Source organism: Rutidosis leptorrhynchoides, chromosome 8 (genome assembly GCF_046630445.1).
Source record: "Rutidosis leptorrhynchoides isolate AG116_Rl617_1_P2 chromosome 8, CSIRO_AGI_Rlap_v1, whole genome shotgun sequence".
Taxonomy (NCBI): Eukaryota; Viridiplantae; Streptophyta; class Magnoliopsida; order Asterales; family Asteraceae; genus Rutidosis; species Rutidosis leptorrhynchoides.
In genome coordinates, this window is record NC_092340.1 from 114,313,813 (window position 1) to 114,385,901 (window position 72,089).

The following is a 72,089-nucleotide window of genomic DNA, read 5'->3' on the forward strand; positions in this document are numbered from 1 at the left end:
CGCTGCCTCATGTTTAGTTGTTTCTGATTAAATATGTGTTGGAGACTTTTGTGATCGGTATATATAATACTTTTGACCCCATGTAAGTAGTGCCTCCAAGTCTTTAATGCAAAAACAACCGCGCCTAATTCCAAATCATACGTCGTATAATTCTGCTCGTGAATCTTCAATTGTCTAGACGCATAAGCAATTACCTTCGTTCATTACATTAATACACAACCGAGACCTTGCTTTAATGCGTCACAATATATCACATAATCATCATTCCCTTCAGGCAATGACAATATAGGTGTTGTAGTTAACTTTTTCTTCAACAATTGAAACGCTTTTTCTTGTTCATCCTTCCATTCAAATTTCTTCCCTTTATGCGTTAATGCAGTCAAGGGTTTTGCTATTTTGGAAAAATCTTGGATGAATCTTCTGTAGTAACCAGCTAATCCAAAAAATTGGCGTATGTGTTTCGGAGTTTTCGAGGTTTCCCATTTTTCAACGGTTTCAATCTTTGTCGGATCCACCTGAATACCTTCTTTGTTCACTATGTGACCGAGGAATTGAACTTCTTCCAACCAAAATGCACACTTTGAAAACTTAGCGTACAGTTTTTCTTTCCTCAACAACTCTAGCACTTTTCTCAAATGTTCTTCGTGATCTTGATCATTCTTTGAGTAGATAAGTATGTCATTGATGAAAACAATGACAAACTTGTCAAGATATGGTCCATACACTCGGTTCATAAGGTCCATGAACACAGCTGGTGCGTTAGTCAAACCAAATGGCATAACCATAAACTCATAATGACCGTAACGCGTCCTAAAAGCTATTTTCGGAATATCATCCTCCTTCACCCGCATTTGATGATATCCGGAATGTAAATCAATCTTTGAATAAACTGACAAATCTTGTAGTTGATCAAATAAGTTGTCAATTCTCGGTAGTGTATAACGGTTCTTGATGGTAAGTTTGTTCAACTCTCGGTAGTCGATACACAACCTGAATGTACCATCTTTCTTCTTGACAAACAAAACAGGAGCTCCCCATAGTGATGTGCTTGGTCGAATGAAACCATGCTCTAAGAGTTCTTATAATTGGCTTTGGAGTTCCTTCATTTCGCTGGGTGCGAGTCTGTATGGAGCACGAGCTATTGGTGCAGCTCCTGGTATGATATCTATTTGAAATTCAACAGATCGGTGTGGAGGTAGTCCCGGTTATTCTTTCGGAAATACATCGAGAAATTCTTTTGCGACGGGAACATCATTGATGTTCTTTTCTTTGGGTTTGACTTCTTTGATGTGTGCTAGAATGGTATAGCAACCTTTTCTTATTAGTTTTTGCGCCTTCAAATTACTAATAAGATTTAGCTTCGCGTTTCTCTTTCCTCCGTACACCATTAAGGGTTTTCCTTTTTCTCTTACAATGCGAATCGCATTTTTGTAACATACAATTTCTGCTCTCTCTCCTTTTTCAAACAGTCCATGCCGATTATCACATCAAAACTCCCTAACTCTACTGGTATCAAATCAATCTTAAACGTTTCGCTAACCAGTTTAATTTCTCGATTCTGACATATCTTATCTGCTGTAATTAATTTACCGTTTGCTAATTCGAGTAAAAATTTATTATCCAAAGGCATCAATGGACAACTTATTTTAGCACAGAAATCCTTACTCATATAGCTTCTATCCGCACCCGAATCAAATAAAACATAAGCAAATGTATTGTCAATAAAAAATGTACCCGTAACAAGTTCTGGGTCTTCCTGCGCTTCAACCGCATTAATGTTGAAGACTCTTCCTCGGCCTTGCCCATTATTATCCCCCTGATTTGGACACGCATTTTTGTAATGGCCCTTCTTCCCGCATCCGAAACAGGAAATGTCGGCATAACTTGTTCCGGCATTATTTGTTTTCTTAGCCATTGATCCGTAGATTTCGCACTTTGTCGCACCATGGCCCTTTCTTTTACACTTAGTACACACTGTTGTACAGAGCCCAGTCAGATGGTATCCTTCACACCTCTGACATGGTTTCTGCCTCTTGTTGTTATTGTTGGGATTGTTGTTTTTGCGGTTGTTATTGTTGTTGAAACGGTTGTTGTAGTTGTTGCTGGGGTGGTTGTTGTTGTTGCGTTTGTTGTTGCGAAAATTGGTGCGATTGTAGTTGTGATTGTTGTGTTGATTGTTAAAATTGTGACCCTTGTCACTGGTTTCTTCCCACTTGACTCGCCTTTTGTATGGAGGCGGGCTCGTGTGAACTTATATCTTCTTGGATCCTTTCTGGTAACCCTTTTACAAATGTGCCGATTTTCTCCTCTTCATCTTCGAACGCTCTTGGGCACAATAAACACAACTCCGTGAATCGTCATTTGTATGTGGTAATGTCGAAACCTTGTGTTCGTAATCCTTTAAGCTCTACTTTGAGCTTATTGACCTCGTTTCTGGGACGATACTGCTCAGTCATCAGATGTTTGAATGCTGACCACGGTAGTGCATACGCAGCATCTTGTCCCACTTGCTCTAGGTAGGTATTCCACCATGTTAACGCAGTACTTGTGAAGGTATGCGTAGCGTACTTTACTTTGTCTTCTTTAGTACACTTACTTATGGCAAACACCGATTCAACTTTTTCGGTCCACCGTTTCAATCCGATTGGACCCTCGGTTCCATCGAATTCTAAATGTTTACAGGCAATGAATTCTTTGTAGGAGCATCCTACACGATTTCTTGTGGCGTTATTTGTATTGCTAGATTCAGAGTTATTTTTGTTGTTTTGCATTGCAGCCTGTACCGCGGCTATGTTTGCTGTAAGGAAAACACAGAAGTCTTCCTCGCTCATGTTCAAATTCTGACGAGTCGTCGGTGCCATTTCCTTCAAAAATAGCTCAAAAGAATAAAATTAATCATATAGAATATTAAGAGTAGTCAATAGTATTTCGTAGCATAATATGAACTCATTTATAAAAGGTTTTTCTTCATATTAGCGTTTTATATTTTAATTCGGGTAGTATCTACCCGTAAAGTTCATACTTAGTAGCTAATATACAATTCAACTACTACAATTCTATATGAAAAACTGATTATAATAATATTTCGCGTTCAAACTTTTATACAATATTTTACAAACTTACAATACCGCTATTATACATATAGTATGAAATATAGCACACAATAACTTTGATACAAAACAGTTGTGACAACAATCCTAGTTAATACGCAAGTCATTCAGCAAAGGCAATAAAAACACGTAATTCATAAGTCCAGAAACAAGTCTTGCATTCTGGTTTTACTAAGACTACTTCCCATCCTTGGTCTTGTGGAACATAACCGTTGTGGCCGTTGACAAGACAGCATGTTGTAACGTCGTCAAAGGGACGAGGGTTTCGTAATTTCCAACAGCACCGTAATAATCTAAAAACCTTGTTTCTCACCCCAACTACTGAATCCGTCACTTGTGGGAAGGTTTTATATAAAAGTTGTAATCCGATGTACTTTTTCTCACTTTGGTGAGAAGCGAACATCACTAACTCGTAAGCATAACATGCTTCTTTATGTTGCATGTTAGAAGCTCTTTCTAACTCACGAAGTCCTATGTTGGGATATGTTGAGTCAAAATAGGTTCTTAACTCGTAGCGTAAAATTGCATTTGGGTTCCCCGCATTTAACGCTTTAAAGAAAACACGGCGTAACTTACGGTGTCCCCAATGTGATATACCCCATCTTTCAAATGAAAACCTTTTATAAACTAAGGCATGCCTGGAACGTTCATCAAATGTTCTACACACTAATTTCAATAATTGTGCCGATGAATTCTGACCGACTTTAGACAAGATTTCATCAAATGTCCCCAGGTAGGTCTTCTAAAATTTTTGGTTGTCTATCCTTAACATCCATTTTTGTTTTAATACTGTAAAAATAGATGAGGGTTAGATTCGTAAAAGATAATTATCAAATAATACAAGCAATTTTCACATACAACAAGAAAAGTACAAGCACACTTATTTTACATATTTTACACCTCATGATTACAACTCTTTATTCCGACTCACTAGTTTCTTCCTCTTCGGACCTGTTTCGTTTTGCTAATTTTCTAGGGATATATGATGTTCCTCTAATACGAGCCGTTGTTTTTACAAATGGTTTAGAAAAACCTGGTGGCTTAGAGGTTCCCGGGTTATTGTTACAACTTAAGAAATACAGGTGTTGACGATACATATAAAGTTCATCGGGGTTGGAATCAGGTTTCTCTATTTTGATGCCCTTTCCCTTATTATTTTCTTTTGCCTTTTCATATTGGGTCGAGGTAATTTCTATAACATCATCGAAATCCTCATCGGGATCCGATTCATCGGAAAATTGGTAATCTTCCCAATATTTTTCTTCCTCGACGGAAACACCATTGACCATTTTTAACTTTGGTCCATTGTTTGAGGATTTTCTTTTATTTATCTGTGTTTCTATGGTTCCTAATATTTCCTCCTCCGGAACCTCTTCTTCCGGTTCCTCCTCTTCCGGTTCCTCTTCGGGAATTTGTGAATCTTCCCAAACTATATTCGACTCTTCATTATTATTAGGTGAGTCGATGTGATTTGTACTAGAGGTAGAAAACTAACACATAATATCAAACACGTTAAGAGATTAATATATCACATAAAATTTACATGTTAACAATATATAGTTTCCAACAAAAATGTTAAGCAATCATTTTCTTCAAGTAAACACGGTTGAAGTCCAGATTCACTAATGCATCCTAACGAATTCGATAAGACACACTAATGCAAATTTCTAGTTCTCTAAGACCAATGCTCGGATACCAACTGAAATGTCCCGTTCATATTGATTATAAACGTTCCATATTAATTGATTTCGTCGCAAGGTTTTGACCTCTATATGAGACGTTTTTCAAAGACTGCATTCATTTTTAAAACAACCATAACCTTTATTTTATCGATAAAGGTTTAAAAAGCATTACGTATATTATCAAATAATGATAATCTAAAATATACCGTTTACACACGACCATTACATAATGGTTTACAATAAGAATATATTACATCAAAAATAAGTTTCTTGAATGCAGTTTTTACACAATATCATACAAGTATGGACTCCAAATCTTGTCCTTATTTTAGTATGCAACAGCGGAAGCTCTTAATAATCACCTGAGAATAAACATGCTTAAAACGTGAACAAAAATATTGGTGAGTTATAGGTTTAACCTATATATTATCAAATCATAATAATAGACCACAAGATTTTATTTTTATAACACATCTCATATCAGGCATTTCACAAACTGTATAGAGATCAAAATCATTCATATGTTGAACACCTGGTAACCGACGTTAACTTAATGCATAGAATATCCCCAAAACAGAACCTCTCGTCTGTATAATAATCTCGAAGTACTAAATCATCCATAACCTGAATGGGGGTTGTTAAGCTCAATAGATCTATCTTTAGGATTCGCGTCAATTAGGGGCCATTTCCCTAATTCTTAGGTTACCAGACTTGAAGGGCGATATTCGGTTTAATAATCCAACCATAGAATGTAGTTTTGCGTACTTGTGTCTATTTTTGCAAAACATTTATAAAACTGCATGTATTCTCATCCAAAAAAAAATATTAGATTGTAAAAGTGGGACTATAACTCACTTTCACAGATTTTTACTTTGCCGGAAGTAAGACTTGGCCACTGGTTGATTCACAAACCTATAACAAATGTGTACATATATATCAAAGTATGATCGAAATATATTCACAACATTTTTTATTACGTTTTTATGATTTAAGTTTGTTAAGTTAGCAGTCCTCGTTAGTAACCTACAACTAGTTGTCCACAGTTAGATGTACAGAAATAAATCAATATATATATATATATATATATATATATATATATATATATATATATATATATTATTTTAAATCAATCTACGACCCAGTGTATACACGTCTTAGGCTAGATCACAACTCAAAGTATATATATTTTTTGAATCAACCTCAACCCTGTATGTTAACTCAAACATTACTGCATATAGAGTGTCTATGGTTGTTCCAAATAATATATATAGATGGGTCGATATGATATGTCAAAACATTGTATACGTGTCTATGGTATCCCAGGATTACATAATATGTATAATACAATATAAATTAGTTAGGATATGTTTAGTCTAGATTTTTTATAAAATTTTCGTAGCTAAAACTAGCAAGTTTATCCAATTTTGTTTTACCCGTCATTTCTTCGTTTCAAATCCGTTTTGAGTGATTCAAGTTGCTATGGCTTCATAATGAACTAAAATTTATGAAACAAAACAGAAAAAGTATAAGTTTATAGTCGGAAATACAGGTTACAAGTCATTTTTTAAAGAGGTAGTCATTTCCGTCGAAAAAACGACATTTTGATGACCAATTTGAAAAACATACTTCCACTTTGTGTTTAACCATGATTTTTGGATATAGTATCATGTTCATATGTAATATCATTTTTCCAGAAAACAAACTTCCAATTCAAAGATTAAGATACTTTTTTTTTGTAGCGACCCGACAAAATCGTCATTGACGGCGCCGATAACTTAGGTCCCGTTGTGTGGTCATAGTCCCTATATGAGACGCGTTTGACCAAAATTATGTCGCATTCATTTGAAACGTACAAGACTTGCAAAGTTTAGTTTACCAAACGGTTTGAAAACTAGTTTAAGTTTACAAAAGTTGTAAAGTATAAATGAAATAACTTGCGACATAATTAGTTTAAAATCACGGTTGCTATAAATAGCGTAAGTATGTAAACATTTGTTTGAATCCAAAGGTGCTATCACTAGCGTAAGCATGTATGCTTGACTCCAAGCAAGTAATCAAAGTGTATGCATGTATGTTTGACCCCAAGCAAGTATGAGTGTACGCGGAAGCATGTATCAAATAGCCATTCATGAATCTGAGAAACATATAGAAAACTGTCAACGAAAAACGTTGGTGAAATCATAGGTGTTTGTAAACGTTGTTTTTGAACCACAAGATTTTGTATCAAATCGTTTGCATTCCAAAAGTTGTTGTTTGTATTGCGAGCACCCAATTATCAAGACTTAACTGTTTTGTACCCTGTTACGTAGTGTTAGAACATACACTATACTCGAAAATATATTTCATCCGCTAATGGTAGCGAACCGTCCGAATGAGGCTCGTCAAGCCCATGTGATCACATAATATAAGTTCACATTTACACCCTGCAAGTGTAACTAATGATAATTGAATTAAGGCTTTTTGTTCTAACTCGCACGTAGAATGTTTGTTTTCGTACTTGTGTTCAAAGCATAAAAGTATGATACGTATATGTTTCTCATCCCATGATTTAAAAGTATAAAAGTTGTTGATCTCACCTCGAGTGCACGAGTATAAATGTACTTCACAAAGTAAACGTGTGCAAAGAACAATGCTAGTCTTGACCTAAACAAATAGGTTGTATCAATAACGGTAAACACGATTGGTCAAAGATGTTCAATTAGTTCTATGGCTCATTACGACTCGATTATATAGCATGTAAATCAAATTGGCAAGTTCCATGCAAGAATCAAGTATACAAGAAGATTAGAACGGTTTAAACAAGTATTTGGTTAAGTTTGAATAAAAGTCAAACTTGGTCAAAGTCAAAGTCAAAGTCAAAGTCAAAGTCAACGTCGACGGGGTCGGGTCGGGTATCCGACAATTTTTATTCAATTAGTAATCATATATAAACATGTTGGCCAAGTTTCATATTAATCGTAGTTGCGAGTAAGCGGGAATGAATTTGTGAAAACACAAAATAAGTTGGTCTACGTTTTCAGCACAGGAGCAGCGCACCAAAACCAGGAGCGGCGCGCTTGAGGACCAGAAGCGGCGCTCTTGTTTTTAGGAGCGGCGCTCCTGATGTCTGATGAGAAACTCCACAAAAAGGCCTACCAGGAGCGGCGCTCTTAGTTCAGGAGCGTCGCTCCTGTACCTGGGAAATGCTGTTTCTGAGTTTTATCAAGTGCACGAACCAAACTTCAAACAAGCATAACACATGAACCGTAAACATTCAAAACAAGTATCTTATATCGTTGGAAAGGTATTTCGACAAGGAACACAACTAAACACATTTAATCAAACAAGTTCATCATTTACCATAACAAAAACCTCATTGAATGATCGTTAAATGTTCATAATCAAAGTTTCAAGTTCTAAAAATGCATTTCGTGATTCGGGCAACCAATTTACATGTATGATATGCCGTTTCGAAGGTAATTAAACATACAATACAACTTAAACACTTACTAACAATATCTCATGTCATTCAAGGCATCAAAAGTTCATTTTAAAGTTCATCAAACCCTAACCCAAAATCACAAAATCAATAATCATGTTTATGAAGTTTTCTCAATCAACCTACACATCAAATTGAAGCTAATGATGCTAGTAATACATTTAATACATGAACTTTTAACATCTAACAACATTTAATCATCCAAAATCCAAGATTAAACACACCCATTTAATAAGTTCATGCTAGTTACTCAAAATAACGAAATCGAACATACAAATCATATATTCATGTTAGACTTGAGCCATAGACACTAATTAACACTTTTATAAGTCAAAAACATCAAGAACAAGAAATCTAGTGATTTTAGAAAGTTATCTAAACTTTATGAAATTGGTACCAAAATGTAGAGGATGAAGAGAGGATCACAAAAATGTAATTTGTTTTGATGTTTGCTTCTTGATTCGGATTTGGATGATGATTGATTGAATTGGGTGTTTGTGTGTGTTCTTGAGATGGAGAGAAAAAGAGAAGTAAGAAAAGAAAGAGGAGGTTGAATGTGTGGTGGTGGTGAAGTGGTTGACTAGTTGACCTAGTCACCACTTTGCCCACTTGGCAACTTCGGTCCCTCAAGTTTCAAAGCGGGTGCGTGAATTAACCGAACGAATATTTTAAAAATGCTAGAGTAAACGAGTGACGTTATAATCCAATAACAGGAAATATCAAGAACATTAGTTAACGAAAGGCACGAATTTAGATAACAAAAGATATTATCTAAAAAAAAGACGACGTTAAAAATAAATTTAACGGAAAAACGCGGGATGTTACATTTTTTAACCCAAAACAGCCCCCGATTTCATTACGACGCGTATGTCCGGTTTTACGGTGTTCTTCATGTTTCCAGGTTTTAAATCATTAAGTTAGCATATCATATAGATATAGAACATGTGTTTATTTGATTTTTAAAGTCAAGTTAGAAGGATTAACTTTATTTGCGAACAAGTTTAGAATTAACTAAACTATGTTCTAGTGATTACAAGTTTAAATCTTCGAATAAGATAGCTTTATATGTATGAATCGAATGATGTTATGAACATCATTACTACCTTAAGTTTAGTAGGTAAACCTACTGGAAGTGACAAGAAATGATCTAGCTTCAAAAGATTCTTGGATGGCTTGAAAGTTCTTGAAGTAGAATCATGACACGAAAACAAGTTCAAGTAAGATTTCTGCTCGAATTAAGATTGTTATAGTTATAGAAATTGAATCAAAGTTTGAATATGAGAATTACCTTAAATTAGAGAGATAAACTACTATAAGTAACAAAGGTTTCTTGATCTTGGATGATTACTTGGAATGGATTAGAAAGCTTGGAAGTAATCTTGCAAACTTGAAAGTGTTCTTGGTTTTATGAAACTAGAACTTATAGAATATATGAAGAACACTTAGAACTTGAAGATAGAACTTGAGAGAGATCAATTAGATGAAGAAAATTGAAGAATGAAAGTGTTTGTAGGTGTTTTTGGTCGTTGGTATATGGATTAGATATAAAGGATGTGTAAGTTTGTTTTCATGTAAATAATTCATGAATGATTTATAATATTTTTTGTAATTTTGTGAGATATTTCATGCTAGTTGCCAAATGATAGTTCCCACATGTTTAATGACTCACATGGACTGCTAAGGAGCTGATCATTGAAGTATATATACCAATATTATATACATCTAGAAGCTGTGTATTGTACGAGTACGACTATGGGTGCATACGAGTAGAATTGTTGATGAAAATGAATGAGGATGTAATTGTAAGCATTTTTGTTAAGTAGAAGTACTTTGATATGTGTCTTGAAGTCTTTCAAAAGTGTACTAATACATCTAAATACACTACATGTATATACATTTTAACTGAGTCGTTAAGTCATCGTTGGTCGTTACATGTAAGTGTTGTTTTGAAACCTTTAAGTTAACGATCTTGTTAAATGTAATTAATTCATTGTTATTATACTTAAATGAGATGTTAAATTGTTATGTTAACATGATAACATGGTGTATGAATATATCTTAACATCATATATATATATATGTTAAAATACTATTACAACGATAATCGTTACGTATATATATTGTTTCGAAATTCTTAAGTTAGTAGTCTTGTTTTACATATGTAGTTCATTGTTAATATACTTAATGATATATATAATTATCATTTTATCATGTTAAATATAGTGTAACAATATCTTAATATGATACATATGTATTTAGTAAGACATTGTTATAACGATAATCGTTATATATATCGTTTCGAGTTTCTTAACTTAGTAGTCTCATTTTTATGTATATAACTCATTGTTAATATACCTAGTGATATACTTACTTATCATAATATCATGTTAACTATATATATATATATATATATATATATATATATATATATATATATATATATATATATATATATATATATATATATATATATATCATCATATAGTTTTTACAAGTTTTAACGTTCGTGAATCGCCGGTCAACTTGGGTGGTCAATTGTCTACATGACACTTATTTCAAATAATCAAGTCTTAACAAGTTTGATTGCTTAACATGTTGGAAACATTTAATCATGTAAATATCAATTTCATTTAATATATATATAAACATGAAAAAGTTCGGGTCACTACACTTTTGACACAAGTTTATACATCTTCATCATATGAGATGATGAAGACTTGATTTTTATCACCATAAAAATCATAAAAGGTTCCAAGTAAGTGAGATCTACAATAATAACTTAGATCTCAAGTATTAAGAAACCCTAAGCTAGAAAGCTTGGATTTTTACAAGATTAATGAGACCATAAGCTTAGAAAGCTAAGATCTAATGAAAGTAATGAGACCATAAGCTAAAAAGCTAAGATCTAAACAAAATAATGAAACCCTAAGCTAGAAAGCTTGGATCTTTAATGTTCTTGAAGATCCTTAAAGCAAAAAAGCGAGATCTACAAGTTACATGAAGATCATAAACACAAGTTTTGATTTTTTAACAAAAATAGAGTGATCTTAAGCTATAAAGCTTAGATCCATCAAAATAATGAAGATTCAAAGCTAGAAAGCTTGAATCTTTTATGTTCTTGAAGGATTCAAATCAAAGTTTGAATCTTCAAGATATAACAAGATCAAGAAGCTAAAAAGCTTGATCTTATGAAGATGATGATGATGTCGTGTATAAGAAGAAAAGAAGAAGAAGAAGAATTTAAAACTTACAATTTTTAGTGTGAGAAAGACTAGAGAGAGAATTAGAGAGCAAGTGTGTACAGGGTACATAGCTCGTTCTAAACGTCCAGTGACACTAACGATCATAAAAGCATTCAAGGATCAAGTTAAGTAACTACGTACTTAATAACACGTTTTTTAAAATATAAACGAAAGTAATCAACATGAATAATGATTCCAGAATATAATATAGCTCAGTACGCACAAATACAAAGTTTCGTGAAAGTATAGAGCACAAAAATATAAGTCGAAAAAGTCGGGTCGTTACATTACCCACCTGTTAAAGAAAATTTCGTCCTGAAATTTTGAGGAGTGACCTACAACGGTACCGAATTTGAAGAAGAAGGAACGTATCAAAGTTCCGAGAGACTCGTGGGCTTAGAAGTGAGCGATTTACCTTGAAAGGTACTCGGGCGTATAAAAGTAAGAATAGGTATATGCCATTAATTAAGTCTCTTGACCTTAGAGATCAACAAATTGATTTCGTTTCTTGTTAACATGAATATGTCATCTGAATATATATCCACAAAAGGAAAGATGATGTTTTTAGCCTTACAGGCATCTTCAGTAAGCTGGATGCATGAAATGCATCATGAATGTTACCAAACTCATCTAAAACATTGAGCGCTTATGTCGCAATATAAAGCTGACAGGTAGAATGGAAAACATGGTGATCACTGTAGTGACCCGGAAAATTTCGACTAATTTTGAACCAAACTCTTGATATGATTTAATATTTTTGACACGATAAGCAAAGTCTGTAATATTGGAATCTAAAACTTTGAACTGTGTTCATATATTTATTTAACCCTCGACCATTTACGACGATTCACGAACAACTGTTTGTAAATAAATATGTATATAAATATATATATGTATATAATAACTTGTAACGTATTAATATATAATATATACATATACTTATGTGTAAATGATGTAATATATTATATATCTACTTATCTTACGTGGTATTTAACTATGTAATAAATAATGTTTTAATATACTAATTATGTAACCCATGCTTGATATATTATTATCATTACTATTATTCAATCTATATGATGTAAATATGTAAATTATAACATAATAATATATTCAGGAGATTAAAATGTTATGTGTCTTACTGTTGTATTATATATATATATATATATATATATATATATATATATATATATATATATATATATATATATATATATATATATATATATATATATATATATATATATATATATATATATATATATTAACATATCATATATATTATAACTTGTCATCCTACGAAATATTACGATGTTTATTTATCTATAGGTGATTGATAATTGAGGTAGGGTAAAGGAATATGATAATTAATTAAAGTATCGGTCTCTATCTCATTTTCTTCCATGTGAGTCTTAAAGTCATAAACATATACTCTACATACATTACATTCATGCATGTACAACCATCACATTTTTTTTCTTTTCTTTTCTACTAACATTGTCGACTTCCACAAACATTAACATTTAGTTAACTATTCAAGCCAATTAGGAATCCACTTGCTATTACTCCCATTTATTATTATTTCTTTTGTCGATTGAAAACATATCTTTGTTTCTCTTCCTTGTTTTCGTTTACTATCCTAAGAACCGAAATGCATGAGGTGCATGCTAGCTTTTGGCCTCAAGATCACATCACAATCCAAAATATTTTCATGTCTCTATTTTTAATTGAAATCAACTTTACTAATACAAACGAATTCAGTTTAGGGTCTTTATCAACTTTATATTTTAATTTGTTTCTTCTGCTCTGATTGATAACTCTGTCGGCCACCATACACTACAAAACGACCTTGATTAAATTTTAAATGCTACCTAATCAATTAACTACGTTGCACCTTTTATCTTATTCTAAAAATCAAATCATCAATCTTTACTTACATGCAAGACACTCTCTCTTACGTATATCAACTCTTGAAAACCCTTATTTTGGAGATCATGCATACCCACAAACCAAAACCATCATTCTATCTCTTCTCTTTTTTTGTTTTCCATCCAACAAAGGAACACCCACCATCACTACCTTATACTTTTGATTCGGTTCCAAACTCCAAATTCGCCACGACCTTTAATCACCTTCAACCTTCAATCACCACCTTAAACCGCTTCCACCATCATCGATTGTCACCACCAAACTGCATCGTTATTTATGTTGTTGCAGCCACAAGCTACCCAACTTTTATAATTTAACACGCGAATAATAAAGATAAAGATGATGGAAGTTATGAGGTCCTGCTGCAGCTTCAACCCACCATTGTGCCACCATTTCGAAACCCATACAACCATCATCATCATCGCGGTATTTACTACTGTTGTTACCACGTTTCCTCTTCCATCTTACTTATATATTTTTCGACAGAAAATCTGATTTTAAACCTGCTACGTAGCATATTTCCTAGTTCTGCAAAAGGAGAGGTATTAGAAAAATGGGTTGAGCATAGTTTAACTTGACGAAAACGGATAGTGTATATATATACAGTTTAAGTTATAAAGCAAATATATTAAAGCATCTTTTAATCTTATTGCCGACACTTGATAAAGCCAACAACTCCACACAAACCACTTGTAATTGATATTATTATTCTTTGGTGTTGTGCCACTCCTTTGCTAATATTTCTGTCGAGCAAATAAAGGAAAAAGTGAATCCCCTCTGTAATACAATATAGATATTTGGTAATTTGTTTTGGAAGGTAATGATTAATAAATCAATGATAGTGGATGTTACAAATTCTAGCGGCCGTAATATTTTTTTTTTTTATCATTCTGGTTGAAATTCAGCAAATCCCTTAGGAGATTATGAGTTGCAAATTAAAGGGTAATTGATGTTATTAGCTGGGACCTGGGAGTTAGGACAAACAATAAAGTATTCGTGTAAGTTGTGTAGGTGGGCTGAAGTAACCACCCCACTCAGGTTTGTTCTAAAATCATAAGGCTACTACTATGTTTAATTAGTATTATGGGGTACCGAATTGGTTAAAGATTATGGAAAGTAACGGGATTAATGGAAGTAATGATAAGGATATTAAACAATGAAGTATCATGGTGATTTTATGTAAGAACACGATAGTTGTGTTATGGATTAAAAATTTTGTTAACGATAATGTTTACAGTAACCATGAATGAGCACGATAATGGTGAAGCAGTGAAGTTAGAATGTTGATAATTTATGTCATTTAAAGATCGCGATGTTTATGATTAGATGGTATGTATGTTGATTAAGATAGACGATGTAGGATGATTAAGATTAGTGATTAGGATTAAAATATGATTAAGATTTGATAATGATACATAAGATGGTGATATCACGATGATGTTATGATTGTGATTATGATAACGATGGTAATCATATCATGTATGGCGATAATTGATAAAATGATAGAGATGATACATGAACGATGATTTTATGATAATCATCATATGGCGAAAATGATGATGATAGAAATATGGTCAAGATGATAACCGTTTCGTACGGGTTTAATAACTGAAAACGCGAGATAGTACACTAATGTAACTGACGGATCAAAGAGTTAAGGCTGTTATCGGGTTAGCGGGACGTCGCGGGTTCAAACCCGGACTTGGGCATCATTTTTAAGGATTGCTCCTTTGAGGTAGTTATTACTAATGCTCTTATTATTATTATTATTATTATTATTATTATTATTATTTCATTATTATTATTATTATTATTATTATTATCATTATTCACAAAATTATATCATAAAATATTAGTATTATCATTAAACGTTATTAGTATTATCATTACAAACAATTTTTATTATTAGTACTATCTTTATCATTAATATTAAAATTATCATTATTATTATTATTATTATTTTTATTAGAATTATCATAATTTTTATCATAATTAGTATTATTTTTGTCATTACTATTATTAGTACTATGAATATATCAAATGAAGATTTTCTATATAAAAATATATTTATGACATAAAACCTAACCATATTATTACTTTTGTAATAAATGTTAATTATCTATATAAAGATAAATATATCTAATTAAGTTATTAATAAAGCACATGATATGAAATAACAAATAAAATCACTAATAATATATATATTTGTTAGATTACCATTACATGTATTAATATACATGATTGAATAATAGGTTCGTGAATCCGAGGCCAACCCTACACTTGTTCATTGTCGTCATATGTATTTTTACTACAAAATACAATAGGTGAGTTCATTTGATTCCTTTTTACTCTTTACATTTTTGGGACTGAGAATACATGCGCTGTTTTTACAACTACTTTATTAAATGCTTTTGAATATATTTTGAACTGCGAATATATGAAATGCTTTTATAAATGTTTGACGAGATAGACACAAGAAAAACATTCCTCGAATGAATTATTATGCAGACAGAAGTTCTGCGGATTATTATTGAATTATGTGGACATGATAATTGCCACCATTGAATTATGTGGACATGATAATTACCACCATTGAATTATGTGGACATGATAATTGCCACCAATTGATATGAATGTTATGTATCGAGAGAATGATTTTATACACAGGTTATGTGTATGTTATTTTTGTGCACGAGATATGCGTACGGTTACTAAGATTTATGAAAGATGATTTCGTACACGAGAAAGGTGTACTGTGTTTAAAAGATATCGCATGTACATTACAGGTGGGTATAGGATTCGGGCCCATTTGTACCATGCAGGATTTAAATCTTGTGGTCTATCAAAAGTACTGAATTTTATTATTTACGATAAACCTATGAACTCACCAACCTTTTGGTTGACACTTTTCAAACATGTTTATTCTCAGGTCTGAAAGAAATCTTCCACTGTGCATTTGCTCATTTTAAAGATATTACATGGAGTCGTTCATGGCATATAGATGTCAGTTCATCGTGATGATACCAGTTGTTGAAGACTTCATCCAGATGGATTTGGACGGGGCACTACAGGTGGTATCAGAGCGGTGGTCTTAGCGAACCAGGTCTGCATTAGTGTGTCTAACTAGGAGTTGTTAGGATGCATTAATGAGTCTGGACTTCGACCTAGTAGTTGTTAGATTATATTAATGAGTCTGGACTTGAACCTGGTCTGCATATCAAAAGTGTTGCTTATCATTTCTTGTCGAAAATTACCTGCTTATCATTCTTAGTCTAGACACATCTTACTGCATTGACTGCATGAATAGTGTATAGACAAAAATTAATATCTTAGCGTATCTGCTAATCCATATCTTAGCGTATCTGTTACCATAAACTTTGCCTGATATATTTCGTAAATTCCTCCGTAATCTACGAAATCTTTTGTTCTATATATATAGATATTCTATATAATTAGATTATCATCCGATATCCGAAAATCATTTCATATCGGAAAAAAAAAAAATCATTTATTCAATCGTACGCAATGGAACTCACAACTAGTTCAAGTCCCTCGGATTCCGATATGGAGTCCCACTCCAGCTCCGAAAGTAGCGTCACCAGAATGAATCAATAAATCATCCATCCCCAATTCATCTGATGAGTTCGTAGCCTCCTCAATCATTGGAGACAAGAAGAAAGTGATCCTTCCCATCCACCACATTCCCCTCTTGACGAAGAACCCGAAGCACGTACCGGCGAATCTGTTCGTAATACTATTTTCTCTCTCCTTTCCAGAGTATCTCGTCACGAATATATACTACCTCGAATTCTAGATCTTATTCATCCGCTCCTTCCGACCGACAATCATCTCGGAATAATAGAAGAAATCAACGAGTTTCGCACCCGAGTTGTAGCCGTGAAAAGTATGGTGCAAAATGTACCAGCTTCAGCAACATTACCGGCACCAACAGTACCACCAACAATAACATCTGCATCCCAAGCCTAAATTTCACAATTCGTCCCACGAATATCAATATCATACATACCATAGATACCAAGGAGTACCAACAGCAATTAACAATGAAGTATTGAACCATAACTTCATTAATATTCTGCGAAGAATATGTGGATCCTAATAGTTTTAGAGATTACTTATTTTAACTCAAACCGAAAATCAAATGAGTCTAATATTATATTGACTCATTAAATTCATGATTACATCTGAAGAAAATATATATGTATATATATTTTCATAAAGATTGTGATTAAAAATTCTTTCGTATAAACTGATAATGATGAAAATATTTTAACGGGTAGGTAATACCCGAGGAATATTTAAGAATTCACATTAATAATTTACATTGTACATTCTTCAACTCTGATTCAACAGTCATTTCCTATCCTACTTACATCTACGAATATATGAATCCGTTCACCACAGAATAACCATTTCCATTCAAATTTCATATTTAGATTTTGACCTATCAGAATCCAACAAGTGACATAATGAAGAAAATATTTGACGGAATAAAATTTGTTAGAAATAAACAAATTAACTATGAGAAATTTTGTTAAGAATCCACGCTAACAAAATCCTAGCTAACTGTTCCTAGCTAACTGTGGACTAATCAACTGAGGACTACCAACAGTGGATAATTAAAATGAATTAAAATATTGATTATAACATATGAAACTAAACAATTCTTCAAGTTTGCCACTTGATTTCATCTTAAACCTCATTTGTATCTTGACGATTACAATCTGCGTTCAAACCTTTCATGATTCTTGAAAATACCTCAATCGAGAAGATGAACCAACCGCACTTCATCTACGGAAGAAAAGATTTATGCATATAGTTATGCACCTGAAAACACTCGAAACTTGAGTAAATGTTTAACACGTATCTATGCTAGCTCCTTTGACATTGCTATTACCGAAAATAACAATACAATTCCTTTTCAAATTAGCCAATTTTGTCACAGCTCCAGCAAATCATCTTCAATGGTTCATTCGAATATGCCTTATTATAACGATTACCCCTTCATCATTGTTACCGGGAAACATTTCACATCTCGCCACAATAGCAGTAAACTTACTAGCAACTTCATTACTCATTGGCTTAAGTCTCTCCGAAGAACCATTATAGTTGTTCGTTAAAACCTATTCATATACTCATTCACATCTTATAACGAGAATTGTCATACCAATTACCAAGAATCCGTAATCAGTATTTCAAATCTCGCAACGTTTCTACATCAACAGTTATATGTATACATATAACCTTTAGAATTATGATCTTCCATTCTGAAATTCTGAAAAGCACTCTAGCCTACGAATCAGATCTCTGAGTTCTGAAAAATGAATCGAGCAAACATGAAGGAGACCAAGGACAAATACAAGGACCAAACTATGTATTTAAAGAATCCTGATGATTCTATTTCTGATGAAATCTTTAGCGAATACCTTACTCCTTCACCGCTCTAAATCATCGTGAATGAATTTCTTCATTTCAATTTGGTTCTAACATTCCAAGATATTATCGTATCTATCTTTATTAATATCCTCAATATTTCTGAAGATATCTTCATAAATATTCTCGTCCGATATTAATTATCTCTCCGCGCTATCTGTATTATATCATAAAAGGAAACTGTTTTAGTTTCTGTATTCTGTGAACCTTCGAATTTAAAATATGAATGTTTTTGAAGTAGTGTTGGGAACTGATGCATGAGTTAGTATAATATAATGACACTTGATCAACGTGATTATATTACAGTAAGTCATGCTGAGTTTCTAATGAAACGTAATGATTCTCAGTACCATCATCATGTGACATGTTACACGACTCTTGCATTCTACTCAATCTCTAAACATAGTATGAACATATCATCTTGATAGTTCTATCTTTCCGGATATTCTGGTAATTTACCAAATCAAGATCGTGCCATTACGATTTCCTTCTTAGAACATTAACTATGTTCATTTCAAAATCCATACCTACGAATTCCGAACCATTATTCGTTTGACTTGTAGTCGAGAAGAGGAGACAAAAGTATGGAACCCTTGAATATAAAAGAAAATATAAAGCTCGACAACAACACATAAATTACAAACCGTGCATATCAATGCGTATTGCCACGAAAAGGCACGAGAAAATTAATAACACTATAATCCCAAGATAATAGTAGAAGTAAATAAAATCCTCCGGTGGTAGATGAAAGAGAAGAATGACAGATATAAATGTTAGAAGTATATCAAGGATCAAAACGGGATGGAGCATATTTACAAATGATTCAAAGTACGAATTAAAGGAGAAAGAATAGAAGGTGTGAGTTGTAAGGAAACGAAGGGGGTGGATTTATAGTAAAATATCCGACAGAACAGATGATCGCATTTAAAGCGGATCCTAATTTCTTTGATTTCTGAAGAATCAAATCTTATTACGAAGATTTTCTCCAACTTGGAAATCAATCCTATCTACGTCAAAAGATATGACGAATCTATACCTACTCATTTCACCCTTTGGTGATAGTTTCACTCATGCTCTTCACAAAATCAAATTGTTTTACCCTTATTACTAAATGGTGATAAAACTCTAATTATCAACTCATATTCGTCATGAAAACATTTTTATTGTTAGCCATGACAACCTCACTCAAATTTCGGGACGAAATTTCTTTAACGGGTAGGTACTGTAGTGACCCGGAAAATTTCGACTAATTTTGAACCAAACTCTTGATATGATTTAATATTTTTGACACGATAAGCAAAGTCTGTAATATTGGAATCTAAAACTTTGAACTGTGTTCATATATTTATTTAACCCTCGACCATTTACGACGATTCACGAACAACTGTTTGTAAATAAATATGTATATAAATATATATATGTATATAATAACTTGTAACGTATTAATATATAATATATACATATACTTATGTGTAAATGATGTAATATATTATATATCTACTTATCTTACGTGGTATTTAACTATGTAATAAATAATGTTGTAATATACTAATTATGTAACCCATGCTTGATATATTATTATCATTACTATTATTCAATCTATATGATGTAAATATGTAAATTATAACATAATAATATATTCAGGAGATTAAAATGTTATGTGTCTTACTGTTGTATTATATATATATATATATATATATATATATATATATATATATATATATATATATATGTATATATATATATATATATATATATATATATATATATATATATATATATATATATATATTAACATATCATATATATTATAACTTGTCATCCTACGAAATATTACGATGTTTATTTATCTATAGGTGATTGATAATTGAGGTAGGGTAAAGGAATATGATAATTAATTAAAGTATCGGTCTCTATCTCATTTTCTTCCATGTGAGTCTTAAAGTCATAAACATATACTCTACATACATTACATTCATGCATGTACAACCATCACATTTTTTTTCTTTTCTTTTCTACTAACATTGTCGACTTCCACAAACATTAACATTTAGTTAACTATTCAAGCCAATTAGGAATCCACTTGCTATTACTCCCATTTATTATTATTTCTTTTGTCGATTGAAAACATATCTTTGTTTCTCTTCCTTGTTTTCGTTTACTATCCTAAGAACCGAAATGCATGAGGTGCATGCTAGCTTTTGGCCTCAAGATCACATCACAATCCAAAATATTTTCATGTCTCTATTTTTAATTGAAATCAACTTTACTAATACAAACGAATTCAGTTTAGGGTCTTTATCAACTTTATATTTTAATTTGTTTCTTCTGCTCTGATTGATAACTCTGTCGGCCACCATACACTACAAAACGACCTTGATTAAATTTTAAATGCTACCTAATCAATTAACTACGTTGCACCTTTTATCTTATTCTAAAAATCAAATCATCAATCTTTACTTACATGCAAGACACTCTCTCTTACGTATATCAACTCTTGAAAACCCTTATTTTGGAGATCATGCATACCCACAAACCAGAACCATCATTCTATCTCTTCTCTTTTTTTGTTTTCCATCCAACAAAGGAACACCCACCATCACTACCTTATACTTTTGATTCGGTTCCAAACTCCAAATTCGCCACGACCTTTAATCACCTTCAACCTTCAATCACCACCTTAAACCGCTTCCACCATCATCGATTGTCACCACCAAACTGCATCGTTATTTATGTTGTTGCAGCCACAAGCTACCCAACTTTTATAATTTAACACGCGAATAATAAAGATAAAGATGATGGAAGTTATGAGGTCCTGCTGCAGCTTCAACCCACCATTGTGCCACCATTTCGAAACCCATACAACCATCATCATCATCGCGGTATTTACTACTGTTGTTACCACGTTTCCTCTTCCATCTTACTTATATATTTTTCGACATAAAATCTGATTTTAAACCTGCTACGTAGCATATTTCCTAGTTCTGCAAAAGGAGAGGTATTAGAAAAATGGGTTGAGCATAGTTTAACTTGACGAAAACGGATAGTGTATATATATACAGTTTAAGTTATAAAGCAAATATATTAAAGCATCTTTTAATCTTGTTGCCGACACTTGATAAAGCCAACAACTCCACACAAACCACTTGTAATTGATATTATTATTCTTTGGTGTTGTGCCACTCCTTTGCTAATATTTCTGTCGAGCAAATAAAGGAAAAAGGGAATCCCCTCTGTAATACAATATAGATATTTGGTAATTTGTTTTGGAAGGTAATGATTAATAAACCAATGATAGTGGATGTTACAAATTCTAGCGGCCGTAATATTTTTTTTTTTTATCATTCTGGTTGAAATTCAGCAAATCCCTTAGGAGATTATGAGTTGCAAATTAAAGGGTAATTGATGTTATTAGCTGGGACCTGGGAGTTAGGACAAACAATAAAGTATTCGTGTAAGTTGCGTAGGTGGGCTGAAGTAACCACCCCACTCAGGTTTGTTCTAAAATCATAAGGCTACTACTATGTTTAATTAGTATTATGGGGTACCGAATTGGTTAAAGATTATGGAAAGTAACGGGATTAATGGAAGTAATGATAAGGATATTAAACAATGAAGTATCATGGTGATTTTATGTAAGAACACGATAGTTGTGTTATGGATTAAAAATTTTGTTAACGATAATGTTTACAGTAACCATGAATGAGCACGATAATGGTGAAGCAGTGAAGTTAGAATGTTGATAATTTATGTCATTTAAAGATCGAGATGTTTATGATTAGATGGTATGTATGTTGATTAAGATAGACGATGTAGGATGATTAAGATTAGTGATTAGGATTAAAATATGATTAATATTTGATAATGATACATAAGATGGTGATATCACGATGATGTTATGATTGTGATTATGATAACGATGGTAATCATATCATGTATGGCGATAATTGATAAAATGATAGAGATGATACATGAACGATGATTTTATGATAATCATCATATGGCGAAAATGATGATGATAGAAATATGGTCAAGATGATAACCGTTTCGTACGGGTTAAATAACTGAAAACGCGAGATAGTACACTAATGTAACTGACGGATCAAAGAGTTAAGGCTGTTATCGGGTTAGCGGGACGTCGCGGGTTCAAACCCGGACTTGGGCATCATTTTTAAGGATTGCTCCTTTGAGGTAGTTATTACTAATGCTCTTATTATTATTATTATTATTATTATTATTATTATTATTATTATTATTATTATTATTATTTCATTATTATTATTATTATTATTATTATTATCATTATTCACAAAATTATATCATAAAATATTAGTATTATCATTAAACGTTATTAGTATTATCATTACAAACAATTTTTATTATTAGTACTATCTTTATCATTAATATTAAAATTATCATTATTATTATTATTATTATTTTTATTAGAATTATCATAATTTTTATCATAATTAGTATTATTTTTGTCATTACTATTATTAGTACTATGAATATATCAAATGAAGATTTTCTATATAAAAATATATTTATGACATAAAACCTAACCATATTATTACTTTTGTAATAAATGTTAATTATCTATATAAAGATAAATATATCTAATTAAGTTATTAATAAAGCACATGATATGAAATAACAAATAAAATCACTAATAATATATATATTTGTTAGATTACCATTACATGTATTAATATACATGATTGAATAATAGGTTCGTGAATCCGAGGCCAACCCTACACTTGTTCATTGTCGTCATATGTATTTTTACTACAAAATACAATAGGTGAGTTCATTTGATTCCTTTTTACTCTTTACATTTTTGGAACTGAGAATACATGCGCTGTTTTTACAACTACTTTATTAAATGCTTTTGAATATATTTTGAACTGCGAATATATGAAATGCTTTTATAAATGTTTGACGAGATAGACACAAGCAAAACATTCCTCGAATGAATTATTATGCAGACAGAAGTTCTGCGGATTATTATTGAATTATGTGGACATGATAATTGCCACCATTGAATTATGTGGACATGATAATTACCACCATTGAATTATGTGGACATGATAATTGCCACCAATTGATATGAATGTTATGTATCGAGAGAATGATTTTATACACAGGTTATGTGTATGTTATTTTTGTGCACGAGATATGCGTACGGTTACTAAGATTTATGAAAGATGATTTCGTACACGAGAAAGGTGTACTGTGTTTAAAAGATATCGCATGTACATTACAGGTGGGTATAGGATTCGGGCCCATTTGTACCATGCAGGATTTAAATCTTGTGGTCTATCAAAAGTACTGAATTTTATTATTTACGATAAACCTATGAACTCACCAACCTTTTGGTTGACACTTTTCAAACATGTTTATTCTCAGGTCTGAAAGAAATCTTCCGCTGTGCATTTGCTCATTTTAAAGATATTACATGGAGTCGTTCATGGCATATAGATGTCAGTTCATCGTGATGATACCAGTTGTTGAAGACTTCGTCCAGATGGATTTGGACGGGGCACTACAATCACAACCATGCGATTTGATGTCTGGACAGTGTTAGCCACGGATTTTACTAACCCCTTAATTTCGGAAGGAGACCATAGGCATAAAGAACCCGATATTTAAGAAATGTTTCATTTGAATAAATGAATTGAAATTTTAGCTGGAAGTGACTAATCAGACTTACATGCAATGCAAGTCATAATTATTTATAGTGTCTTCAGGACGGTCTGAATGAACAATGAAAGATATCACTCAGTTTAACATACTGCATGTGAACTTATCCTGGGATGGAATGAAAGCACAGTTCCATAATGTAACTATATGCTTTCAGTTACATGCTAAAGTTAGGGTTAATATCGACTAGAACAACATATAGTTGCAAGCAATGAAGGAAGAAATATATAGAGTAACCACATCAGTGTTATAGATGTTTTAAGCAGTCCCTTCCAAGAGGATAACAAGATTCATAGATTTTTAAAGTATTTTACATTACATTTCTGAAAGAAAATCGCATGAAAGGTGTGATCTTTGAACAAGAGTGAACTCGTCGTACAACGAGCGAGTTGATCTAAATTTATCCTTATACTTAAGGGGATTCGCGGATGAGAAGATACGTGAACCCTTAGTCATAAAGAATGGTTTACTCTAAGTGAAAAGAATCTCAAAAATGATTCCTTGTACCTCAACATACTGGATCATACTGGATAATTAGCCGTGAAATATTGAGAGTAGAAACCCACCTAGTGCCTTTCCTACAATGGGGTGACCACTGAGTGTACCTCAGAAAACTGATTTATCGGCCCGCGTTTTTGCCATGTCTAACCTTAAAAGGAACATTTTATGAGTGCAAAGACTTCCTAACAAATTTTATAAAACTGCCATTCAAATTGGCTCAAGAGTTTTTAACAAAGATCTTAATGGTAAACTTCATCCCTAAATGGGGGACGAGAAGAAGTGTGATCCATACATGGTGTAGACTAATACGAAAACCTTTAATAAAATCAACCAAGAAAGTTTTGAAAACCCTTTAAACGTTTGATGTGACAACATAAATGGAATGAAGTTCTTAGTAAATTTAGAAGTATGTACACGTGTACCATTTTGCACAAAACTATTCGACTTAAGTTAAACAACTCAATAAAGGAGCGATTTTTAAATAATTTGAAGGTATAACTTAGTATGTACTATCCAAAATAAGTAAAGGTAAATTTATTAACTCAATTATATACATAAATATATGATTTTATAAGTCGCATAAGTGACAAAAAATTTTTATTACTTTCATTTGTCCATAAATCTCGTGAGGACTGCACAAATAAACAACGTGTAAAAATTTTGATAGACATAGTTTTTCGTATTTCAGAGGCTACGAGTTGAAAAAGATCGAGTGAAAAATCTTTGAATCATCAGGTGACATGTTACTAGGTAATGAAAACTAATGAATTAAATGTAGTTTTGATAATTATCAGGACATAAGTCTTTGGGCAAAAAATGTTCACGTGCGAAGCCGTTGCTAAAAAGTGAGGTATGAAGGATAGAGCATGAGGACGAGAAGTTAATCGCTTCTTGACTTTGCAAAATGCCAAACAGGTTATGGCTAATATTAAAGTCGGAATACTGATGGTGTTAATATCACTAAATGAAAATCTCTTGGAATAAGTCAGGATTAGAGTTATGTAAGAAAGTGCATCGTTCCAACAGGTGTGGCAAATAAGATCTCTGGAGTAACGCAATAATTTTGAATGGTTTAAGTGTTAGTGGATGCCCAAAGGCTCTGCATGACATGGTAGTAAGTGCCTTTATCACACACACATGAATCTCTCGATTTCGACGGTTGTAAAGTCTTCATGATGACTTGGATACGAATAACACGAAAAATTTTATATAACAAGCAACGAAAATTTTATAGAAATCGCTTAAGGTGACAATGTGTAACGACCCGAATTTTTACGCTAATATATATAAGATTAATATTTACATAATTAAATGTTTCCAACATGTTAAGCAATCTAACTTGTTAAGACTTGTCAATTTGAAATGAATTTCATACAAACGTTTGGCCACCCAGTTTGTCTGACGATTCACGAACGTCATAACGTGTAATAATTATTTAATGGAATATATATATGGATATATATATTTATAAATTTTTAAAATGATATTTAAGTATTTCATTAAGTATATTAACAATTGGTTATATATATAAAATGAGACTACTAACTTAAAGACTTCGAAACAATATACATATATGTAATGTTTTTCGACGTCTTAAACCCTAATTTAAACTAAATGTATATGTATTAATACACTTTTGAAAGACTTAAATACATATATCAACATAATTATACTCAACAAAGATAGCTATACTCATAATCTCATTAAACTCTATCAATAATTCTACTCGTATTTATTCGGTATTTATACCCGTATCATACTCAGCTTCTAAACGTATTTACTATTGGTATATACATACCAAATCATTGATCTTAGCAGCCCTCAATCAGTTTTTAGACATGTATAGATATGATGGACACTTGTGGGAACCATCCTTTGTCATTAACCATGATTTATTTGTAACAAAACAAAACTATACATATCATATATCTATATCTATATTCACATGTGTATATATACACATCTCATTTCATTTACATCTTCATTTTAAATCACTCTTAAACACATACTCAAATTATTTAGCAACCTTTCATCATATATCTCTTAAACCACTTAAAGAACAAGCTTAAAACATCATAACAAGAATCATTCAAGAACATATCAAGATAACCTTCCAACATGAAGAAGTTTACTTCCAATCTTTCAAGCTAACTCAACAACTCTTTAGGATCACTAATTCTACTTTCTTTCTAGTAGCTTTTCATCTTATAATCAAGGTAAGAATTATATATAAGCTTTAGTTCAATTCATATACTTATAACTATCTTATTTCAAGATAGAATTCTTATTCAAACTTTTGTTCATTTCATGATTTTACTTCAAGAATTCCAAGCCATTAAGGGTATCTTTGAACTCAAGATATTCTCCTTATTTTTCCAGCAACTTTGTTCATTTGATTTGAGGTAGTAGCCTTATTCATAATCTTATTCGATTCATATTCACATAGCTATCTTATTTTGAGTTATAACTAATAACAACAAGAACATAGTTTAGATTATTTCTAAACTTGTTTGCAAATAAACTTAATCCTTCTAACTTGACTTTTAAAATACTTCAACACATGTATTATGACAGTATTTCAAGCTAACATAAGGATATAAAACTTGCAAACACGAAGAACACCTTAAAATCGAATATACACCGTCTTAGTCGAACGGGGGCTGTTTTGGGTTTAATTTTAAAAACCTATCTTAAACTTTGAATTAAAAGATTTCCTTTGTTGAAAAATCTTATTTTATATGGATATGAAATATATCCAAAATCCATGGTTAAACTCTAAGTGGAAGTATGTTTTTCAAAAGCGTCATCAAGATGTCGTTCTTACGACGGATATGACTATCTTCTCTTATTTGACACCTAATCTGTGTTTTTGACTATAAACCTATACTTTTTCTGTTAAGATTAATAATGTTGAGTTCGATATGAAACCATGGCAACTTGAATCACTTAAAACGGATTTGTAACGAAGAAATTATGGGTAAAACAAAATTGGATATTTTTCTTAATTTTTAGCTACGGACATGATTTAAAAAATGGATGCTAACCTTATCCTAGATAACTTACCTTGTATCCTACATGTATTTATACATGTCTTGTTCCCGAACTTATGAAAATACAATTTATAATAGTCGTGATTAAGTTCTACGACAATATATTATAGTCTTAATAAAGATCGTAAGGCACCATATATATATATATGACTTGATCACCGTGGATTCGTATACAAAGTTTTGACATATCATTTTGACTTCTTCTATATATATTATTGGAATGAACTATTAGACACCATTGGCAGTAATCTCGAGTTAGCTGTGGGTCGAAGTGGATTTCAAAATATTATATACTTTGAGTTGTGATCGAGCCTGAGACATGTATACAATGGGTCGCGGATTGCTTCAGACAATATACATATTATGTGTCTTATTATATTAAGACAATATATTATAGTGTTATTGAATTCTAACACAATATACGCATTTATATTTATATATATTTATACTGTTGGACTGTTGGACTACGAACGTTAGACTACTAACAATGGACAATTAAAATTATCACAAGTATCATAAGTATGGAATATTAATTATATATATATATATATATATATATATATATATATATATATATATATATATATATATATATATATATATATATATATATAATTAATCTTGAGTTCGATATGAAACCATGGCTACTCGAATCGCTTAAAACGGATTTGTAACGAAGAAATTATGGGTAAAACAAAATTGGATATTTTTCTTAATTTTTAGCTACGGACATGATTTATAAAAATGGATGCTAACCGTATCCTAGCTAACTTACCTTGTATCCTACATGTATTTATACATGTCTTGTTCCCGAACTTATGGAAATACAATTTATAATAGTCGTGATTAAGTTCTACGACAATATATTATAGTCTTAATAAAGATCGTAAGGAACCATATATATATATATATATATATATATATATATATATATATATATATATATATATATATATATATATATATATATATATATATATATATATGACTTGATCACCGTGGATTCGTATACAAAGTTTTGATATATCATTTTGACTTCTTCTATATATATTATTGGAACGAACTATTAGACACCATTGGCAGTAATCTCGAGTTAGCTGTGGGTCGAAGTGGATTTCAAAATATTATATACTTTGAGTTGTGATCGAGCCTGAGACATGTATACAATGGGTCGCAGATTGCTTCAGACAATATACATATTATGTGTCTTATTATATTAAGACAATATATTATAGTGTTAGTGAATTCTAACACAATATACGCATTTATATTTATATATATATTTATACTGTTGGACTATTGGACTACGAACGTTAGACTACTAACAATGGACAATTAAAATTATCACAAGTATCATAAGTATGGAATATTAATTATATATATATATATATATATATATATATATATATATATATATATATATACATATATATATATATATATATATATATATATATATATATATATATATATATATATATATATATATATATATATATATATATATATATATATATATATCTTGACACAAGAATATTATTATTAGGTTCGTGAATTTGTCAAAAGGCCAAGTCTTATCACCATCTATTCGTAAATCATCACAAGTGAGTTATAGTCTTATTTTTACTATCTAAATTATTTTGGGATGAGAATACATGCAAAATTTATAAATGTTTTACAAAATAAGCACAAGTTCATGGAACTACATTCTACGATTGTTTTGTTATACCGGATATCTGTAATTATTATTATTATGCTTGGTAACCTAAAAATTAGTGAAAAACACTAATTGACGCGAATTCTAAAGGTAGATCTACGGGCACCAACCACCTCCATTTTTTAATAGTGGAAATGCTTTAGTACTTCGAAGGGTTCTTGTCATACATTTGAATAGTGGAATGTATGATGCCAGATATCTTAAGCGCTCTATGTTAAGGTCGGTTACTAGGTGACTCATCGTATGAATGATTTTTGCAGTTGTAATGATCCTGCGCATTTAATTAAATGAAATCTTGTGGCTTATTAAATGTTATGATTATTATATAGAAATTAAACCTATGACTCACCAACATTTTTTTTGTTGACGTTTTAAGCATGTTTATTCTCAGGTGAATATTAAAAACGCTTCCGCTGTCGTATGCCAACCCAAGGTCAAGATTTGGAGTCAGCATAATTGTTTATATTGTTTAAACTTGCATTCGGAGTGTTGTTGTAATACATTTGATCATATTGTAATGGGTTGTGTAAAAACTTATTTATTTGTAGAGATTATCTTTAATAGACAATCTAAATTATGTCATTAAGACCTTTATTCAATAATAAAGGTTATGGTTGTTTTTAAAAACGAATGCAAGATTTGAAAAATGTCTCATATAGAGGTCAAAACCTCGTAAAGAAACCAATTAATATGAAATGTTTATAATTAAAATAAACTGGGCATTTCAGTTGGTATCCGAGCATTGGTCTTAGAGAATCAGAAAATTTTTCATTAGTGTGTCTAACTGATTTTTGATGCATTAGTGAGTGTGGACTTCGACCGTAATTGTTTTAAAAATGATTGCTTAATATAATTGTTGGAAACATAAGATTATTAACATATAAATATTATAAGATATATCATTCTCTTAACGTGCCTGCTATTATGTGATAGATGAATTCATCCGATCATATAAGCATCTCTAGTGATTCAGATTTCATTTACTTATCAAGTGATTCGGAGGCTGAGTCAAAGCATACCACTTATGAACCAACGGAAAAGTTAACTTTTGGTGCTACCATTAAAGTGGAAAATTGTTATGAAAATTGGGAAGATTCACAATTGCCAGTAGAGGTTCCAGAAGAGGATCCAGAAGAAGATCCCGAAGAGGAACCCGAAGAAGAGGATCCTGAAGAAGTTGTGAAAATTACCGAACCACAATGTGATTTGGGAAAATCTTTGGCTGTTATACCCAATCCCAAACCCGATGAATCTATTATGACCCAAAATGTTTGTAATCATCCACCTGAACCACCTAAGAGACCAGTTTATAAAATGACCGCTCGTATAATGACTGTTGGTTTTGCTCCCAAACAATTAGCCGAAAGAACCAATTGGGAGGAATTGGAAAAAGAACTATCCAAACCAAAATCCAAACGTTTGGCTGAGAAAGAAACAACGTCAACATCTAAGAAATCTCGCCGTTCTTGAACCATCGGCAGCTATCCTGTATTCCATGTATTGTATAATATGTATTATATTGTGTGTTTAAGTTTGTAAGAAAATCCGCAATGTAATTTTCCTTATGATTGTATAATAATAAGAATAAGCATAGAAGGTTTATTATTATTATTACAATTTATTATTACGTAGTAACGTAATAACTTACCATAGTTTTTCATATTAGAATTTTAGTAGTTAATTTGTGTGTTAGCTGCTAAGTTTGAACATTATCATAGTTATAAAACGCTAATATGAAGAAAAGGCTTTTATAATAATAAGTTCATATTAAGCTACAAAATACTTTTTGGCTACTTCTAAAATTCTATATGATTAACTCAGTCGGCTATTTTTGAAGGAAATGGCTCCTCCAGCTACTAGACAACAACAATTGAACACAGAAGAACTTCAAGCTTTCGCTGCAAATATGGCTGCAGTGGTGAATGCAATGAACAACAATAACCAATCAGGTTCCAGCAGTGGAGGAAAAAATGGCAACCGGGTAGGATGTTCCTACAAATCTTTTATGGCCTGCAAACCCAATGAGTTTGAAGGAACTGAAGGACCTGTTGGACTAAAGCAGTGGACAGAGAAGGTTGAAGCCGTGTTCGCAATCAGCAACTGCGCAGAAGAGGATAAAGTTAAGTATGCCACACATACTTTCAGGGGTACTGCTTTGACATGGTGGAATACCTACATGGATTACGTAGGACAGAATACCGCCTACGCACTTCCATGGTCCGCTTTCAAGCACATGATGACGGAAGAGTACCGTCCCAGAACCGAAATCAACAAGCTCAAGGCAGAGCTTAAAGCACTGACAACCCAAGGGTTAGATGTCACTACCTACGAGCGACGTTTCAATGAACTGGCTTTAATGTGTCCTGGAGCATTTGAGGACGAAGAAGCAAAAATTGAAGCATTCATAAAAGGGTTGCCGGAACGAATCCAAGAGCACGTAGGTGCTAACGACCCTGCAACAATGCAGAAAGCGAGCCGTATAGCCCACAAATTGATAGGCCAAATTACAGGAAGGATAAAGAAAGAAGCGGCCGAGGAGGCCATAATGAAACAGGGAAAAAGAAAGTGGGAGGAAAGCAGTGATAAGGGTCACCAGTACAACAACAACAATCAAAACAACAACTACAACAACAATCGCAACCACCCTAACAACAAAAATAATCGCAACAACAACCGCAACAATAACCGCAACAACCATCCCAATAATAATAACAACAACAACAATCCCAATCACAACAATAACAACAAGAAACGACTCAACAACAATAACCCTAACAACAATAACAACAACAACAACAACAACAACAAACGGCAAAGAACTATATGCCCCAGGTGTGATACTTTTCATCCGGAATGGTTTTGTAGAGAATTATGTACCAAGTGTAATAGGAATGGCCATATTGCGGCAAAGTGTGAAGTCTACGGACCAAATAGAAACAAAGGAGTAAATAATTTCGGAACAAATAATAACGACGTTGTTTGCTATGGATGTGGAAAACCGGGCCATACCATAAACCAGTGCAGGAATGGAAATAGGCAAGGCCGTGGGAGAGCCTTCAACATTAATGGGGAGAAAGCACAGGAAGACCCGGTGTGATGACCCAGGAATTTCCGACCAAATTTAAACTTTAATCCTTATATGTTTCCGACACGATAAGCAAAATCTGTAATGTTGAGTCTCGAAAGTTTTGGAAATCTATATTCATGTAATCAATTACCTTTTGACCATGCCCGATGATTCACGAACATTGATGTGTATATAAATATGGTATAATAAATGGTAAAATATTATATGTAATTACAAGTTAAAATTTTAATTGTTATATTAATATTATTATCATTAACTAATTATAATTGCTATAGTAATATTATTATCATTAACTTAATTAAATTACTATTAATATTAATATTTGTATCGTTAATATTATTATATCAACTATATATAGAAATTGGTATATTATTATTAAAACTAGTATTATTGCTATTAATAATATTATTGTATACATTTTATAGTAAATATCATCATTATCATTAGTAATGATATTTTCATTATTACTATTATATTTGTATTACTACTAGTTATAATATTAAGTGTATGATTATTATATCTATATTTATTAAATCAGATTAATTATAATCTATAAATGTAAAACATATAAAAATAAGAGATATACAATTATGATATTTGATATATATAAATTGTTATATTATTATTATTATTAATATTTTTATTAAATATATTAATAGATTTATATCATTAATTAATATTACAAAACTTAATAAAATAAATATATTTAGATACAGCTATATAAATAGATATATATAATCAGATATGAAAAGAATTCAGCAATTAAAATATGAACAAATATATATACAAATTAATATACATATATGGAAATACAGTTTTTATACATATATATTATATCAACTCTTATGAATCGTATGAAGTAACTTGCAAACATCCATCGAACTGTATAGGATTTTGTTTTGGTCCTTAATCTGTTACCTGTCTATGTCCAATTATCAGCTCAATCCAAAATCCAGTACAACTTTATAAAAGTCATATTTGCTTTCTTATAGTTTTTATATATTTCTGTACTAACAGAATAATGATATGTCGACCTCAATTAAGTATACAAATTGATTACTACAATCTATTAAAGGTTCATTCATCCCTCTATCATCAATTATCAAATATACACTACTATTAGTTGCTGCATTTGTCAAATAAAAATAAGGATTCTGAGAAACCAGACACTTTACCTCTGTTCTTCAACCAATTTTATCAAAAGCTTAATTTCGATTCAATTTCAAAATCTAGAAATGCAATTACGTTAGGAATCATCTAGTGAATGTATCTGCAAAGTTTCAGTTCCTAATTCTCTAAATCAAAATCGAATTTGAGAGTCAAAGTTTAGAAGTTAAAAGTCAAACAAATGTTCTTTGATTAAATTCGAGATATCTGTTGTAATTTGAGTTAAATTGATGCTTCCTATAGTTTATAGGAGTGATTTGAAAAACAATTTGTGTTATAACCTCAGTCTAAAACGTTCTAAAAAGGGAAATCAATTTTTTGTGTGTGTTATACAACCGCGACAGCAGCTTCGCAGCTATGCTGTTCCTGCTTCGATTTTTTCTTCATTTTAAGATCACACTTATGATCTTATTAATGTTTACAAGTCCTAATTGAAGCTATAATTTCGATATATTAGTTTGAGACTTTATCTGATCGATTTTGTTGAGGAAGGGGATGAAGAACAGGAAACAATTAAATTACGGTTTATATAAATTACAACAGAGTAGTACAACAGAAAGACAGGACTAGAGGAATGGTTAAATGGGTTAGCGGGTGAGCGAGAGGTCGAGGGATCGAGCCCGGGCAACGGCTAATTTTTTTTAACTGTTTCTTCAAAGGTTGTGAATCTTTTATAATTACTATCATTTTTTTATTTATTATTATTATTATTAGTAATGTTATTATTATTATTTATTGTTATTATTATTACTTGAATTATTAATAATTATTGTTATTATGCTAGTTATCATTATTAGTTATATGTTTAGTATTATCATTAATATAACTTATAACATTATTATTACTAGCATTATTATTACTAGCATTATTATATAAAGCTACTAGTATTATCATTATTGATATTATTACTAATATTATTATCTTTAATAGTATTAAGTAGGATGACTATTGATACTAACATAATAAGATTGTTATTATTATTATTATTATTGTTATTATCATGAAAATGGTACAAATTACTATTATTTTCATTAATATTAGTACTAGTATCAGTTTTGTAACCACTAGTATTATTATTATTATTATTATTATTATTATTATTATTATTATTATTATTATTATTATTATTATTATTATTTAACTAAGTATCATCATTGACAAAATTATTGATATTATTAGTATTTTCATTATTAATAAAGTTGTTATTAGTAGTAACTTATGATTCTAAAAACTATTTTTATTAAAAACAAATAAATACTAGTTTTATAAAAGATGCTTATTACATATACTATAAGTAAAACAATATCGCATACAATAACATATCAAACTGGCTAACATTTGAAATACTCATAAAATGTTGATTTTTAAATATAATACTAAATGTGTATCTAAAGATATATATATAAATATTAATATAACTAAAAGTATAGATATTAATTATTATAATGATATATATATAAAATAAATACAACATATAAGTTAAGATATGATATACATAAATAAAAAATATGTTTTAATGAAGATTAGAATAAATTCTAAATAACCACAAATATATATATAAATATTATGTAACTAATAAGTGAAACTATGTGATTTCCAAAATACGTTTTAATATATGCACAAATGATATAGGTTCGTGAATCCGAGGCCAACCCTGCATTGTTCAATATAGTCATATGTATTTTTACTACAAAATACATTAGGTGAGTTTCATTAATCCCTTTTTAAATGCTTTTGCAATATATATTTTTGGGACTGGGAATACATGCACTTTTATAAATGTTTGACGAAATAGACACAAGTAATTGAACTACATTCTATGGTTGAATTATCAAAATCGAATATGCCCCTTTTTATTAAGTCTGGTAATCTAAGAATTAGGGAACAGACACCCTAATTGACGCGAATCCTAAAGATAGATCTATGGGCCTGATGAACCCCATCCAAAGTACCGGATGCTTTAGTACTTCGATTTGTTTTATATCATGTCCGAAGGGTTTCTCAGAATGATAGGGGATATTCTTATATGCATCTTGTTAATGTCGGTTACCGGGTGTTCACCATATGAATGATTATTTTTGTCTCTATGCATGGGACGTATATTTATGAGAAATGGAAATCTTGTGGTCTATTAAAATGATGGAAATGATTATTTATGTTAAACTAATGAACTCACCAACCTTTTGGTTGACACTTTAAAGCATGTTTATTCTCAGGTACAAAAGAAATCTTTCGCTATGCATTTACTCATCTTAGAGATATTACTTGGAGTCATTCATGACATATTTCAAAAGACGTTGCATTCGAGTCATTGAGTTCATCAAGATTATTATTTAGTCAATTATAGTTGGATATATTATGAAATGATATGCATGCCGTCAACTTTCGATGTAAAGCAAGTTTGTCTTTTAAAAACGAATGCAATGTTTGTAAAATGTATCATATAGAGGTCAGGTACCTCGCGATGTAATCAACTATTATGAATCGTTTATAGTCGATATGGACTTCGTCCAGATGGATTAGGACGGGTCATGAAAGTTGGTATCAGAGCGGTGGTCTTAGCGAACCAGGTCTTGCATTAGTATGTCTAACTGATAGTTGTTTAGATGCATTAGTGAGTCTGGACTTCGACTGTGTCTGCATGTCAAAAGTTTTGCTTATCATTTCGTGTCGAAAATCATCTGCTTATCATCCTTAGGAAATTACATGTTTATCATTCTTAGTCTAGACACATCTTACTACATTGATTGCATGAATAGTGTATAGACAAATTCATATCTTAGCGTATCTATTACTGTAGACTTTATATGACACGTTTCCATAATTCCCTCCGTAATTTACGGGATCTTCTGTACTATAGACATGTATTCTATGTAATTAGAATATCATCCGATATCCAAAAATCATTTCATAAAAAAAAAAACCCTTTATCTAACCGTACCTGATGGAACTCACAATTAGTTCAAGTCCCTCGAATTCCGACAGCTATTCCTACATGGATGTTCACCTAAGCTCCGGAAACAGCGTCACCAGAATGAATCAACTAATCAGCCATCCCCAATTCATCTGATGGGTTCGCAGTCTACTTAACCGATGGAGACGAGAAGAAGTCGATCCCTTCCACCAACCGAATTCACCTCTTGGTGAAGAACCTGAAGCAATTACCAGCGAACCCATCCAAAACACCATTTTCAGCCTCATTTACAGAATAGCTCGACATGATTATATTCTATCCACAATTCTAAACCTTATTCATCTGCTCGTTCTGATTGACAATCATCCCGGAATAATTGAAGAAGTCAACAAACTTCGCGCACGAGTAATCAATTTGGAGAATATGGTGCAAAATTTACCAGCTTCAACAACATCACCGGCACCAACAGTACCATCAGTAACAACACCGACAACACCAGTACCACCAACAACCCAAGTTTCAACATCATACGCCTCAACATCTCATTCTGTACCTCGAATATAATCATCGTTCTACGAATCGTTCTACATCATTTATCTTCGTTCGACATGGTGATTATATAATCTCTAATGTTTTAGAGATTATATATTCTTATCCTAACGGTAAATCAAATGAGTCTAATATCATATTGACTCATTAAATCCCTGACTACATCTGAAGAAAATATATATGTATATATGTTTTCATAAGGATTGTAATTAAAAATTCTTTCGTACAAACTGTTAATGGTGAAAATATTTTAACGGGTAGGTAATACCCGAGGAATATTTAGATTTCACATTAATAAGTACACTGTACATTCTTTCAAATCTGATTCAACAGTCATTTACTATCCTACTTACATCCACCGATATACAAATCCGTTCACCACAGAATAACCATATTCATCCAATTTCATATTGGGATTTTGATTTATCAGAATCCAACAAGTGGCATAATGAAGAAAATATTTGACAAAATAAAATTTGTTAGAAACAAACGAATTAACTATGAGAAATTTTGTTAAGAATCCACGCTAACTGTTCCTAGCTAATTGTTCCTAGCTAACTGGTTACATTTTATTTATAGCAATTTAATTATTTCAATTTACATTCTCGTAATTTTATTTATCGTCATTTAATTTCTGTTATTTACTTTACGCACTTTATTTATCGTTATTTAATTTTTGTTATTTATTTTACGCACTTTAAATATCGGGACACGTATACAAGGTTTTGACATATCATATCGACGCATCTATATATATTATTTGGAATAACCATAGACACTCTATATGCAGTAATGCAGGAGTTAGCTCTACAGGGTTGAGGTTGATTCTACAATAATATGTATAGTTTGAGTTGTGATCGAGTCTGAGACATGTACACGGGTCATGATACATATTAATTAATTCGAATATTATATATTAAATTATATATGAATTATTGGACTGTTAACTGTGGACTATCGACCGTGGACTATCAACATTGGACAATTAAAATGAATTAAAATATTGATTTTAACATATGAAACTAAACAATTCTTCAAGTTTGCCACTTGATTTCATCTTAAACCTCATTTGTATCTTAACGATTCCAATCTGCGTTCAAATCTTTCATGATACTTGAAAACACCTCAATCGAGAGGATGAACCAACCGTACTTCATCTACGGAAGAAATATTGATGCGTACAGTCATGCACCTGAAAACTCTCGGAAACTGAGTAAACGTTTAACGCGTAGCTGTGCTAATTCCTTTAGCGTTATTATTACCGAAAATAACCTTGCAATCTCTTTTCAAATTAGTCAATTTTGTCTCAGATCCATCAAATCAACTTCGACTCTTCATTCGAAACAACCTTATTATAACCTTGATATATATGCGTGCTCTTTTACTGTTACCGGGGAATCTTTTATATTCCACCATATTATCAGCAGACGTACCTGCAACCTCGTTGCTCTTTGGCTTAAATCTCGCTGACAAATCACTATATTTATCGATTGAAGTGAAATGTCCCGTTCATATTGATTATAAACGTTCCATATTAATTGCTTTTGTTGCGAGGTTTTGACCTCTATATGAGACGTTTTTCAAAGACTGCATTCATTTTTAAAACAACCATAACCTTTATTTTATCAATAAAGGTTTCAAAAGCATTACGTAGATTATCAAATAATGATAATCTAAAATATACTGTTTACATACGACCATTACATAATGGTTTACAATAGAAATATATTACATCGACATATGTTTCTTGAATGCAGATTTTACATAATATCATACAAACATGGACTCCAAATCTTGTCCTTATTTTAGTATGCAACAACGGAAGCTCTTAATATTCACCTGAGAATAAACATGCTTTAAACGTCAACAAAAATGTTGGTGAGTTATAGGTTTAACCTATATATATCAAATCGTAACAATAGACCACAAGATTTCATATTTCAATATACATCCCATACATAGAGATAAAAATCATTCATATGGTGAACACCTGGTAACCGACATTAACAAGATGCATATATAAGAATATCCCCATCATTCCGGGACACCCTTCGGATATGATATAAATTTCGAAGTACTAGAGCATCCGGTACTTTGGATGGGGTTTGTTAGGCCCAATAGATCTATCTTTAGGATTCGCGTCAATTAGGGTGTCTGTTCCCTAATTCTTAGATTACCAGACTTAATAAAAAGGGGCATATTCGATTTCAATAATTCAACCATAGAATGTAGTTTCACGTACTTGTGTCTATTTTGTAAATCATTTATAAAACCTGCATGTATTCTCATCCCAAAAATATTAGATTTTAAAAGTGGGACTATAACTCACTTTCACAGATTTTTACTTCGTCGGGAAGTAAGACTTGGCCACTGGTCGATTCACGAACCTATAACAAATATGTACATATATACCAAAGTATATTCAAAATATATTTACAACACTTTTAATACATTTTGATGTTTTAAGTTTATTAAGTCAGCTGTCCTCGTTAGTAACCTACAACTAGTTGTCCAACGTTAGATGTACAGAAAAAAATTGATATATATTATCTTGAATCAATCCACGACCCAGTGTATACACATCTCAGGCTAGATCACAACTCAAAGTATATATATTTTTGGAATCAACCTCAACCCTGTATAGCTAACTCCCACATTACTGCATATAGAGTGTCTATGGTTGTTCCAAATAATATATACACATGGGTCGATATGATATGTCAAAACATTTGCATACGTGTCTGTGGTATCCCAAGATTACATAATATATTAGAATATATGTATAATACAATATAAGTTAGCTAGGATATGATTAATATAGATTTGTTACTAATTTTCACGTTGCTACAACAAGAAAAATTATCCAATCTTGTTTTACCCATAACTTCTTCATTTTAAATCCGTTTTGAGTGAATCAAATTGCTATGGTTTCATATTGAACTCTATTTTATGAATCTAAACAGAAAAAGAATAGGTTTATAGTCGGAAATATAAGTTACAAGTCGTTTTTGTAAAGGTAGTCATTTCAGTCGAAAGAACGACGTCTAGATGACCATTTTAGAAAACATACTTCCACTTTGAGTTTAACCATGATTTTTGGATATAGTTTCATGTTCATAAGAAAAATAATTTTTCCCAGAAGAACAACTTTTAAATCAAAGTTTATCATAGTTTTTAATTAACTAACCCAAAACAGCCCGATGTGTTACTACGACGGCGTATGTCCGGTTTTACAGTGTTCTTCGTGTTTCCAGGTTTTAAATCATTAAGTTAGCATATCATATAGATATAGAACATGTGTTTAGTTTATTTTAAAAGTCAAGTTAGAAGGATTAACTTTTGTTTGCGAACAAGTTTAGAATTAACTAAACTATGTTCTAGTGATTACAAGTTTAAACCTTCGAATAAGATAGCTTTATATGTATGAATCGAATGATGTTATGAACATCATTACTACCTCAAGTTTTCTGGATAAAGCTACTGGAAATGAGAAAAATGGATCTAGCTTCAAAGGATCCTTGGATGGCTTGAAAGTTCTTGAATCAGAATCATGACACGAAAATAAGTTCAAGTAAGATTTCCACTCGAAATAAGATTGTTATAGTTATAGAAATTGAATCAAAGTTTGAATATGAGTATTACCTTGTATTAGAAAGATATATTACTGCAAATAATAAAGATTTCTTGAGGTTGGATGATCACTCTACAAGATTGGAAGTAAGCTAGCAAACTTGGAAGTATTCTTGATTTTATGAAACTAGAACTTGTAGAATTTATGAAGAACACTTAGAACTTGAAGATAGAACTTGAGAGAGATTAATTAGATGAATAAAATTGAAGAATGAAAGTGTTTATAGGTGTTTTTGGTCATTGGTATATGGATTAGATATAAAGGATGTGTAATTTTGTTTACATGTAAATAAGTCATGAATGATTACTCATATTTTTGTAATTTTATGAGATATTTCATGCTAGTTGCCAAATGATGGTTCCCACATGTATTAGGTGATTCACATGGGCTGCTAAGAGCTGATAATTGGAGTGTATATACCAATATTACATACATCTAAAAGATGTGTATTGTACGAGTACGAATACGGGTGCATACGAGTAGAATTGTTGATGAAACTGAACGAGGATGTAATTGTAAGCATTTTTGTTAAGTAGAAGTATTTTGATAAGTGTATTGAAGTCTTTCAAAAGTGTATGAATACATATTAAAACACTACATGTATATACATTTTAACTGAGTCGTTAAATCATCGTTAGTCGTTACATGTAAGTGTTGTTTTGAAACCTTTAGGTTAACGATCTTGTTAAATGTTGTTAACCCATTGTTTATTAAATCAAATGAGATGTTAAATTATTACATTATCATGATATCATTATGTATTAATATATCTTAATATGATATATATACATTAAATGTCGTTACAACGATAATCGTTACATATATGTCTCGTTTCAAAATCATTAAGTTAGTAGTCTTGTTTTTACATATGTAGTTCATTGTTAATATACTTAATGATATGTTTACTTATCATAATATCATGTTAACTATATATATATATATCCATATATATGTCATCATATAGTTTTTACAAGTTTTAACGTTCGTGAATCGCCGGTCAACTTGGGTGGTCAATTGTCTTTATGAAACCTATTTCAATTAATCAAGTCTTAACAAGTTTGATTGCTTAACATGTTGGAAACATTTAATCATGTAAATATCAATTTCATTTAATATATAAAAACATGGAAAAGTTCGGGTCACTACATATTTCTCAGGTGCTTAGACGTTGTTGCGTCCGCTGTTAGACTTACTGTATTAGTCTTGGTGCTATAGACTTGCTATTATAGACTCGTTATGTTAGACTTCCGCTGCTTTGTTTAGAGATGTCTCAATCATGGAACTTTTACTTTGCATTCACAACTTATGTTTCATTTGAACAATGGTTTTGTAATGACTTTTGTGTCACGTACTTATGTTAATGCTTTCTATTCGTAGATGCACGTTATCCTTGTAAAACATTTGACGTTGGTAAAGACGTCATCTTTTGTAAAACATTTGACGTTGGTAAAGACGTTATCTTTTCATGAATGTAAAACTTGTTTTAAAACAGCATATAGTATTATACCGTGTAATGGACCTGTTGTTGATGATCCATACATGATGGTTTTGTACGGGGCGTCACATTTGGTATCAGAGCATAGGTTGTAGGGAATTAGGTTGCATTAGTGTATCTTAACCGAGTCGAGTAGGATTCACTAATAGGACTAATCTACAACTTGCTCGTTTACTTGTTTCTGTGGAACTGTTGCATGCTACTGCTTACTTTTACTGCCATGTGAACTTGCTATATGCTACTGCTTATTCTCGCTACTGCATGCTACTATCTGCTTTTTGCATGATACTTCTATTTGATACTGTTATTATTGCCATGCTATGTACTGCTGTAGACGATCTAGGCTGCTGTAGTTATTATGCATGATTACGTTCTTCCTACATGTCTGCTATTCGCTGTACCGACTTGGAAAATTTATCTTTCCTAGTTCAGATGTTTTTCTGAACCCTTTTCTCACCCGTCTAACCCTAAGGACTAGTATTGTAATCCACCTGTTACTACCGTTCCACCGTTCCGGAGATCGAAACATTACTTCACGCAATCTGGGAAGAGTACCCCTCGGATTACACGCCCACTAAAGTTGATCCTCAGAGGAGGATGTAGCGACCTGACAAAATCGTCATTGACGGCGCCGTCTACTTAGGTCCCGTTACGTGGTCATAAGTCTTTAAAACAATGTTTGACCAAAAGTATGTCGCATTCATTTTAAAAGTAAAGATGTTTCAAGGTTTACAAAGTAGTTCGACAACTAGTTACGTTACAAGGTTTAAAGTACAATTGAAACATATGCGACACAATTTAAAAGTAGCCAAAAGACGCTCCATGTATGCATGTATACTCGAGATCCAAGCAAGTATCAAAAGTAATGAGCGGAAGCGTGTATCACAAAACGTTCAAGGACCTGAGAAAAACATAGAAATCTGTCAACGAAAACGTTGGTGAAATCATAGGTTTAAGTAAGTAAGTACAAGTGAACCACAAGATTTGTAACATTGATATAATAGTAATACATTCCAAAAGTTAATATTCACGAGCACCCAATTATCAATGCTTAACATTCCTTCCATAGAACCCCATCACAATAGTGTTAGAACATACACTGTTTCTCGAAAATATATTTCATTCGTAAACGTTGTTAACCCATTGTTTATTAAATCAAATGAGATGTTAAATTATTACATTATCATGATATCATGATGTATTAATATATCTTAATATGATATATATACATTAAATGTCGTTACAATGATAATCGTTACATATATGTCTCGTTTCGAAATCATTAAGTTAGTAGTCTTGTTTTTACATATGTAGTTCATTGTTAATATACTTAATGATATGTTTACTTATCATAATATCATGTTAACTATATATATATATCCATATATATGTCATCATATAGTTTTTACAAGTTTTAACGTTCGTGAATCGCCGGTCAACTTGGGTGGTCAATTGTCTATATGAAATCTATTTCAATTAATCAAGTCTTAACAAGTTTGATTACTTAACATGTTGGAAACATTTAATCATGTAAATATCAATTTCATTTAATATATAAAAACATGGAAAAGTTCGGGTCACTACAGTACCTACCCGTTAAATAAATTTCGTCCTGAAATTTTAAGTTGTTGAAAGTGTTGACGAATCTTCTGGAAATAGATGCGGGTATTTCTTCTTCATCTGATCTTCACGCTCCCAGGTGAACTCGAGTCCTCTACAAGCATTCCATCGAACCTTAACAATCGGTATCTTGTTTTGTTTAAGTCTCTTAACCTCACGATCCATTATTTCGACGGGTTCTTCAATGAATTGAAGTTTTTCATTGATTTGGATTTTGTCCAACGGAATAGTGAGATCTTCTTTAGCAAAAAATTTCTTCAAATTCGAGATGTGGAAAGTGTTATGTATATTCGCAAGTTGTTGAGGTAACTCAAGTCGGTAAGCTACTGGTCCGACACGATCAATAATCTTGAATGGTCCAATATACCTTGGATTTAATTTCCCCCGTTTACCAAATCGAACAACACCTTTCCAAGGTGCAACCTTAAGCATGACCATTTCTCCAATTTCAAATTCTATGTCTTTTCTTTTAATATCGGCGTAGCTCTTTTGTCAACTTTGGACGGTTTTCAACCGTTGTTGAATTTGGATGATCTTCTCGGTAGTTTCTTGTATTATCTCCGGGCCCGTAATCTGTGTATCCCCCACTTCACTCCAACAAATCGGAGACCTGCACTTTCTACCATAAAGTGCTTCAAACGGCGCCATCTCAATGCTTGAATGATAGCTGTTGTTGTAGGAAAATTCTGCTAACGGTAGATGTCGATCCCAACTGTTTCTGAAATCAATAACACATGCTCGTAGCAGGTCTTCAAGCGTTTGTATCGTCCTTTTGCTCTGCCCATCAGTTTGTGGATGATAGGCAGTACTCATGTCTAGATGAGTTCCTAATGCTTGCTGTAATGTCTACCAGAATCTTGAAATAAATCTGCCATCCCTATCAGAGATAATAGAGATTGGTATTCCATGTCTGGAGACGACTTCCTTCAAATACAGCCGTGCTAACTTCTCCATCTTGTCATCTTCTCTTATTGGCAGAAAGTGTGCTGCCTTGGTGAGACGATCAACTATTACCCAAATAGTATCATAACCACTTGCAGTCCTTGGCAATTTAGTAATGAAATCCATGGTAATGATTTCCCATTTCCATTCCGGTATTTCAGGTTGTTGTAGTAGACCTGATGGTTTTTGATGTTCAGCTTTGACCTTAGAACACGTCAAACATTCTCCTACATATTTAGCAATATCGGCTTTCATACCTGTCCACCAAAAATGTTTCTTAAGATCCTTGTACATCTTCCCCGTTCCAGGATGTATTGAGTATCTGGTTTTATGAGCTTCTCTAAGTACCGTTTCTCTCATATCTCCAAATTTTGGTACCCAAATTCTTTCAGCCCTATACCGGGTTCTGTCTTCCCGAATATTAAGATGCTTCTCCGATCCTTTGGGTATTTCATCCTTTAAATTTCCCTCTTTTAAAACTCCTTGTTGCGCCTCCTTTATTTGAGTAGTAAGGTTAGTGTGAATCATTATATTCATAGATTTTACTCGAATGGATTCTCTGTCCTTTCTGCTCAAGGCGTCGGCTACCACATTTGCCTTCCCCGGGTGGTAATGAATCTCAAAGTCGTAATCATTCAATAATTCAAACCACCTACGCTGCCTCATATTCAGTTGTTTCTGATTAAATATGTGTTGAAGACTTTTGTGGTCGGTATATATAATACTTTTGACCCCATATATGTAGTGCCTCCAAGTCTTTAATGCAAAAACAACCGCTCCTAATTCCAAATCATGCGTCGTATAATTTTTCTTGTGAATCTTCAATTGTCTAGACACATAAGCAATCACCTTCGTCCGTTGCATTAATACACAACCGAGACCTTGCTTTGATGCCTCACAATAAATCACAAAATCATCATTCCCTTTAGGCAATGACAATATAGGTGCCGTAGTTAGCTTTTTCTTCAATAATTGAAACGCCTTCTCTTGTTCATCCTTCCATTCAAATTTCTTCCTTTTATGCGTTAATGCAGTCAAGGGTTTTGCTATTTTGGAGAAATCTTGGATGAATCTTCTGTAGTAACCAGCTAATCCTAAAAATTGATGTATATTCTTCGGAGTTTTTGGGGTTTCCCACTTTTCAATGGTTTTGATCTTTGCCGGGTCCACCTGGATACCTTCTTTGTTCACTATGTGACCGAGGAATTGAACTTCTTCCAACCAAAATGCACACTTTGAAAACTTAGCGTACAGTTTTTCTTTCCTCAATACTTCTAGCACTTTTCTCAAATGTTCTTCGTGCTCTTGATCATTCTTTGAGTAAATAAGTATGTCATCGATGAAAACAATGACAAACTTGTCAAGATATGTCCCACACACTCGGTTCATAAGGTCCATGAACACAGCTGGTGCGTTAGTCAATCCAAACGGCATAACCATAAACTCGTAATGACCATAACGCGTCCTAAAAGCAGTTTTTGGAATATCATCCTCCTTTACTCGCATTTGATGATATCCAAAACGTAAATCGATCTTTGAATAAACCGACGAGCCTTGTAGTTGATCAAATAAGTCATCAATTCTCGGCAGTGGATAACGGTTTTTGATGGTAAGTTTGTTCAACTCTCTGTAGTCAATACACGACCTAAATGTACCATCCTTCTTCTTGACAAACAAAACAGGAGCTCCCCATGGTGATGTGCTTGGTCGAATGAAACCACGTTCTAATAGTTCTTGCAGTTGGCTTTGCAGTTCTTTCATCTCGCTGGGTGCGAGTCTATAAGGAGCACGAGCTATTGGTGCAGCTCCTGGTACAAGATCTATTTGAAATTCAACAGATCGATGTGGAGGTAGTCCCGGTAATTCTTTCGGAAATACATCGGGAAATTCTTTTGCGACGGGAACATCATTGATGCTTTTTTCTTCAGTTTGTACTTTCTCGACATGTGCTAGAACAGCATAGCAACCTTTTCTTATTAGTTTTTGTGCCTTCAAATTACTAATAAGATGTAGCTTCATGTTGCCCTTTTCTCCGTACACCATTAAGGGTTCTCCTTCTTCTTGTACAATGCGAATTGCATTTTTATAATATACGATCTCTGCTTTCACCTTCTTCAGCCAGTCCATGCCAACTATTACATCAAAACTCCCTAACTCTACGGGTATCAAATCAATCTTAAATATTTCGCTACCCAGTTTAATTTCTCGATTCCGGCATATATAATATGCTGAAATTAATTTACCGTTTGCTAATTCGAGTAAAAATTTACTATCCAACGTCGTCAATGGACAACTTAATTTAGCACAAAAATCTCTACTCATATAGTTCTATCCGCACCCGAATAAAATAAAACGTAAGCAGATTTATTGTCAATAAGAAACGTACCCGTAACAAGCTCCGGGTCTTCCTGTGCCTCTGCTGCATTAATATTGAAAACTCTTCCACGGCCTTGTCCATTCGTGTTCTCCTGGTTCGAGAAATTTCTAATAATGTGGCCCGATTTTCCACATTTATAACAAACTACATTGGCATAACTTGCTCCGACACTACTTGCTCCACCATTACTCGTTCCGACACCATTTGTTCCTTTCGTTCTGTTAACCCCTGGTCCGTAGACCTCACACTTCGCCGCGCTATGACCATTTCTTTTACACTTGTTGTAAAATTTGGTGCAGAACCCCGAGTGATACTTTTCACACCTTTGGCATAGCTGCTTCTAATTGTTGTTGTTGTTGCGGTTGTTATTGTTGTTGGGATGATTGTTGTAGTTGCTGTTGTTGTTGTTATTGTTGTTGTTGTTGGGCCGTTTGTTGTAGTTGCGATTGATGTTGCGATTGTTGGGATAGTTGTTGCGATTATTGTTGTAATTGCTGTTGTTGTTGTATTGGTGATTCTTATCACCGTTTTCCTCCCACTTTCTTTTGACTTGCTTCACATTGGCCTCTTCAGCCACATGTTCTTTAATTCTTTCCTCAATCTGGTTCACTAGTGTGTGAGCCATTCTACATGCCTGTTGTATGGAGGCGGGCTCATGTGAACTTATATCTTCTTGGATTCTTTCCGGTAATCCTTTCACAAACGCGTCGATCTTCTCTTCCTCATCTTCGAGCACTCTTGGACACAATAGGCACAATTCTGTGAATCGTCTTTCGTACGTGGTAATATCAAATCCTTGGGTTCGTAACCCTCTAAGTTCTGTCTTGAGCTTATTTACCGCGGTTCTGGGACGGTACTTCTCGTTCATCAAGTGCTTGAATGCTGACCACGGTAGTGCGTAAGCATCATCTTGTCCCACTTGCTCTAGATAGGTATTCCACCATGTTAACGCAGTACCTGTGAAGGTATGCATAGCGTACTTCACTTTGTCCTCTTCAGTACACTTACTTATGGCAAACACCGATTCAACCTTCTCGGTCCACCGTTTCAATCCGATCGGTCCTTCGGTTCCATCAAATTCCAAAGGTTTGCAGGCAGTGAATTCTTTGTAGGTGCATCCTACACGATTTCTTGCGCCGTTAGCTGCATTGCTAGATTCGGAGTTATTGTTGGTATGTAGCGCAGCATGTACTATGGCTATGTTTGAATCAAGAAAGGCACGAAATTCCTCTTCGCTCATATTCAAGGTGTGTCGAGTAGTCGGTGCCATTTCCTTCAAAATAGTCAAATGAAACGAGTTAATCATATAGAATATCAAGAGTAGTCAATAGTATTTCGTAGCGTAATATGAAATTATTTATAAAAGCTCTTTCTTTATATTAGCGTTTTATACTCTTTAATTCGGGTAGTACCTACCCGTTAAGTTCATACTTAGTAGCTAACATACCATTTCAACTACTACAATTCTATATGAAAAACTAATCACAAAAAAAAAAAAAAAAAAAAAAAATCATATTCAAACCTTTATACAATAACTTGCAAACTTACAATACCGCTTTTTTTTTACATATAGCATGAAATATAGCACATAAAACTTTGATACAAAGTAGTTGCGAAGATAATTCTAGTTAATAAATAAGGCTTTCAGCAAAGGCAATAAAGACACGTAATTCATACGTCCAGAAACAAGTCATGCATTCTGGTTTTACTAATACCACTTCCCATCCTTGGTTTTGTGGAACATAACCGTTGTGACCGATAGTAAGACAATGTGTTGTAACGTCGTCAAAAGGATGACGGTTACGTAATGACTAACAGTCTCGTAATAACCTAAAAACCTCATTTCTTACCCCAATTACCGACTCCGTCACTTGTGGGAACATTTTGTTTAATAGTTGTAGCCCGATGTTCTTGTTCTCACTTTGGTGAGAAGCGAACATTACTAACCCGTAAGCATAACATGCTTCTTTATGTTGCATGTTAGCCGCTTTTTCTAAATCACGAAGTCCTATATTCAGATATATTGAGTCAAAATAATTTCTTAACCCGTTGCGTAAAATAGCTTTTGTGTTCCCCGCAATATATGCGTCAAAGTAAACACATCGTAACTTATGGATTTCCCAATGTGATATCCCCCATCTTTCGAACGAAAGCCTTTTATAAATCAAGGCATTCTTGGAACGTTCTTCGAATGTCTTACAAACTGATCTCGCCTTAAATAGTTGTGCTGAGGAATTCTGACCGACTCTAGACAAGATTTCATCAATCATGTCTCCGGGTAGGTCTCTTAAAATATTAGGTTGTCTATCCATTTTGTGTTTTTATACTGTAAAATAGACAAGAGTTAGATTCATAAAAAAATACTTATTAATACAAGCAATTTTTACATATATCATAAAGCATAAGCACACTATATTACATATATTACACCACACGAATACAACTATCTTATTTCGACTCGCTCGTTTCTTCTTCTTCGGTTTTGGTTCGTTTTGCCAAGTTTCTAGGGATATATGATGTTCCCCTAATACGAGCCGTCGTTTTCCACATTGGTTTAGAAAAACCTGGTGGTTTAGAGGTTCCCGGGTTATTGTCACAACTTAAGAAATACGGGTGTTGACGATACATATGAAGTTCATCGTGTTTGGAATCAAATTTCTCTATTTTTATGCCCTTTCCCTTATTGTTCTCTTTTGCCTTATTAAATTGTGTTGGGGTAATTTCTATAACATCATCGGAATCCTTGTCGGGATCCGATTCATCGGAGAATTGGTAATCCTCCCAATACTTTGCTTCCTTGGCGGAAATACCATTGACCATAATTAACTTTGGTCAGTTGGTTGAGGATTTTCTTCTACTTAATCATTTTATTATTTCCCCCACTGGTTCTATTTCTTCTTTCGGTTCCGATTCTTCTTCCGGTTCCGATTCTTCTTCCGGTTCTGACTCTTCTTCCGGTTCCTCTTCGGGAACTTGTGAATCAGTCCACAAATCATTCCAATTTACATTTGACTCTTCATTATTATTAGGTGAGTCAATGGGACTTGTTCTAGAGGTAGACATCTATCACATAATATCAAACACGTTAAGAGATTAATATATCAAATAATATTCACATGTTAAAAATATATAGTTTCCAACAAAAATGTTAAGCAATCATTTTTAAATAAAACACGGTCGAAGTCCAGACTCACTAATTCATCCTAACAAACTCGATAAGACACACTAATGCAAATTTTCTGGTTCTCTAAGACCAACGCTCGGATACCAACTGAAATGTCCCGTTCATATTGATTATAAACGTTCCATATTAATTGATTTCGTTGCGAGGTTTTGACCTCTATATGAGACATTTTTCAAAGACTGCATTCATTTTTAAAACAACCATAACCTTTATTTTATCAATAAAGGTTTTAAAAGCATTACGTAGATTATCAAATAATGATAATCTAAAATATACTGTTTACATACGACCATTACATAATGGTTTACAATAGAAATATATTACATCGACATATGTTTCTTGAATGCAGTTTTTACATAATATCATACAAACATGGACTTCAAATCTTGTCCTTATTTTAGTATGCAACAGCGGAAGCTCTTAATATTCACCTAGGAATAAACATGCTTTAAACGTCAACAAAAATGTTGGTGAGTTATAGGTTTAACCTATATATATCAAATCGTAACAATAGACCACAAGATTTCATATTTCAATATACATCCCATACATAGAGATAAAAATCATTCATATGGTGAACACCTGGTAACCGACATTAACAAGATGCATATATAAGAATATCCCCATCATTCCGGGACACCCTTCGGATATGATATAATTTCGAAGTACTAGAGCATGCGGTATTTTGGATGGGGTTTGTTAGGCCCAATAGATCTATCTTTAGGATTCACGTCAATTAGGGTGTCTGTTCCCTAATTCTTAGATTACCAGACTTAATAAAAAGGGGCATATTCGATTTCGATAATTCAACCATAGAATGTAGTTTCACGTACTTGTGTCTATTTTGTAAATCATTTATAAAACCTGCATGTATTCTCATCCCAAAAATATTAGATTTTAAAAGTGGGACTATAACTCACTTTCACAGATTTTTACTTCGTCGGGAAGTAAGACTTGGCTACTGGTCGATTCACGAACCTATAACAAATATGTACATATATATCAAAGTATATTCAAAATATATTTACAACACTTTTAATACATTTTGATGTTTTAAGTTTATTAAGTCAGCTGTCCTCGTTAGTAACCTACAACTAGTTGTCCAACGTTAGATGTACAGAAAAAAATTTATATATATTATCTTGAATCAATCCACGACCCAGTGTATACACGTCTCAGGCTAGATCACAACTCAAAGTATATATATTTTTGGAATCAATCTCAACCCTGTATAGCTAACTCCCACATTACTGCATATAGAGTGTCTATGGTTGTTCCAAATAATATATACACATGGGTCGATATGATATGTCAAATCATTTGTATACGTGTCTATGGTATCTTAAGATTACATAATATATTAGAATACATGTATAATACAATATAAGTTAGCTAGGATATGATTAATATAGATTTTTTTTTACCAATTTTCACGTTGCTACAACAAGAAAAATTATCCAATCTTGTTTTACCCATAACTTCTTCATTTTAAAATCCGTTTTGAGTGAATCAAATTGCTATGGTTTCATATTGAACTCTATTTTATGAATCTAAACAGAAAAAGTATAGGTTTATCGTTGGAAATATAAGTTACAAGTCATTTTTGTAAAGGTAGTCATTTCAGTCGAAAGAACGACGTCTAGATGACCATTTTAGAAAACATACTTCCACTTTGAGTTTAACCATGATTTTTGGATATAGTTTCATGTTCATAAGAAAAATAATTTTTCCCAGAAGAACAACTTTTAAATCAAAGTTTATCATAGTTTTTAATTAACTAACCCAAAACAGCCCGATGTGTTACTACGACGGCGTATGTCCGGTTTTACAGTGTTCTTCGTGTTTCCAGGTTTTAAATCATTAAGTTAGCATATCATATAGATATAGAACATGTGTTTAGATGATTTTAAAAGTCAAGTTAAAAGGATTAACTTTTGTTTGCGAACAAGTTTAGAATTAACTAAACTATGTTCTAGTGATTACAAGTTTAAACCTTCGAATAAGATAGGTTTATATGTATGAATCGAATGATGTTATGAACATCATTAGTACCCCAAGTTTTCTGGATAAAGCTACTGGAAATGAGAAAAATGGATCTAGCTTCAAAGGATCCTTGGATGGCTTGAAAGTTCTTGAAGCAGAATCATGACACGAAAACAAGTTCAAGTAAGATTTCCACTCGAAATAAGATTGTTATAGTTATAGAAATTGAATCAAAGTTTGAATATGAGTATTACCTTGTATTAGAAAGATATCTTACTGTAAATAATAAAGATTTCTTGAGGTTGGATGATCACTCTACAAGATTGGAAGTAAGCTAGCAAACTTGGAAGTATTCTTGATTTTATGAAACTAGAACTTGTAAAATTTATGAAGAACACTTAGAACTTGAAGATAGAACTTGAGAGAGATTAATTAGATGAATAAAATTGAAGAATGAAAGTTTTTGTAGGTATTTTTGGTCGTTGGTATATGGATTAGATATAAAGGATGTGTAATTTTGTTTACATGTAAATAAGTCATGAATGATTACTCATATTTTTGTAATTTTATGAGATATTTCATGCTAGTTGCCAAATGATGGTTCCCACATGTGTTAGGTGACTCACATGGGCTGCTAAGAGCTGATAATTGGAGTGTATATACCAATATTACATACATCTAAAAGCTGTGTATTGTACGAGTACGAATACGGGTGCATACGAGTAGAATTGTTGATGAAACTAAACGAGGATGTAATTGTAAGAATTTTTGTTAAGTAGAAGTATTTTGATAAGTGTCTTGAAGTCTTTCAAAAGTGTATGAATACATATTAAAACACTACATGTATATACATTTTAACTGAGTCGTTAAGTCATCGTTAGTCGTTACATGTAAGTGTTGTTTTGAAACCTTTAGGTTAACGATCTTATTAAATGTTGTTAACCCATTGTTTATTAAATCAAATGAGATGTTAAATTATTACACTATAATGATATCATGATGTATTAATATATATTAATATGATATATATACTTTAAATGTCGTTACAACGATAATCGTTACATATATGTCTCGTTTCAAAATCATTAAGTTAGTAGTCTTGTTTTTACATATGTAGTTCATTGTTAATATACTTAATGATATGTTTACTTATAATAATATCATGTTAACTATATATATATCCATATATATGTCATCATATATTTTTTACAAGTTTTAACGTTCGTGAATCGCCGGTCAACTTGGGTGGTCAATTGTATATATGAAATCTATTTCAATTAATCAAGTCTTAACAAGTTTGATTGCTTAACATGTTGGAAACATTTAATCATGTAAATATCAATTTCATTTAATATATAAAAACATGGAAAAGTTCGGGTCACTACATGAAGTCTTATCATGAACTCACCGGCATCTTGTAATGATAATTACCATACCAAATACCGAGAGGCATCAATCGATAATCTCAAATTTCTCAGCGATTCTACGATAACAATTATATATATATATATATATATATATATATATATATATATATATATATATATATATATATATATATATATATAACTTCTATCTCCTAGATTTATGAACTTCAACTCTGAAATAGTTTTCTGAGTTTTGAAAAAGCTGATGAATCAGTGAAAACTGAAGACTACCTTAACAAGTCAAAAGTTTGATGATAAAGAATGGAGTGTTGAAAAAGCTCAAAGATTTTGATACTGAAAAATGAATTGAGCAAATCATGAAGGAGACTTTGAACAAATCACAAGGACTAAACTTGTACATAAAGAATCCTAATGATTCTGATTCTGATGAAATCTTTAGCGAATACCTTGCTCCTTAATCACTCTAAATCATCTTGAATGAATTTCTTCATCACAATTTGATTAAAAAATTCTAAGATATTATCGTATCCTTCAATATAAATATCCTCGATATTTCTGACGATATTTTCCTATCTATTCTTATCTGAAATCACTTATCTTTTCGCGATATCAATGCTACATCAGAAAGGAAACTGTTTTAGTTTCTAAATTCTGAAAGATTCAATCTTAAAATATGAATATTTTTGAAGTAGTGTTGGGAACTGAAGCATGAGTTAGTATAATATAATGACACTTGATCAACGTGATTATATTACAGTAAGTCATGCTGAGTTTCGAATGGAACATGATGATTCACAGACCATAACGTCATCATGAGCCATGTTACACAACTCTTACATTCTACCTAAACTCCAAACATATCGAGAACATATCTTCTTGATAGTTCTATCTTTTAACCTGAATTCTGGTAATTTAACCAATCAAGATTGTATTATTACAATTTCTCTCTTAAAACGTTAGTCATGTTCATTCAAAACTTCATACCTATGAATTCTGGACCATTATTCGCTTGACTTAAAGTTGGGAAGAGAAAACAAAAGTATGGAACTCTTGAATATAAAAGAAAATATAAAGCTCGACAATAACACATAAATTACAAACCGTGTATATCAATACGTATTGCAACGTAAAGACACGGGAGAACTAGAAACACTATAAACCCAAGAGTATAGTAGAAGTAAATAAATTCTTCCGGCTGTGGATGAAAGAGAGGAATGACAGATATGAAAGTTAAGAGTATATCAAGGATCAGAATGGGATGGAGCATATTGACAAATGTTTTAAAATATGAATTGAGAAGGAGGAATAGAAGGTGTGAGTTTTAAGGAAACGACGGGGGTGGATTTATAGTAAAATATTCGACAGAGCAATCAAGACAGATCATCGCATTTAATCAAAGAGGATCCTAATTTCCTTGATTACCGAAGAGTCAAATCTTATTACGAAGATTTTCTTCAAATCTCTTGAACTTGGGAAGATCAATCCTATCTACGTCAAAAGATATGACGAATCTATACCTACTCAGTTCACTCTTTGGTAATAGCTTCACTTGTGCCCTTCACAAAATCAAATGGTTCTATTCATATTACTCAATGATGATAAAACTCTATTTATCAACTCATATTTGTCATGAAAACATTCTTATTGTTATCCATGACGACCTATATCAAATTTCGGGACGAAATTTCTTTTAACGGGTAGGTACTGTGATGACCCGGGAATTTCCGACCAAATTTAAACTTTAATCCTTATATGTTTCCGACACGATAAGCAAAATCTGTAATGTTGAGTCTCAAAAGTTTTGAAATCTATATTCATGTAATCAATTGCCTTTTGACCATGCCCGACGATTCACGAACATTGATGTGTATATAAATATGGTATAATAAATGGTAAAATATTATATGTAATTACAAGTTAAAATTTTAATTGTTATATTAATATTATTATCATTAACTAATTATAATTGCTATAGTAATATTATTATCATTAACTTAATTAAATTACTATTAATATTAATATTTGTATCGTTAATATTATTATATCAAGTATATATAGAAATTGGTATATTATTATTAAAACTAGTATTATTGCTATTAATAATATTATTGTATACATTTTATAGTAAATATCATCATTATCATTAGTAATGATATTTTCATTATTACTATTATATTTGTATTACTATTAGTTATAATATTAAGTGTATGATTATTATATCTATATTTATTAAATCAGATTAATTATAATCTATAAATGTAAAACATATAAAAATAAGAGATATACAATTATGATATTTGATATATATAAATTGTTATATTATTATTATTATTAATATTTTTATTAAATATATTAATAGATTTATATCATTAATTAATATTACAAAACTTAATAAAACAAATATATTTAGGTACAGCTATATAAATATATATATATATATATATATATATATATATATATATATATATATATATATATATATATATATATATATATATATATATATATATAATCAGATATGAAAAGAATTCAGCAATTAAAATATGAACAAATATATATACAAATTAATATACATATATGGAAATACAGTTTTTATACATATATATTATATCAACTCTTATGAATCGTATGAAGTAACTTGCAAACATCCATCGAACTGTATAGGATTTTGTTTTGGTCCTTAATCTGTTACCTGTCTATGTCCAATTATCAGCTCAATCCAAAATCAAGTACAACTTTATAAAAGTCATATTTGCTTTCTTATAGTTTTTATATATTTCTGTACTAATAGAATAATGATATGTCGACCTCAATTAAGTATACAAATCGATTACTACAATCTATTAAAGGTTCATTCATCCCTCTATCATTAATTATCAAATATACACTACTATTAGTTACTGCATTTGTCAAATAAAAATAAGGATTCTGAGAAACCAGACACTTTACCTCTGTTCTTCAACCAATTTTATCAAAAGCTCAATTTCAATTCAATTTCAAAATCTAGAAATGCAATTACGTTAGGAATCATCTAGTGAATGTATCTGCAAAGTTTCAGTTCCTAATTCTCTAAATCAAAATTGAATTTGAGAGTCAAACTTTAGAAGTTAAAAGTCAAACAAATGTTCTTTGATTAAATTTGAGATATCTGTTGTAATTTGAGTTAAATTGATGCTTCCTATAGTTTATAGGAGTGATTTGAAAAACAATTTGTGTTATAACCTCAGTCTAAAACGTTCTAAAAAGGGAAATCAAAATTTTTTTTTTGTTATACAACCGCGACAGCAGCTTCGCAGCTATGCTGTTCCTGCTTCGATTTTTTCTTCATTTTAAGATCACACTTATGATCTTATTAATGTTTATAAGTCCTAATTGAAGCTATAATTTTGATATATTAGTTTGAGACTTTATCTGATCGTTTTGTTGAGGAAGGGGATGAAGAAAAGGAAACAATTAAATTACGGTTTATATACATTACAACGGAGTAGTATAACAGAAAGACAGGACTAGAGGAATGGTTAAATGGGTTAGCGGGTGAGCGAGAGGTCGAGGGTTCGAGCCCGGGCAGCGGCTAATTTTTTTTAACTGTTTCTTCAAAGGTTGTGAATCTTTTATAATTACTATCATTTATTTATTTATTTATTATTATTATTAGTAATGTTATTATTATTATTTATTGTTATTATTATTACTTGAATTATTAATAATTATTGTTATTATGCTAGTTATCATTATTAGTTATATGCTTAGTATTATCATTAATATAACTTATAACATTATTATTACTAGCATTATCATATAAAGTTACTAGTATTATCATTATTGATATTACTACTAATATTATTATCTTTAATAGTATTAAGTAGGATGACTATTGATACTAACATAATAGGATTGTTATTATTATTATTATTATTGTTATTATCATGAAAATGGTACAAATTACTATTATTTTCATTAATATTAGTACTAGTATCAGTTTTGTAACCACTAGTATTATTATTATTATTATTATTATTATTATTATTATTATTATTATTATTATTATTATTATTTAACTAAGTATCGTCATTGACAAAATTATTGATATTATTAGTATTTTCATTATTAATAAAGTTGTTATTAGTAGTAACTTATGATTCTAAAAACTATTTTTATTAAAAACAAATATATACTAGTTTTATAAAAGTTGCTTATTAAATATACTATAAGTAAAACAATATCGCATATAATAACATATCAAACTGGCTAACATTTGAAATACTCATAAAATGTTGATTTGTAAATATAATACTAAATGTGTATCTAAAGATATATATAAATATTAATATAACTAAAAGTATAGATATTAATTATTATAATGATATATATATAAAATAAATACAACATATAAGTTAAGATATGATATACATAAATAAAGAATATGTTTTAATGAAGATTAGAATAAATTCTAAATAACCACAAATATATATATAAATATTATGTAACTAATAAGTGAAACTATGTGATTTCCAAAATACGTTTTAATATATATACAAATGATATAGGTTCGTGAATCCGAGGCCAACCCTGCATTGTTCAATATAGTCATATGTATTTCTACTACAGAATACATTAGGTGAGTTTCATTAATCCCTTTTTAAATGCTTTTGCAATATATATTTTTGGGACTGAGAATACATGCACTTTTATAAATGTTTGACAAAATAGACACAAGTAATTGAACTACATTCTATGGTTGAATTATCAAAATCGAATATGCCCCTTTTTATTAAGTCTGGTAATCTAAGAATTAGGGAACAGACACCCTAATTGACACGAATCCTAAAGATAGATCTATGGGCCTGACGAACCCCATCCAAAGTACCGGATGCTTTAGTACTTTGATTTGTTTTATATCATGTCCGAAGGGTTTCCCGGAATGATAGGGGATATTCTTATATGCATATTGTTAATGTCGGTTACCAGGTGTTCACCATATGAATGATTATTTTTGTCTCTATGCATGAGATGTATATTTATGAGAAATGGAAATCTTGTGGTCTATTAAAATGATGGAAATGATTATTTATGTTAAACTAATGAACTCACCAACCTTTTGGTTGACACTTTAAAGCATGTTTATTCTCAGGTACGAAAGAAATCTTCCGCTGTGCATTTACTCATCTTAGAGATATTACTTGGAGTCATTCATGACATATTTCAAAAGATGTTGCATTCGAGTCATTGAGTTCATCAAGATTATTATTTAGTCAATTATAGTTGGATATATTATGAAATGATATGCATGCCGTCAACTTTCGATGTAAAGCAAGTTTGTCTTTTAAAAATGAATGCAATGTTTGTAAAATGTATCATATAGAGGTCAAGTACCTCGCGATGTAATCAACTATTATGAATCATTTATAATCGATATGGACTTCGTCCGGATGGATTAGGACGGGTCATGAGACCCGGAGCTTGTTACGGGTACGTTTCTTATCAACAATACACCTGCTTATGTTTTATTTGATTCGGGTGCCGATAGAAGTTATATGAGTAGAGAATTTTGTGCCAAATTAAATTGCCCGTTAATGCCTTTGGATAAAAAGTGTATAGTTGAAGTAGCAAACGGTAAACTAATTAAGGTTGATAAAATTTGCCGAAATCGAAAAATTAGTTTAGTTAGCGAAACGTTTGCAATTGATTTAATACTGGTGGAATTGGGAAGCTTCGACGTAATTATTGGAATGGACTGGATGTCCAAGGTGAAAGCCGAAGTTGTTTGTCATGAGAAGGCGATTCGCATTCCGAGAGAAAACGGGTTACCTTTAATGGTGTACGGAGAAAAGGGTAATGCCAAATTAAATCTTATTAGTAGTTTGAAGGCGCGTAAACTAATAAGAAAAGGTTGCTATGCCATACTATCACACGTCGAGAAGGTTGAAAAAGAAGAAAAGAAAATCGATGACGTTCCTGTTACAAGAGAATTTCCTGAGGTGTTTCCGGAAGAATTACCGGGACTACCTCCACACCGATCCGTTGAATTTCAAATAGATCTTGTACCAAGAGCCGCACCAATAGCTAGTGCTCCATATAGACTTGTGCCCACCGAAATGAAAGAATTACAAAATCAGTTACAAGAATTATTAGAACGTGGTTTTATCCGACCGAGTACATCACCGTGGGGAGCTCTAATTTTAAAGATGGATCTTTTCGCATGTGTATTGATTACCGTGAGCTGAACAAAGTAACCATCAAAAACCGATACCCTTTACCCCGAATCGACGACCTATTTGATCAACTCCAAGGTTCGAGCGTATACTCCAAAATCGACTTAAGGTCGGGTTATCATCAACTGAGGGTTAAAGAAGCCGATATACCAAAAACAGACTTCAGAACTCGTTATGGCCATTACGAATTCATGGTTATGCCATTCGGTCTAACCAATGCCCCCGCAGTTTTCATGGATCTCATGCACCGAGTATGTAGTCCATATTTAGATAAGTTTGTTATTGTCTTTATTGATGACATTCTTATCTATTCGAAAAATAACCAAGAACACGAACAACATTTGAGACTTGTATTAGAGTTGTTAAGAAAAGAACAACTTTATGCAAAATTCTCTAAGTGCGCTTTTTGGTTAAATGAAGTACATTTTCTTGGCCACGTAGTCAGTAGTTATGGAATCAAAGTTGATCCCGCCAAGATCGAAGCCATCAAAAATTGGGAAACCCCGAAAACTCCAACGCAAATACGTTAATTTTTAGGTTTAGCCGGTTATTATAGGAGATTTATTCAAGATTTCTCCCGAGTAGCCAAACCTTTAACTGTCTTGACACACAAGTGGAAAAAGTATGAATGGACTTCCGAACAAGAGGGTGCCTTCCAATTGTTGAAAAAGAAGTTGACTACGACACCTATTTTATCGTTACCTGACGGAATGGAAGATTTTGTTATCCACTGCGACGCATCAAGATTGGGTTTTGGGTGTGTTCTTATGCAACGGAAGAAGGTGATTGCATATGCTTCTCGACAACTCAAAATTCATGAACAAAACTACACTACACATGATCTGGAATTGGGCACCGTTGTTTTTGCATTAAAGATGTGGAGACATTATCTATATGGGGTCAAGTTTATTGTGTACACCGACCACAAAAGTCTTCAACATATTTTAAATCAAAAGCAACTAAATATGAGGCAGCGTACGTGGGTTGAACTGCTAAATGATTATGATTGTGAAATCCGTTACCACCCGGGGAAAGCGAATGTGGTAGCCGATGCCTTGAGTCGAAAGGAAAGAGAACCTATTCGAGTAAAAGCTATGAACATGATTATTCATACTAATCTTACTACTTGAATAAAAGAGGCACAACAGGAGGTTTTGAAGGAAGGAATTTTTGGAAAGGAAATACCCAAAGGATTAGAAAAACAGCTTAATATTCAGGAAGACGGAACCAGGTATTTAGCTAAAAGAATTTGGGTACCAAAGAATGGGGATTTGAGGAAAGTCGTACTAGATGAAGTACATAAAACCAGATATTCAATACATCCCGGAGTGGAGAAAATGTACCAAGACCTCAAGAGAAACTTTTGGTGGCCAGGAAAGAAGGCCGATATAGCCACATATGTAGGAGCATGTTTGACTTGTTCTAAAGTCAAGGCTGAACATCAGAAACCATCGGGTCTACTCCAACAACCTAAAATCTCAGAATGGAAATGGGAAAACATTACCATGGATTTCATTGCTAAGTTACCGAGAACCGCAGGTGGTTATGATATGATTTGGGTAATAGTCGATCGTCTTACTAAGTCATCACACTTTTTGCCAATAAAAGAAGAGGATGGTATAGAGAAATTAGCACGATTATACCTGAAAGAAGTTGTTTCTAGACATGGTATACCAATTTCTATTATCTCTGATCGTGATAGCAGATTTACTTCCAGATTCTGGCAGGCATTACACGAAGCGTTGGGAATTCGTCTAGATTTAAGTACTGCCTATCATCCACAAACTGATGGGCAGAGTGAAAGGACGATTCAGACACTCGAAGACATACTAGGAGCATGTGTTATTGATTTTGGAAGCAGTTGGGATCGACATCTACCGTTAGCTGAGTTTTCCTACAACAACAGCTATCATTCTAGCATTGAGGCGGCACCATTCGAGGCACTTTATGGGAGGAAGTGCAGGTCTCCGATTTGTTGAAGTGATGTGGGGGAAAAACAGATTACAGGTCCGAAAATTATCCAGGAAACTACCGACAAGGTCATTCAGATTCAGAAACGATTGAAAAAAGCCCGGAGTCGGCAAAAGAGCTACGCGGATGTTAGAAGGAAACCTTTAGAGTTTGAGGAGGGTGATATGGTTATGCTTAAGGTATCACCTTGGAAAGGTGTTATTCGTTTTGTAAAGCGAGGGAAATTGAGCCCAAGATACATTGGGCCATTCAAGATCGAAAAACGCATTGGGCCGGTGGCCTATCGACTTGAACTACCTCCACAATTAGAAAAGATTCACAACACCTTTCATGTTTCGAACCTGAAGAAATGCCTAGCTACCAAAGATCTCATTATCCCTTTAGATGAAATTCAGATTGATGAGAAACTAAATTTCGTTGAAGAACCCGTCGAAATTATGGATCATGAGGTCAAACGACTCAAACAAAGTAAGATACCAATCGTTAAGGTTTGATGGAATGCTCGTAGAGGACCTGAATTTACTTGGGAACGAGAAGACCAAATGAAGCTGAAGTACCCACATTTGTTTTCCGATATCGCACGTTAACTACGTACTATTCTAAATTTCGGGACGAAATTTAATTTAACGGGTGTGTAATGTAACGACCCGGATTTTTCCGCTAATATATATAAGATTAATATTTACATAATTAAATGTTTCCAACATGTTAAGCAATCTAACTTGTTAAGACTTGTCAATTTGAAATGAATTTCATACAAACGTTTGGCCACCCAGTTTGTCTGACGATTCACGAACGTCATAACGTGTAATAATTATTTAATGGAATATATATATGGATATATATATATATTTATAAATTGTTAAAATGATATTTAAGTATTTCATTAAGTATATTAACAATTGGTTATATATATAAAATGAGACTACTAACTTAAAGACTTCGAAACAATATACATATATGTAATGTTTTTCGACGTCTTAAACCCTAATTTAAACTAAATGTATATGTATTGTATTAAGATGTATTAATACACTTTTGAAAGACTTAAATACATATATCAACATAATTATACTCAACAAAGATAGCTATACTCATAATCTCATTCAACTCTATCAAGAATTCTACTCGTATTTATTCGGTATTTATACCCGTATCATACCCAGCTTCTAAACGTATTTACTATTGGTATATACATACCAAATCATTGATCTTAGCAACCCTAAATCAGTTGTTAGACATGTATAGATATGATGGAGACTTGTGGGAACCATCCTTTGTCATTAACCATGACTTATTTGTAACAAAACAAAACTATACATATCATATATCTATATATATATATTCACATGTGCATATATACACATCTCATTTCATTTACATCTTCATTTTAACTCACTCTTAAACACATACTCAGAGTATTCAGCAACCTTTCATCATATATCTCATAAACCACTTCAAGAACAAGCTTAAAACATCATAACAAGAATTATTCAAGAACATATCAAGATAACCTTCCAACATGAAGAAGTTTACTTCCAATCTTTCAAGCTAACTCAACAACTCTTTAGGATCACTAATTCTACTTTCTTTCCTATAGCTTTTCATCTTATAATCAAGGTAAGAATTATATATAAGCTTTAGTTCAATTCATATACTTATAAATATCTTATTTCAAGATAGAATTCTTATTCAAACTTTTGTTCATTTCATGATTTTACTTCAAGAATTCCAAGCCATCAAGGGTATCTTTGAACTCAAGATATTCTCCTTATTTTTCCAGCAACTTTGTTCATTTGATTTGAGGTAGTAGCCTTATTCATAATCTTATTCGATTCATATTCACATAGCTATCTTATTTTGAGTTATGACTAATAATAACAAGAACATAGTTTAGATTATTTCTAAACTTGTTTGCAAATAAACTTAATCCTTCTAACTTGAATTTTAAAATACTTCAACACATGTATTATGACAGTATGTCAAGCTAACATAAGGATATAAAACCTGCAAACACGAAGAACACCTTAAAATCGAATATACACCGTCTTAGTCGAACGGGGGCTGTTTTGGGTTTAATTTTAAAAACCTATCTTAAACTTTGAATTAAAAGATTTCCTTTGTTAAAAAATCTTATTTTATATGGATATGAAATATATCCAAAATCCATGGTTAAACTCTAAGTGGAAGTATGTTTTTCAAAAGGGTCATCAAGATGTCGTTCTTACGACGGATATGACTATCTTCTCTTATTTGACACCTAATCTATGTTTTCGACTATAAACCTATACTTTTTTATGTTAATATTAATAATGTTGAGTTCGATATGAAACCATGGCAACTCAAATCACTCAAAACGGATTTGTAACGAAGAAATTATGGGTAAAATAAAATTGGATATTTTTCTTAATTTTTAGCTACGGACATGATTTATAAAAATGGATGCTAACCTTATCGTAGCTAACTTACCTTGTATCCTACATGTATTTATACATGTCTTGTTCCCAAACTTATGGAAATACAATTTATAATAGTCGTGATTAAGTTCTACGACAATATATTATAGTCTTAATAAAGATCGTAAGGCACCATATATATATATGACTTGATCACCGTGGATTCGTATACAAAGTTTTGACATATCATTTTGACTTCTTCTATATATATTATTGGAACGAACTATTAGACACCATTGGCAGTAATCTCGAGTTAGCTGTGGGTCGAAGTGGATTTCAAAATATTATATACTTTGAGTTGTGATCGATCCTGAGACATGTATACAATGGGTCGCGGATTGCTTCAGACAATATACATATTATGTGTCTTATTATATTAAGACAATATATTATAGTGTTAGTGAATTCTAACACAATATACGCATTTATATTTATATATATATTTATACTGTTGGACTATTGGACTACGAACGTTAGACTACTAACAATGGATAATTAAAATTATCACAAGTATCATAAGTATGGAATATTATATATATATATATATATATATATATATATATATATATATATATATATATATATATATATATATATATATATATATCTTGACACAAGAATATTATTATTAGGTTCGTGAATTTGTCAAAAGGCCAAGTCTTATCACCATCTATTCGGAAATCATCACAAGTGAGTTATAGTCCGATTTTTACTATCTAAGTTATTTTGGGATGAGAATACATGCAAAATTTATAAATGTTTTACAAAATAAGCACAAGTTCATGGAACTACATTCTATGATTGTTTTGTTATATCGGATATCTGTAATTATTATTATTATGCTTGGTAACCTAAGAATTAGTGAAAAACACTAATTGACGCGAATCCTAAAGGCAGATCTACGGGCACCAACCACCCCATTTTCAAATAGTGGAAATGCTTTAGTACTTCGAAGGGTTCTTGTCATACATTTGAATAGTGGAATGTATGATGCCAGATATCTTAAGCACTCTATGTTAAGGTCGATTACCAGGCGACTCATCCTATGAATGATTTTTGCAGTTGTAATGATCCTGCGCATTTAATTAAATGAAATCTTGCGGCTTATTAAATGTTATGATTATTATATAGAAATTAAACCTATGACTCACCAACTTTTTTTTTGTTGACGTTTTAAGCATGTTTATTCTCAGGTGAATATTAAAAACGCTTCCGCTGTCGTATGCCAACCCAAGGTCAAGATTTGGAGTCGGCATAATTGTTTATATTGTTTAAACTTGCATTCGGAGTGTTGTTGTAATATATTTGATCATATTGTAATGGGTTGTGTAAAAACTTATTTATTTGTGGAGATTGTCTTTAATAGACAATCTAAATTATGTCATTAAGACCTTTATTCAATAATAAAGGTTATGGTTGTTTTTAAAAACGAATGCAAGATTTGAAAAACGTCTCATATAGAGGTCAAAATCTCGCAAAGAAACCAATTAATATGAAACGTTTATAATTAATATGAACGGGGCATTTCACAATATAAGAAAAGAAACGAAGTTCTTAGTAAACTAGAGTTATGTACAACATGTACTATTCTAAGTAAAATATCTTTTGAATGAAAGAATTGATTTGTAAGAGTGAAAGTAAAATTTCATATGTACTAGTCAAAAATACGTAACATATACGATTTCTAAAATTTGTATGAATGGCATTAAAATAAATTCATTTTTATAAAACTTCGAGAGGATCGTACAATAAAATAGTGTGTAAATTTTTGGCAAACAAAATTTTCATATTTCGGAGGTTACAAGTTGGAAAAAGATTGATGAGGACCGAGTAAAAGATTTTTGGAAATTTCGGGTGATATTTGAGCAAAAATTTCACGAGGTAATGAAAACTATCGAATTTAAATGTGGTTGATGACTATTAGTAGGGCATAAGTCCTTCGACCAAAAATGCTTAAGTGTGAGGTTGTTGCTTATAAGTGAGATACGAATGGGAGAGTATGAGGATGAGAATTAACCACTCATTGATTTTGGAAAATTTCAAACTGGTATGACTAATATCAAAGTAAGAAGGATGATGGTGTGATTATCATCAAATAAGAAATCTCTCGGAATAAGTTAGGATTTAGAGTCGCGTAAGAATGAGTATCAAATAAGAATCTTGGGTAGTCTTTAATATAGAATTTGAATCGCTGAAGTGACGGGATACAATTTCCTTAATGTATCATTGTGCAAGTTTGTCCATTGTATCGGTTTCTTTCATGGCTAGAAAGTGAGCAGATTTGGTGAGACGGTCAACAATAACCCAGATAGTGTCCTAACCGCCTACCATTTTCGGTAGCTTCGTGATGAAATCCATTGTTATTCCTTCCCATTTCCATTGTGGAATTTCGGGTTGTTGTCATGCAACTAATAAGGTTCAGCTTCGGGCTACTTCTTTTCCCATAAACTATTAATGGCTCACCATTCTCGCGAGGTATAAGAATAATCTTCTCATTATAGATAACTTTCACTTTCATCCATGAAAGCCAGTCCCTTCCAACTATTACATCAAAGCTTCCTAACTTGATGAGTATTAGGTTAATCCTAAAGTCCATTCCAACTATTACATCAAGCTTCCCAGATTGATGGGTGTCAGGTTAATCTTAGGGTTCATTCCAACCAAATCTTACTATACTACAGTGAAAAATTCTAACAATCTTCTCAAATTACATCTTCTTGTGCGTAGGTAACTAATTCTTTCCAACTACTTATTTAAAGCTTCCAAGTTTTGTTAACATGACGTCATCTCCAAATGACCCACCTGTTAATTTTAAGGTACTACCTTAAATTATTCCTCTATCTCTGCCAGCTTACCATTAGCTTGTCCTATAGAATACTTAACTCTCATGGTTGTTAATGGCTTATTAGTCATAACACTAAGGTTCTTAGATATAAGGTTTCTATCGCTCTAGTATTAAACAACTTCGAGACGATGAAACGTTGTGACGAAACGTACGCTAACTAAAATCAGGATCCATGCGAGTCTCCATAGCTGAGATAACGATTGCTCTATCGTAAGTAAGTCCAAAGTTTTTCCTATTTGAGAACTTTTTCCTTAAGTGTCCAGGGCTTTTATATCTATAACAAATTTTCGGGTTATCAATTCTGCAATCAAGGCCCTTCTTGTACAGTATCTGGGCTACGTGGTTATTCTTTCCCTACCTCTAACAGACCATAATGCGTATACTCAAGGGGTTCCTACCAAAATTTTCTTTGAGTCACTTCATATTCCTTACGTAGTAACATTGGGAATTCTACATGATTTACTTCAATATAATCACGCTGGCCTGGCGTCATTATATTGTACTAAATCGCACGTTCATTCCAATATCACTCCATATGGTCAATGTAACATGATCACTTCAAGTTCTACTTAATTTCATCTAACGGTGCTTTATCTATGTTATCTCAAAACAAAATCTACATAATTAATCTCACGGTTTCTTGGTGTGGGTGCGTAGGTTCCGTAGGTCATGCAACAATGCCTAAATGTCCCAAAATTTTCTTCAAAATGTTCGGGTTTAGGTAATGTCGTTAGCTTCCTTTCTAGAAATTCAATATGGGTCTCGTGTCGAGTTGTACGTGTAGCAAGTAGTAATACGATATGTCTTGAGACGACTCCCAAGTCTTTGGGTATGGCTGAGCATCAGTAGAAGACACTCTGACCTTGTGGAAGGAGATGTCCTCCCGACTTCTCTAATGCCTAAGAGTGTTGGGACCTATGTCCAGAAGTGTCATTAGATCGTCGAGCAGTGGCGAAGGATGAAAGAGATAAGTGACAGTCTTCTAATGTTCATACATTGTACGTAGCTAATTAGGATGAGCTCGGGGTGGGGCAAGGTGCGGTTACTCCGACAAGTCCTCACATATCTCCTCTGTAACATCCCGCTTTTTTTCCGTTTACCTTCCGTTTAACTATTTTAAAGTCCGCTATATATTTATAACATCTCCCGTTTATACGCGTTTTAAATTATCTCGTTTAGGTAATTCACGCACCCGCAACCGAACTCGAAGGACTAGTTTCGCCAAGGGAGCAAAGATGTGACTAGCTTTTAACTAGTCAACCCCCACCTCCCTTTTTTTTCATTTTCATTTCCATTTTCTTTTACTACTTTCACAATTTCTCTCAAACTTCATCATAAAGAATCATCATCCATTTCAAATCTAGCAAGCTTCAATCCAAACAAATTACATCTTTGAAATCCTTGCAACTTCCTCTTCGATTCCATACCGATTACATCTAATTTGGGTAACTTTCTAAAATCACTAGATTTTGTGTTCTTGATGTTTTTAACTTATAAAGTTGTTAATTAGTGTCTATCGCTCAAGTCTAACATGAATATATGATTTGTATGCTCGATCTTGTTGTTTTGAAGTAACTAGCTTGAACTTGAATTTTGGTGTGTTTGTCCTTGAGATTAAATTGCTTAAATGTTGTTAGATGTTAAAAGTTCATGTTTTAATTGTGTTACTAGTATCACTAGCTTCAAATTGATGGGTAGGTTGCTTTAGAAAACTTCATAAACTTGATTATTGATTTTGGTGAATTTGGGTTAGGGTTTGATGAACTTGAAATGAACTTTTGATGCCTTGAATGCCATGAATTGTTATTGGTAAGTGTTTAGTTGCATTGTATGCGTAATTATCAACAAAACGGCGTATTATATGTGTGTATTAATTTCCCGAGTCATTTATTGCAATTTATGAACTTGGAGTAATAAATGTGAGCATTAATGGTGGATTTTGGTGTCATATGTTTGGAATTGATTGATGATATGTGTTTATTGTATTCCTTGTCAAAATACCTTTCCAACGATATAAGATACGTGTTTTAAGTGTTTACGGTTCACAAATTACGCTTGTTTGAAGTTTGGCTCGACACTTAGAAAATTCAGCATTTCAGCACCTGGAGGACCAAAGTTACGGCCGTAACCCAGGACATTGCGGCCGTAACTTAGGCCATTGCGGCCGTAACCCAGGCCATTATGGCCGTAACATTTTGGGCTGTTCAACTTTGCATTTTCACGTAAAATGTTTGTTATGCTATGGACCTCCAATTCACATATAACTTGTTCTAACATGCTTTTATATGATTAATAATCTCAGAAAATAGTTCGGGACCCGACCCGAACATGTTGACTTTTTCGTTGACTTTGACCCGACCAAAGTTTGACTTTTTGTCAAACTTAACCAAATATTTGTACGATCGTTCTAACATGCTTCTATACTAGTACCTTGCATGAAACTTGATAATTTGATTCACATGCTATAATGATCGAGTCGTAACGAGCCATAGGACTAATTGAACACTTTGACCTATCGTGTTTACCGTTATTGATACAACCTATTTGTTTAGGTCAAGACTAGCATTGTTCTTTGCACACGTTTACTTGTTAAAGTATTTTTACTCGTGCACTCAAGGTGAGATCATAGTCCCACTTTTACTCTTTTGAACTTACATTTGGGATGAGAAAACATAAACGTTTTTTTTTACTAAGTGAACACAAGTACAGGAAAACAAATATTCTACATACAAGTTTGAACAAAAATCCTCAATTTGATTATCATTAGTTACACTTGCTGGGTGTAAGCGATAACTTATGTTATATGGCCATATGGGTTTGACAAACCCTCATTCAAACGGTTCGCTACCGTTTACGAATGAAATATATTTTCGAGAAACAGTGTATGTTCTAACACTATTGTGATGGGGTTCTATGGAAGGAATGTTAAGCATTGATAATTGGGTGCTCGTGAATATTAAATTTTGGAATGTATTACTATTATATCAATGTTACAAATCTTGTAGTTCACTTGTACTTACTTACTTAAACCTATGATTTCACCAACGTTTTCGTTGACAGATTTCTATGTTTTTCTCAGGTCCTTGAACGTTTTATGATACATGCTTCCGCTCATTACTTTTGATACTTGCTTGGATGTCGAGTATACATGCATACGTGGAGCGTCTTTTGGCTACTTTTAAATTGTGTCGCATATGTTTCAATTGTACTTTAAACCTTGTAACGTAACTAGTTGCGACATACTTTTGGTCTAACGTTGTTTTAAAGACTTATGACCACGTAACGGGACCTAAGTAGACGGCGCCGTCAATGAAGATTTTGTCGGGTCGCTATAGATGGTATCAGAGCATTGGTTGTAGGGATTTAGAGTTCATTGGTGTCAACCCCGAGTCATAGGGTACATTCGTGACTCTAGACTACAACCGGCTTATAGACTTGAAGTAGGAATTACTTAACTACTTGTGCATTTATACTCGAACGTTTCTACTCATATCTACTCTTATTTCATCTTAATCTCACGATGTTTAATTTGATTGACGCGCCACCTTGACCTTATGAAGTAATGTTAAATGCACATGTGAATCAGGGTAATATAATTTCCGGGATTATATTACGGTGATTCACATGGAAGTTCCGACATTATGACATAAAGAATTTAAGGCGAGTTAAGGAAAATTTTCTCTCTATCCTTATTCCATATCACGGTTAGTGTTATTAAGAATACTAATCAACGATATTCTTGTGTTTTGAAGGAACAATGCCTCCTCGCCGTGTGCCACGCCATGAGACACCCCAAACAAGCTCTACAACGAATGATAGCCACCGCCGTGGATGCGGCCATGGCCGGTCACTCCTCCAACAACAACAATTACAATAACCACAACAACAACAATCAAGGGGCCAGTAACTCAAGCGAAGGGTGCTCCTACAAAGCCTTCATGGGGTGCAAACCTCATACTTTTGATGGGACCGGGGGCCGGTTACTCTTACTCGATGGTTCGAACAAACGGAGGCCGTCTTTAGCATAAGCGGTTATCGGGACCAAGATAAGGTCAAATACTTCACTCACACTTTCGCCGGTATCGCCCTCACATGGTGGAACACCTATGTATAATCGGTGGGTACCGATGAAGCTCACGCCCTCTCTTGGGCCGACTTAATTGAAAAGATGATCATCGAATATTTCCCTTGTGAAGAAACCCAAAGGCTCGAACAAGAGCTAAGAACTTTGAAAGCGGTCGGAAACGATCTCAAGGCTTATAATCAACGATTTTCCGAACTAGCCTTGATGTGCCCAAACCTTGTGAACCCCGAATCTTTAAGGGTTGAACTTTACATGGATGGTCTTCCAAAGAGCATCAAACACGGGGTAATGTCATCCAAACCCACTAATCATCAAGAAGCTTT